Source organism: Mus musculus, chromosome 4 (assembly GCF_000001635.26).
Source record: "Mus musculus strain C57BL/6J chromosome 4, GRCm38.p6 C57BL/6J".
Taxonomy (NCBI): domain Eukaryota; kingdom Metazoa; phylum Chordata; class Mammalia; order Rodentia; family Muridae; genus Mus; species Mus musculus.
Window position 1 is genome coordinate 81,713,679 of NC_000070.6, and position 72,089 is coordinate 81,785,767.

Below are 72,089 nucleotides of genomic sequence, written 5' to 3' on the forward strand. Positions count from 1 at the left end.
AATCTTGGAGAGATTCTCTCATGGAGAGAAAGTCATATACACTTCGACCTGTCAGAGTCATAAGAGAGGGTTCCAACGAGGAAAGCTAAGTACCCTGTTTAAAGCATCAGGGTCGTGGTGGCCACACTTAATAAGCTGTCTCAGTCATTTTTCTTGCATTCTGACCAAATACCTGAAGAAAAATATTTGTAAGAATGGTTTTATCTTGGCTGGCAGTTTGAGTGGGTAGATGTGGCAGTGAAAGGTGTCTCAAGCATGGAGCATCTGCTCACATGGTGTCCAGTCACAGTACACACTGAGATGATGGTGGTCTTAGCTGGTTTTCTTCGTTTTACTCAGCCTAAGAGCTACACTGATGGAATGATACTGCCCACTTTTAGGGTGGATGTTCTTTTTATCAGTTTAAGGGTTGAGAAATGGGCACAGATGTGCCCAGAGGTTGATCCTTCAGGTGATTCTAAATCCCATGAAGTTGACATTGCCAGTACCCCTTATTAACATGAAAGGTTTTAAATCATAGTGGGGGTTGAGAATCTCATAATTACATTGATTTGTTGGTATGTATGTATGTATGTATGTATTATTGTCTTACCTGTATTTTCTAATCCACATCCATTTGCTCCTTCCAATCAGCCAGGAGACCTTTATTAACATACGAGTTACCTATATATTTGTAGAAAGACACATCATGTTGTTGTGAATATGGTAAGGGGTTGAAAGGTCAACCTGGTGAGTTTAAGAAGTAGGAGATCAAATAAAAAATTCTTGTGCCTGGAAATATTAAACTCATTTAGCACATACAAAGTCTAGGTTTAATACCTTTCAGTATGAAGAAAACATTCTTATTTACTTTCCCATGTTCTGAGCTTGTGTCTGCCAGCTGGTGGTGATAATAGGAAGGACTAACCTCATGGAAATGCTGTGAGAATGAACTATTTCCCCACACATGGGAGCCCTAACATGGGTAACATGGTGGATGCTGACCAACTCTAAAACTGAATACCTCATTTGTGTGCTATCAAAGACACCAATTTTATGTGAGCCCTTTCCTTCTTACTTATAGGTTACAAGAAACAAACACACAAACAAACAAACAAAACCAGACAGACCATTTCAGCATGCAGGAGTTGGGAGGTCACTGGCCTTAACCCCAGTAGCTTGTTAAAGAAGGCCACTGCTGAAACTATGACTTCCTCTGATTCTTACAAACCAATAATCAGCAAAATGTTTAATAGAATAGAATCACATTAGACCAACAGAAAATTATATGTAAGCCAAATAGGATCATAGTTACCAACAAAATAAATATGCTACAATGCACAGTATCATGATATGAAGCATCACATTAAACATTTTTAAAAGAAGGCTTATAGTGGATATGAGACCGTAATGTTTTTCTATCAGATATGAACCAAGCATTACAAATCCAGGAATAGCTATGAAACAGTTTACAACCCAGTTGAAAACCCTGAGATTGGGGTGGAGATTCGAAGAGACTGGGGAAAGCATCGGACTTCTCATGTGTGTGCAATGACACTATGGAGGAGCCTGAACTTAAGGAGTCACACATGCCTAAGTCTGTATCTCATATGGCTTTGGGGGAAGCTTACATAATGTCTCAGAAACCCAGTTACACAATCCAAACATCGGAATAATAAATAACAGTAAGTAAAATTGTCAAGGGTATTAAGCACATCCAGCCTGGCAGAGCCTAAGTGCCTGGAAGGCTCGCTGAAGCTCAGCTCCTTCTCCCATTCTCTTACAGTTGCATCTGATCTTATTCTCACTTGCCACACTTTGGAAGTTTGTCTGAAAACTTTGGTTTTAGAATGAAGTAGGTTGTTGTCTTTTAGCTTGTACATGTTCCTGGGGTTGGGGGAGGGCAGCCCAGCTAGAAAAATCTCTCCAGACTAGATAAGAATACTTAGCCTGCAGAGATGTTAAAGATAATAATAAAATCAAGAATGGCATGGCTGTGCATGCCTGTAATCCTTACACTTGATATGTGGAGGCAGGAGGGTCCAGAGTAGTACATTTCTCTGCATCCAGAGAGCAGGTGCAAAAGAGAGCACAATGATGTCATCATGATCTCCTCATGATGTTCCAGAACATAAATTACCTGGATGCCAGTATTTGGAAACATTTTCAACCCTTGAAGAGAAAAGAATGTGTACATTTAAATTATATTTTAAACAGTTGAAAGCTGGTAAACTAAATCCCAAAGCTATAAAGGACACTACATCATCTACAAATTTGTGTGGTACTGCAAACAACTTTATGGGATAGTAACTTCCTGATGTTATAGTTTAATAAAATACAGCCTTTTATTTAGTGAATTAAAACACAGATGGTTCCCTGTCTCTGAGGAGAAGTGGGGAGGGACTTCTAAGGGTGGGACTGGGAAGAGAGAAGGAGGGGTGCTGTGGTTGGGATGTAACCTGAATAAAAAAATAAAACAAACAACCCAAAAAAACATAGATAAGTTTGCCTGCTGTGTCTATTAAATGTAGGCAAGAAATCATTTTGGACAAAGACATTAAGTAAAGCTAGAAGACAACTGATGATTTCGTATTCCCTCTTACCATAGACCAATATAGGTAGATAACTTCTTTTTTTTTTATGCTTCTATTTTGACAACACATCTAAAAGCTCTAGAAAAAAAGGAAGCAAATTCACCCAAGAGTAGTAGACGGCAGGAAATAATCAAACTCAGGGGTGAAATCAACCAAGTGGAAACAAGAAGAACTATTCAAAGAATTAACCAAACGAGGAGTTGGTTCTTTGAGAAAATCAACAAGGTAGATAAACCCTTAGCTAGACTCACTAAAGGGCACAGGGACAAAATCCTAATTAACAAAATCAGAAATGAAAAGGGAGACATAACAGATCCTGAAGAAATCCAAAACACCATCAGATCCTTCTACAAAAGGCTATACTCAACAAAACTGGAAAACCTGGACGAAATGGACAAATTTCTGGACAGATACCAGGTACCAAAGTTGATCAGGATCAAGTTGACCATCTAAACAGTCCCATATCACCTAAAGAAATAGAAGTAGTTATTAATAGTTTCCCAGCCAAAAAAAGCCCAGGACCAGACGGGTTTAGTGCAGAGTTCTATCAGACCTTCAAAGAAGATCTAATTCCAGTTCTGCACAAACTATTTCACAAAATAGAAGTAGAAGGTACTCTACCCAACTCATTTTATGAAGCCACTATTACTCTGATACCTAAACCACAGAAAGACCCAACAAAGATAGAGAACTTCAGACCAAATTCTCTTATGAATATCGATGAAAAAATCCTCAATAAAATTCTCGCTAAACGAATCCAAGAACATATTAAAGCAATCATCCATCCTGACCAAGTAGGTTTTATTCCAGGGATGCAGGGATGGTTTAATATACGAAAATCCATCAATGTAATCCATTATATAAACAAACTCAAAGACAAAAACCACATGATCATCACGTTAGATGCAGAAAAATCATTTGACAAGATCCAACACCCATTCATGATAAAAGTTTTGGAAAGATCAGGAATTCAAGGCCCATACCTAAACATGATAAAAGCAATCTACAGCAAACCAGTAGCCAACATCAAAGTAAATGGAGAGAACCTGGAAGCAATCCCACTAAAATCAGGGACTAGACAAGGCTGCCCACTTTCTCCCTACCTTTTCAACATAGTACTTGAAGTATTAGCCAGAGCAATTCGACAACAAAAGGAGATCAAGGGGATACAAATTGGAAAAGAGGAAGTCAAAATATCACTTTTTGCAGATGATATGATAGTATATATAAGTGACCCTAAAAATTCTACCAGAGAACTCCTAAGCCTGATAAACAGCTTCGGTGAAGTAGCTGGATATAAAATAAACTCAAACAAGTCAATGGCCTTTCTCTATACAAAGAATAAACAGGCTGAGAATGAAATTAGGGAAACAACACCCTTCTCAATAGTCACAAATAATATAAAATACCTTGGCGTGACTCTAACTAAGGAAGTGAAAGATCTGTATGATAAAAACTTCAAGTCTCTGAAGAAAGAAATTAAAGAAGATCTCAGAAGATGGAAAGATCTCCCATGCTCATGGATTGGCAGGATCAACATTGTAAAAATGGCTATCTTGCCAAAAGCAATCTACAGATTCAATACAATCCCCATCAAAATTCCAAATCAATTCTTCAATGAATTAAAAAGAGCAATTTGCAAATTCATCTGGAATAACAAAAAACCTAGGATAGCAAAAACTCTTCTCAAGGACAAAAGAACCTCTGGTGGAATCACCATGCCTGACCTAAAGCTTTACTACAGAGCAATTGTGGTAAAAACTGCATGGTACTGGTATAGAGACAGGCAAGTAGACCAATGGAATAGAATTGAAGACCCAGAAATGAACCCACACACCTATGGTCACTTGATCTTCGACAAGAGAGCTAAAACCATCCAGTGGAAGAAAGACAGCATTTTCAACAATTGGTGCTGGCACAACTGGTTGTTATCATGTAGAAGAATGCGAATCAATCCATACTTATCTCCTTGTACTAAGGTCAAATCTAAGTGGATCAAGGAACTTCACATAAAACCAGAGACACTGAAACTTATAGAGGAGAAAGTGGGGAAAAGACTTGAAGATATGGGCACAGGGGAAAAATTCCTGAACAGAACAGTAATGGCTTGTACTGTAAGATCGAGAATTGACAAATGGGACCTAATGAAACTCCAAAGTTTCTGCAAGGCAAAAGACACCGTCAGTAAGACAAAAAGACCACCAACAGATTGGGAAAGGATCATTACCTATCCTAAATCAGATAGGGGACTAATATCCAACATATATAAAGAACTCAAGAAGGTGGACTTCAGAAAAACAAATAACCCTATTAAAAAATGGGGCTCAGAACTGAACAAAGAATTCTCACCTGAGGAATACCGAATGGCAGAGAAACACCTGAAAAAATGTTCAACATCCTTAATCATCAGGGAAATGCAAATCAAAACAACCCTGAGACTCTACCTCACACCAGTCAGATTGGCTAAGATCAAAAATTCAGGTGACAGCAGATGCTGGCGTGGATGTGGAGAAAGAGGAACACTCCTCCATTGTTGGTGGGATTGCAGGCTTGTACAACCACTCTGGAAATCAGTCTGGCGGTTCCTCAGAAAATTGGACATGGTACTACCGGAGGATCCAGCAATACCTCTCCTGGGCATATATCCAGAAGATGCCCCAACTGGTAGGAAGGACACATGCTCCACTATGTTCATAGCAGCCTTATTTATAATAGCCAGAAGCTGGAAAGAACCCAGATGCCCCTCAACAGAGGAATGGATGCAGAAAATGTGGTACATCTACACAATGGAGTACTACTCAGCTATTAAAAAGAATGAATTTATGAAATTCCTAGCCAAATGGATGGACCTGGAGGGCATCATCCTGAGTGAGGTAACACATTCACAAAGAAACTCACACAATATGTACTCACTGATAAGTGGATATTAGCCCCAAACCTAGGATACCCAAGAAATAAGATACAATTTGCTAAACACATGAAACTCAAGAAGAATGAAGACTGAAGTGTGGACACTATGCCCATCCTTAGAATTGGGAACAAAACACCCATGGAAGGAGTTACAGAGACAAAGTTTGGAGCTGAGATGAAAGGATGGACCATCTAGAGACTGCCATATCCAGGGATCCACCCCATAATCAGCATCCAAACGCTGACACCATTGCATACACTAGCAAGATTTTATTGAAAGGACCCAGATGTAGCTGTCTCTTGTGAGACTATGCCGGGGCCTAGCAAACACAGAAGTGGATGCTCACAGTCAGCTAATGGATGGATCACACGGCTCCCAATGGAGGAGCTAGAGAAAGTAGCCAAGGAGCTAAAGGGATCTGCAACCCTATAGGTGGAACAACATTATGAACTAACCAGTACCCCAGAGCTCTTGACTGTAGCTGCATATATATCAAAAGATGGCCTAGTTGGCCACCACTGGAAAGAGAAGCCCATTGGACTTGCAAACTTTATATGCCCCAGTACAGGGGAACGCCAGGGCCAAAAAGGGCAAGTGGGTGGGCAGGGGAGTGGGGGTGGGTGGGTATGGGGGACTTTTGGTATAGCATTGGAAATGTAAATGAGCTAAATACCTAATAAAAAATGGAAAAAAAAAGAAAATGTGTTGTTAATGCTCTAAAGAAGAATCAATGCCTGACTTTGTACTGTAATATTTATCTCACTTTGTGTTTCTTTCCGGTTATATGGTTATATGCTAATCATTAGGTTAATTGATTTTGTAAATTGTTATGTACAGTGTTTGTGTGTTATATCAGAGAAATGGTGTCTAAAGAATGATGAAGTTTGTTCAAATGATGCAGTGTGGTCCCCTGTTCTGTCTCATCTCAGGAGGTGTCCAGGCAGCTCCAGTACACTAGCTCAGGGAGGACAAGGTGAAAATCTGGATGTTGAGTCTGCAGTCGCTGTATGCCAGCCCAGAAGGGGAAAACAGGGTCCTGGACACGCATGATCCCAGTCCAATTTGGAGTGCCAAATTCAAGAGGGACAGGAGAAGGAAGGAGGCCTTCTTTGTGAGTCTTAGTGTCACAGTTCAGGTTGTTAGGTGAACGCTTTTCCTGTGACAATCTTTAATGAAACAGCTCTCTGAGATGATCTTAGTTTTTTTATATATATATATTTCTTTATTTGGGGTGGATGTGAACACATATGCTTTATTTAAGGTGAACCAGGGATTATATAATTTTAGGGAAGTCTGAGAATACACAGGACAAGGACATCATTAACTGAAGGCTAACACTATTGACATGCCTTATTAGCATGGAGAGACATTTCAGGTGCTGTTCAAAGTGACTGATTGTCAGTCACTAAGATAGCTGAGGGTCATGGTTACATGCTTCAGAGCAGACATGTTGTCAGAGAGGGAACAGTACCATTTATGACATCTCAAATCTTTGAGATTCCTGGGGTTTGACCATGCTCCCCTTCACCAGTCCATGCCCATCTGGTGGCACAGTCCGCAAGCTCTACAACTGCATGCCTGCATCACTGCTTGTAGTTACTCTTGTCAACATTTCTATTTACAGTATGTGTCCTTTTCTATTTATTAGATCTATTTTCTCTACAGACTAAGAGAAAAAGAATCCTATCCCATGATAACCATCTATATTACAGAGAAGATGAATCTGCTTAATGTATTTAATATGAGAAAACAATTTATAAAAAACAATGTGATACTCAAAAAAAAATCAAACCAAATACCAAGACATTTATGCTTCATAATAAAATAATGTGGCAATTACATGCTGAACACTGAGCTAGGCAGAGAAAGTCAAAGAAAGGTCAACATAGACATTTGATTCTCTAGAATGTTATAATCCAAAAAAGAATGTAATTCTGGAATGAGGAAATTAGCCACAGTAAAGGACCATTTGAGTTGGAGTTCTCTAGAAGATATCTAGGTAAGGAGAGTCTTGATTCATCACTTTCTAATGCCTGTACAATGGGGGAAATATTGTTGTCTTTGAAGTCATAGTGTGACCTCAACTTAACAGGACATTTAATGGTTGTTAATTAAAAGTAAATAAGACTCAATACTTTAAACATGGGGCACATGATTAAACAACATGACCCAACAATGGATCTTGACAAGTTTAGAACCACGGCTGGATTCATGCCACAAAACAAGAAGATGGATAGATGGGTTGGAATAGCACCTACAGCTATGTAAAGAAAGTCCTAATACTGACAATTGCTTTGCAGTAATGCCTTTACAGATCTTTCCTTAACAAAGTATATTCAATGCTTAATGAAAGAAGTCTGAATCAAACTGCAGTATAGTTCCTTCATTTAACATACATAGAAGGAAACGTAGTAGATAGGGCTATAAGTTGGAATCAAGTGGTTTCCTCAAGGGAGGGGGTGGGAGCTGGAAAGGGAAGGCAGACCTTGCTGAAGACAGTGATGCTGTTTATTGATGAGGGTGATCCCTAGACACAACTAATGTGGGTGTCTAGTTGTCCTAAAATTCACAAGCTATATACTGATTGGTGCAAGTTTTTGTATATAGAATAGTATTCAAACAAGCATTCCATATATATTAACTGAATTTTGAAGATTGTGAAAAAGTAAAAACTAATGGGAAAAAGTCAAGAGAAGCATCATTATGTTGTGAATATTTAAGACTAGTAACCATATTTATGATTAAACTCATTGATCCCATATTATTTTATGGATGATTTTTATAAAAAACATCAGCAGTAGTATCTCATACTTTTCATATTAGCATTTTCTAAGGCTTAATTTATTCATGGATCAAATGTTCCTTAATTGTTTATATTTTGTTAATGGAGATGTTTATATATCTTAAATTTCTTTTCAGCATAACAGTTTTTAAAAATTTTTATTAGATATTTTCTTCATTTACATTTCAAATGCTATCCCGAAAGTCCCATATAGCCTCCCCCTGCCCTGCTCCCCAACCATCTCACTCCCACTTCCTGGCTATGGGGCATATAATCTTTGCAAGACCAAGGGCCTCTCCTCTCAATGATGGCTGAATAGGTCATCTTCTGCTACCTATCAGCATAGCAGTTTTATTGATCTCTGGGAATTTCACATTATGCACACAAACTTTCCAGTTCTTCCATGTCACACCCTTGTGACTTCCTCCTGAAAAAAGAAAAAAAGGAAAACTAAGAAAAACAGAAATAAGTTTAATTTGTGTTTTCTGTATACTCACTGGAGCATGGTCAGCCTTTCAGTGTCCTGGACCTTAAATAGAACTGAGTCCTTCCCCTCACACCCAGTCCAAAGCCATCAGTTGTGGAAAGCTACACTTCAACATCTTCATCACACTTTTTAAGAGTGATGGTTTTCTGTCTAGGTATTTACTTTGAGGGATGCTTCTGAGGGGGAAGTAGGGGTTACCATAGAAGCCTTCCATGTCTCTCCTTCTCAGTGGTACATCTGCAGTCATCAATATCACAACAAAAGTAGTCTCCTTCACAGTTTCCAGGAATGCAAGTCATGGGTCTCCACATGGATTCTAGTGACAGTGCAGACCACAAACATGACCCAAGGCTGCAGTAGGGCCATGTACTCAGTAAAGGTTCTCAGAGGCAGCCTGGCCCATGGACATCCACATACCCTCAAGGAATAGTGCAGGCTACTCACATCAATGTGGCCCTACTGCTACAGAATGGCCCTTAGACACCAACATGGCTTCAGAATTCAGCACAGACTACAGACATCTGCATGGCCTTCTGAGGTAACATGGGCAATGAACACCATCACAGACCCTGGGTACAGTGGAACCATAGACCCAGACATGGCTCCGTATGATAGCACAACCTACAGATAGCAAAGGGTCTTCAGGTTGCAGCACAGACCATGGATATCTACGTGGGTCTTTGAGGTAACATGGGCCATGTACATCCACAAGGCCCCCGGGCATATCAATCACAGTGACAAGCATGTTGGAACAGGGGGCTATGTGGACCCTACTGGGCAACAACATGTTCCATTGTCAACCTCAGTCCTCTCTTACACCTGTCACTCCTCTCCTGTCCCTAGTTCTGCCTTTTTCACAGTGCGTGTACTGCTGTGTTTTGCTATCTTTCCCACCTCTCTGTTACATATGTGTTTACTGTAGTAGAGCCCTGCTAGGCAGAATATGGCTGGCTTCTGCAGCACAATCCTGGTGAGACAGAATAAAGCCTCTTAAAAATTTTTTTTCAGTCATGGTCCCACTAGGTAGCCCTGGCTAGCCTTGAACTCATTATGTAGACCATGCTGGCCTTTGAGTCACAGAGATCTGTGTAGTTCTGCTGTTCAAGTTCTAAGATTAAATCATGTGGCATCATGCCGAATATTCTCTAGTCTCTCTCCTTCTCTCTCTCCCTCTCTCTCTCTCTCTCTCTCTCTCTCTCTCTCTCTATATATATATATATATATATATATATATATGTGTGTGTGTGTGTGTGTGTGTGTGTGTGTGTGTGTGTGTTTGTGCATGTGCTTGTTTAAAAATCATAAAGCACTAATTATACATTAATGGAATCACTGTAAAATTTTCATACATGTGTGCATCATGATAAAATGAAACTACCATTTTCCATCCACTCTCAGCCTTCTGAATCCTTAATAATTCTATTTTCCCTTCATCTTCAATTCATTTTAATTTTAATTTTAAAATCTTGAGAATTTCACACATAAATATTATATTTGCATAATTTTTATTAGATATTTTCTTTCTTACATTTTAAATGTTTTCTCCTTTCCAGGTCTCCCCTTCAGAAACCCCCTATCCCATCACCTCTCCCCCTGCCTCTATGAGGGTGATTTAAACTTCCCTCTCCCTACTTCAACTCCCTGAAATTCTCCCACCCCTTCTCAAATAGGATCTCTTTAATTTTATTTTTAGATGCACTGGTACATATATGCATATAAAAACTTACTGAGTCCAATTAGTCTTGCTCATGGGTAACTCTATGTGTCCAAGCATGACTATGACAGTTCTCTCTCTTATCAGCCATTGGTTTTCTGTAGCTCTTCAGACTCTGAAGCCAGAACCATGAGGCCAAAGCTGACAAGTTCTGCTGCTTGCTGAAGCTGGTACATCAACCCACTTGTGCAACTACATCTTCAGACACTTTCTGTTTTCAATGGTTTCCTTCACTGCTGAAACTTGACTGTTTGGGATCTTGCTCTGTAGACCAGGCTGGCCTTGAACCCAGAGATCTGCATAACTCAGACTCCCAAGTGCTGGAATTAAAAGTATAAAGTTCCACACCAAACTTAAAGAATTTCTTTAATTCTTTTTCACAAGATGGAAGCTTAGCTGGGTAAGATCTTGTCTCAAGGTCACCATTCCCTTAGTTCCATTAAATATTTTTAGTCTGGTGGGGCAATGGTAGTACTTGCCTTTAATCCCAACACTTGGGAGGCCGAAGCAGGCAGATCTCTGAGTTAGAGACCAGCCTGGTCTACAAAGTGAGCTCCAGGACAGCTAGGGCTATACAGAGAAACCCTGTCTCAAAAAACCAATACCCCCCCCCCGCCGGAAAACAAAACCCAAAACAAATATATATATATCTTTAGTCTATTTATCACATTGAGCACAGGAGTTGGCTCCATTCCACTCACTGGTGCCTCTTTAATATTTGAAATATCCATTTTGAAGTTTTCCTTCTTCATCTTGCAAAACACTCTATAAGTGTGAACCACAGGATAGAGTCTATATTAGGCTGATTTGAGATTTCCTTTGCCAATACAATTAATCTAAATCTCTTCACCTTAGTCTCAGGCAGACTCTTTAGATAAGGGCAAGACACAGCCACATTCCTCACCAATATATCACAAGAATGTTCTCTTGGCAACATACTAAAATTCCTGTCTGAAACCTCTTGAGCCAGGCCTCTACAGTTCAAATCACCCTCAGCACCCCTGTCTTCCATTTTTCTACTAGAATGGCCCATTATAATCTACTTAAAGCTTTCAGCTGCTTTTTGAATCCACAATCCTAAAATCCAGGTTCTTTAAAGAAAAAATAAAAGTCAGCCTATCACAGAAATATGCCAGTCCCTGGTAACAACTTCTGTCTTAGTTTGGGTTCTATGGTTGTAAAGAGACACCATGACCAAATCAAATTTTACAAAGGAAAACATTTAATTGGTGCTGTCTTACAGTTTCAGAGGTTTAGACCATCATTATCATCATGGAGAAAATCATAGCAGGATGCAGGCACACATGGTGCTAGAAGGGCCCTGAGTTCTACATCTTATTCAGAAGCAACAGAAGCAAATTGTGTTCCACACTGGGTAAAGGTTGAGGATTTATGACCTCAAAGTCCCCCTTTGATAGTGACACACTTCTTCTAACAAGGTCATACCTCCTAATCATGTCACTCCCCATGGCCATGCGTTCAAACACATGAATCTATGGGGCTGTATCTATTTAAACCACCACACAGGGATTCATTGCTAGTACTTAAATCTAGCCAACTAGCCATGGCTAGGGAGGTCCAGTATCCTGTAAAAGACCTATTGACATTTTCCTAAACTAATATAAAGTCTAGCTGTATTCTGAATATTTATCCTTATACCCACTGATACGTGTTGCTCTCACTTTGCTTTATATTTTAATGTTTAAGCACAACCACAACAAGTGTTAAGTAGTTGTCAATAAATAAATTCCTCTATATAAGTGCAATTAAGGTTTTGAAAGAGATTTTTCCAGTTTCCGTACAAAAGTTGAGCTTATTTATCTCAAATCCTCACACACTGAAATGTGAAATGTCCACACGCTATAGGTGAAAAGTCTCTTTCTCTTTGACCTCTGCTGGTTTCAATCTTCAGAGGGATCTGTGCTCTACATCTCTAGCTGTCTCTGCTTATTTTTCTGGAATGCTGTTTCACAGCTCTGTCGAGATTGTGCTGTTCTGCCTCGCCCTGGTTTCCCTGAGATGTCTCAGATTTGTAGATTACTGTTGCTTAAGGTCAGTGTTTGACACTCGTTCAGACTCAGAGGAAACCCTTGCTTTCCTTAAGAAGGTGGTTCTGTTTCCCAGCTTCTGCTTCTGGTGTCTAACTGAGCATATTTATCTTCAGGCTTTCAACTCTGTTCTGGGCTTTATAGGCTTCTATATTCTATGATATGGATTGAATTATGGGTAGTAGCCCATGGACAGGATATCCTATCCATGTGATTTGGGAAAGACAGAATGATAGTCAATCATCCACAATTACTGCTGATGAAGCAAACCTAGCTCCAAGGGGCTACTATACATAATTCAATCCATATCAAATAATGCTAAAAATTCTTGTGATAAATTAAACTCTTTGTAGTTCACACAGAACATCTGGCTGGGAGGCCAGCGTTGCCATTTCTGTGTCTTCTCAAATAGTACAAAAAAACCCAAACTTTCTATTTCTCCCACTGCATTGGTATCTATAAAAAAGCTCCAAGTGCATTTTCACCCAACAGATCATCCATATCACCCTTTTCTCAGGCTCTGAGCTTCTCCGGGTAGGGGCAGGAAGCCTATTGCAGTCAGGTTTTGTCCTATCTTAGTGAGACAGGGCTTTAGCATTCTGCAGCATGGGAGGTGGCCACTGATGTCCACGCCAGGAGCGGTAGAGCCAGGGCAACAGGCAGCAGATGGCTCAGGGCTTTATCCTGGAGTTTTAATGTGCGGGTGGCACGCCTTCCTTCCTGCCCTCTGTTGGTCCCTGATTCTGAACCACTAGTCCTTTTCCAGTTTGCTCACCCATTGTCTTTTCCCTGCTGTCATTTGTGCCGGGGCTTGGGGAATAATGTTGCTGGCACACAGAGCTTTTGAGAGAAATGTAAATTGCGAGCAACACTGTGTCCTTCTGTTTTCTCATCAGAAAGCAGCATCTAGGTGTTGAGTGTGCTGAGCTGGCTGGCCACAGTGCCCGGCAAAGATGTGCCCAGAGTTCAGGAGCAGCCCCCTGTTCCCAGGCCCTGGTTCTGTAGAAGTGGGAGTTTCTGAAGAGGGGGCACTCTGAGAGGGAGGGGAGGAAGGGGTACTTTCCAAAGCAGACGCTCCTGGCTTTGCAAGGAAAGCTGCTCTCAGAGGACTTCAGCAGGCTCACAGACAATCCACAGCTTTGGAAAGTGACAAACAAAACAGTCTCTTAGTCCTGTGCATAAATGTAAGAGGCTTGTCTTAAGTGTGTGTGCAGGACTCCAGCGGACTGAAAATGTTACCGGAGTCAAAGTGAACCATTGTTTCGGTTATAATGAAGGCAAGCAATTTTTTAACAACAGAAGTTCTGTTCTGAAACCCCCCTCTCGTCCCCCCGCACTCAGTTCCTCTGCCCCTGCACCTGCTTCATTTTTGGCTTCTTGGCACTGATGTTGCCAGAGACATCAGCTGGCAGTGGCAAACCGCTGAAAGCTCCCCTGCCATGCAGCTCTGCAAATGCCAGCCATTACCCACTGGTGCATGCCCGCTTAGAAAGACCCCCTTCTCCCTCCAGCCCCACTTTCGTCTGCCCCCCAGTTTTACTTCCACATCAGAGTCAATGAGGCCGACTAAGCAGTGGTCGGGCCCTCTAATAGATGCACCCCTTGATTGTGGGTGCATCCATTTTACTCCATCTCTTTGCTGGGATCATTATATTTTGATCCAGGATGTGCGGAACATGTAAAGGATGGGACTGTTTCTTCTGTTCAGTAAAGAGTGGTTGGCCCACAGCGCCCTTCTCAGGCCTTGGCAGATGGTGGGGTGCTTTCTTGAAGTCTCTTCGACTTGAAACAGCCTTTTTGTTTTTGTTGCTTACTGAGAGGCCGTTGCCCCAAATTCACTGAATAAAGACATACACTTTTCAGTTTAAAGCTAAGCCCCCAAGAGATAAATACTGACTGAGAGTCGGAGGCTGACGGACAAGCTGGAAAGGCAAAGGAGCTGCTGGAAGTTAAGTATTCAGCACAAGGCTTTGCAGTTTAAAAAAAAAAAAAAAAAAAAAAAAAAAAAAAAAAAACCAAACCCGGTGGCTTTAAGTTCCCACTCACCACAGCGGTTCAGGCTGTGTACTGAGAAAGTGTGAGAAATCTGTGAGAAATTCCACATATATTTATTTTTCTTGGAAATTAGAGAATATCTTCACAGTGTACACTCTGAAGGGCTTTTGTTTTGTTTTGTTGTGTTTTTAATGATCTAAACCATCTGGGGAGTTGATAAAGAATGTGATTTTCACAAGCTGAGCTTGCAGAGCCTATTGCTAAATCCCAAACCTTTATCCAGTCTACAGATAAAACCAGGGTGGGAGAGCTTCCCTTCCAGATCCAAATACTAAGATCCCACGGGTGCCAAACGCTTTAGTATCTGGGTGGCAAGAAAAATAGACAGCTGACTAAGGGAGCCTGGCTTGAGACTAGAAATTGTTACTATTTTTTTTTCCTCGTTGCTGTTGTTTTAGATTTGTGAAAGTCACAACTTTCCAGAAAGTCTGTCTGGAACACAAGACACTATCATGTTTGTCTAACGTTTTCCTGTTTTGTTTTGTTTTTGTTTTTTTTTAAATCCAGTGACAAAAAAACCCATGAAAATATATTTTAGCTAATGTTTAAAAGATATCTTCCAAATTCTGGAACCTCAAAGTTTTCTTACAAGGAAGCATTACAGAGTCCTAGAGGTGTAGAGACCAGATTACAATAAGTTTCTTTTTAAAAAAAATTATTTGTTTGTATATGGTGTGTGTGTTTGTGTGTGTGTGTGTGAGAGAGAGAGAGAGAGACAGACAGACAGAGAGAGACAGAGAGACAGAGAGACAGAGACAGAGACAGAGACAGAGAGACAGAGAGAGATATGGGGTGGGTGACAATGTGCAGGAGTTGATTCTCATATTTCACCAAATGAATTTCTGGTTTGAACTCAGATCTTAGGAATCGGTGGCCAGTGTCTTTATGTAGAGATCCATGTCTCTGGCCTTCTTTGGAATTTTTGACAGATCTCAATATGCTGCTTTGGATTTGTGCCTCAGCAGTCTCTCATCGGGTGACTAAGGCAGGGAAATCAGGGAATGCCATTTAACTGACCGCACACTCACTATCTACTTGAAACTTGAAATTCTCTCTCTCTCTCTCTCTCTCTCTCTCTCTCTCTCTCTCTCTCTCTCTCTCTCTCTCTCTCTCCATTAAATCCTTCATTTCCTCTGAGTTCAATCTCTTCTTTTGTTTTTGTCTCTTAACAACAAATATCCTTTTGAATGCAAACATATATTACTGTAAGTTTAAATTCAACTGTGACACAAAAAACCAAATAACCAAGAAGCCAAGGAGTATTTACAGGGCTTGGACATGAACTACTAGTCTCAAGGCAGTCTTTATGGCAATCTGTGAATCAGTAGTTATCTGCTGGCTATCACTTGCTACTTAAGCTTTATTCAGACTTAGGCAAATGGCATCACACTAGACATTTGTATTTCTGGTTGAGATGATTTCATGGTTAACAATTTGCCTCAATGTATTACCCTTCTATTCAAATGTCTGGAAGACAAATCGTTTGAAGAAATTCAGGAGGCTAGAGCTAAGGGTGACTGTTAAAATACATTTGCTAGAAGTAATCATAGAATAAAGACATTTCATCAGTAGAGAGGAGTAAGCCACAGTACTTATTTCCCAGGCAGTTTCTATCACCAACCTGGAGAACTATATGACCCTCACACGTCTTAACAGTTCTGTGATGTGCTTGCAGTCATAACAAATGCATTATGGCACATGGACTAGCCACGTGAGCGCCAAATATAAGCCCTGCTTCCAAAACCAAGTTAAACTGCCTCTCTGAAGCTAACCTTCTTCATATACAAAATAAGAATGATGAATTATCCCTCGCCAATTCTGACTTATTATATGAAAAAATTCAATAATCTTGTTGCACATTAGAATCACTATACAGGTATTGGTAGAATGCATTATGAATCACCTGGGACAATACCATTATTGGTCGTAATAATTATTATTAGGCCAGAGAGATGGCTCAGTGGTTAAGAGCATGCACTGATCTTCCAGAGGACCTGAGTTTGGTTCCCAGCACTTATGGCAGGCTGCTCACAACCACCTAACAGCTTAGCTCCACGGAATCTGATACGCCTTTCTTTCCTCTATGGCAACCTGCACACAAACACACCACATACACGTAAATAATAAAATATAATTTAAAAAAGATCTTTCTGAGTCTTTCTGTGAGAGAGACTTTTGTTGCCAAATCACAGTTCTTGCCTTCAATGATGACCCTTTAACTACAGCTTGCTTCCCATCTCCATATGTAAACATGGGATGGTACCTTGACCTCCGAGTAACAATCTAGCTCGTGTACAAGGCTTCCAGTGGCCTTCCAGGGGAAGAAATTGAGCAAGAAATTATTCTCTAGAAATGTCTGGGAGTGCCTGCACTTTGGACAGAGGGAGGAGTGACTGAACCAGGGGAAAAAAAGTAGGCATTTGGCTTCTAGGAAGGCCAGTAAATATTATTGAATTCCAATGGAAATTGTAGACTAGCAACTAACTCTGAAAGCAATCTTTTATATGACAGGCAACTTGTACTCTTATTTCTGAATAACAAAGATGAGCAACTGAGCCCTGCTGTCAAGGGCAGTTGTCTTGAGTTTTCCAGTGGTCTAGCTTTGGATGTACTTCTTACCTAGTGGTCACAGACTATGAAGTCTAAAGAGTCAACAAGACGAATATAGTCCTACCTTTCTCCCTAAATAGATGTCTGACATATATCATTTAGTGTTTTATGTATAATAAGTTATACAGCATGATATGCAAGAAATAGTCCTCAGTAAGCACTCCTTTGAGGGTAAGAGCACACGCTGTCTCCAAGGGTCTGCTTAGCACTAAGCGGGAAAGAAGCACAGAAACAGTCAGCAGTGTGAAGCTAGGAGGAGACATGGAGACAAGACTCACTCTGAACAAATGAAATGATGCGCTATAAAGACAACCACAGGCATGTGGAAGGAGGAGAGGAGGAGAGTGAGAGGGATTGGGGGAGTATTTAAAGAACCTGGAGAAAGGGAAGATTTTCCACAAAAAGAGCACCACGCAGGAACATTTTAGATCAGAGAGCAAGCTTATAGATGGGTATAAAAATAATTTAAAAATAATAAGCTCTCTCTCTCTCTCTCTCTCTCTCTCTCTCTCTCTCTCTCTCCAGCGAGTAACAAGGAACTGGCTGTGAATAGACCACATTAATTGGCTAAATGCAAACATAACTGGTAGTACAAAGTAAAAGTAGTATGGAAAATTTAAATTCTATCTAGTTAAAAGTAAAAATCTTTCACTTGTTCTCAGGTGCATTAAATACATCCAGAAATATGTTCTCTAAAACAAACTGACATTTATTCTAGTAGCTGAAAAATTTGACTATAATTAAAAAACCATAAATGCCATATTTTCATGTATATGCATGTATACACACAGATACATACTTACATATAAACATAACTACATACACACATACAGACAGAAACACACACACACAATGATATCACCATGTATTGAATTAACAGTAAGTTACTAAGATAGCACAGACTCAGACCCTAGAGAGGAACCTATAATACCATTTTGCTAAATTGATTTAGTATTTAGCTGTCTTCTAAATATTTATCCTTCTACCTATAAATCAGATTTCACGTCTCATACAGCAGCTTCTTCTTCCAGTGGATGAAGTCTGGTGCAGAGAAACATAACCTATGACGGTGCAGACAGTAAATGACTTTGAAGTACCATTGCCCAGTGTGATATCCATAGCATAACTCTTACACATACCCTGAGGCTCAGGGAACATCTCAGAAGAGGAGGTAGAAAGACTGGAAGAACCAGAGAGGCAGAACTTCTGGATATGACAGGAATGTTACACTCGTGAACTCTCAGTGCTGTGACTGCTTGCTCAAGGTCACTCCAGGAAACAATCCAGCAAGGATGGAAGGAGGGCTACTAAAGCCCCACCCTTTGAGGAGTTAAAGGTGGTCAATTGTTGGTGAGAGGAAGAGTCGGTTTTCTTCAGACATGAGAACCTTTGATAGCTCATTTCCAGGTGGTTAGCCCTACACTCATGTACATGCTGGCAACACTAGCTGAACACTAATTTCATTCTGTAGGTCTTACATGCAATATATATATATATATATATATATATATATATATATATATATATATAGAGAGAGAGAGAGAGAGAGAGAGAGAGAGAGAGACTAAGAAGACGTGAATTGGAAGAGGGGATGGGGAGCTGGAGGAAAAGGCACAGATATGATAAAAGCACATTGCACTCTATATATGAAATTCTCAAAAAAATTAAAAAGAGAACAAAAACATGTAAGTATATTACAGTAACATAATATAGTCTTTGACTTTTTAAATGTTGTATAGGATACACAGACACACATAAAGGTAATTGTACTGCATTATTTACAAGTACATACAATATACAATTGTATATAATGATGGGTTAGCACTAGTTTTTTTGGACCATTTAAATCATGCATGAATTTTGTAATGTTTAAATAAAAATAAATTCATTCATCAGCCGTGCACAGCACAGAACATGCTTCGTCTCAGTGTTGATTCCTGGACTGGGCTTTGGAGAGTCACAGAGAAAGGCCTGGAGTGGATGCTGAGTGCAAGACAGTGGGGAAGAGAGCAGAAACGTTTAACTCCTATCCAGGGTGTTCAAAGGGGATGCAGGCCAGGTGTGGAGAAGGTATGGGTGTCAGGGTCTCCAATAGAGCCTGCTGCTCTGGCACAGGATGATCGAGATGGCCTCGTGAATATAACATGTTCTCAGTGGGGGGAAGAGAAAGAAGAGGTTCCTGTTGCTGGCTGACATCACAGAGAGGTCCTCAAAAAACTAGCCTCAGGGTTTTGTGTTAATGACTACCATGTTTTCAAAGAAAGAGTGTCCAAAAAGCATGACCCTTTTTGTAAAGTAGGGTTGGATGTGAAAGTTTTGTTATTGATTTTGTTGTTGCTGTTGTTGTTGGTAAATGGGTTGAGCAAAGAAGGATCTGGAAGGAAGGAAGTTAGAGCTTTCAAATCCTTTTAACCACCACACTGCATTGAGGATCATCTCATTCCTTACCAACTTAGCAAACACTCATTTTCACTTTTGCTCTCCCAGAAGATGACTTTGGTGGCTTCTCAGTTCCTGCTCTCCTTTGTTCCTTGATAAGCATCACTCTTAATCCATACCCAAACACTCCTGGATTATCAGATATAAACCCGGTTTCCCCTGACCCAAGACTCTAATCTGCAAGTGCCTAGCTGCTGCAGAAGGCTGTGTGTCTTTACTGTGATCATGGTGATACTGTCCCATCCTCACAGCTCATTCTACCAGTGCCTCAGTGGTCACCAAAGCAGAGATCTTCCAGATAGTTGAAATGATTAAACAATAAGCCATAAAAGCTAAAAGGAGACTATGATAATCTAATCTATTTTATAGACTGTTGATGTCAAGATTCAAGAAAATGAGAGGATTTGTCTCTCTAAGTCCAGAAGTTTCTAAAGACCCTACGTGAATGCAGGAGACAAATCTAAGCTAGCCATCCTTCTCCATTCCTCTTAGTAACTGTGAAGGAAAGGAACAAAACACCCAACAGCCTCTGAGGATGGACTTCATCACACTGTAGGCCCCTGGCCCTTGTTTTTCTTAAATTAATTTTCTGAATGAAGTACAGACAAAAATTTCATGCGTTAACCATATACAAACTGTTCAGCAGATATAATTTCCTTTCACTGAGTTAGTAATATACTACACAGGAACTAGGTAGATTCAAACGTAATGGGACCAATAAAAGTAAGACTAGATTATAGTTAACCATTGTCATGTTGAAAACTGTCAGCAAATGGAGCAGACATCTCTTCATGGTCTAACACGCTTGGGAAAGCCCATGAATATGAAAAAAAATAGTGAAAATTATAAAGTTGGTTCTACCTTCAGAAAGCACACAGATAGGAAGACAGGATTCAAAAAAATAAGTGATTTGGAAGAATATATTTATAATTTTGAACAAAGTGTCGAAAATATAGATGACTATAGCTGTGAGAAGGGGGCCTTAGCTATTCCTTTAAAGATTGTATCTGCAAGAAAATAAATAAATAAATAAAGCAAACCTAACCTTTGGTTGATTTGTGACACAATGTTTCAGAAAAAGATAGATCATGTAATTTGGAATTAGGACAAGAAAATCACTGCTTCAAACTGAGAGCAAAATTTCCTGAAAGATATAGAGAAAGAAGTCATGATTCAAAGAGCAAAGGCACAAGGGAAGACAGCGGTAGAGAATCCAAGTACTTAAAAGGCAGCATGGGCACTGCTATCAAAGCTGTACTTGGGCACCAGCTGAAGTACTAAATTATTAACAGCCATTTTAAACAGAAAGGCCAAAGTCCATTGAGGAAAACCAAAAATGGCAAAGTTGGAAGCCAAGTGGAGTAGTGGAGTGGTTTTTACAACAGCTTGCAATGAGAGGCAGAAGAGAGACATGGCATTATAGATCTTGGTGTAAGATGCATTATCAAACCCAGATTGAAACTTGGAGAGCTCTGGGTTACGGATAATAAAATGCAATGGTTTTTCTATTTATTAAAAATGATGATGCTCACAGTCAGCTATTGGATCGATCACAGGAGCCCCAATGGAGGAGTTAGAGAAAGTACCCAAGGAGATAATGGGGTCTGCAACCCCTTTAGGTGGAACAACAATATGAACTAACCAGTACCCCCGGAGCTTGTGTCTCTAGCTGCATATGTAGCAGAAGATGGCCTAGTCGGCCATCATTGGGAGGAGAGGCCCCTTGGTCTTGAAAACTTTATATGTCCCAGTACAGGGGAACGCCAGGGTCAAGGAGTGGGAGTGGGTGGGTAGGGGAGTGGGGGGGGGGAATGGGGGACTTTTGGGATAGCATTGGAAATGTAAATGAGGAAAATACCTAATTAAAAAAAGTGTTGAAAAATGATATGACAATATTTTGTGTGTCAAATTTCTATAAATTTGGGAGAGAGGATTGGTTCACTTAAACTGAGCTCTTCTGATAAGCAACAGGACATATTCTTTTTTTATCTTCATGAAAGCTGGAAAATACAAACCTCATAGAAATTATCTTGAACGACGACTTACCCTTACACTCAGGACGACCCTCACAACAGCTGCCTTAGCAGTGCTTGGAGGACGGGCCTCTGCCTTTGCTTTGGACATGCTGTTCCACTCTGGTGAGGCCTCAGTGGGCCCAAGGATTGTTCTCCCTAGTAGCCTATGCTTCCACTTCTAGATTACACTACAGGTACTTAACTCTCCACCTACAGTTTTTTTCTCATATCAATTGACTGCCCTTCCAGACCAGAGCTGGCTTCACTTGCAGAAGCCACTTTCGGGGAGATGGACTATAACAGCAGTATTTGCCTCCAAGGGTTATAGAGGTCTAGTTGCCACTGGCTGCAGTGTGTGTGTTAGTAGTTATCAGGGTTCTGGAGAAGTGATGGAAATCATGGGCAGGTGCACTTGTTCCTTTGAGCTGAGGATGGAGCAAGGAATAAATGGAGACTAGATCTCCCTCTAATGTTCCTCTGTGAAACTAAGAAACCAGAGTCTTGTATAGTATTATCTTCAAGACTGGGAGAGAGAGACCATATTTAATTGGACCATTGTTAGCCTAATTTACATATTTAGACAGTTGGTATGAGTCCAAGCCTGAAAATTCCTGGAGGCTGGATGACTCCTTGGTCCCATTCAGCATATGCAAAATCCCATTGAAGAAAAGATTATATATTCCTTTCTCAGTTTCTTTTGGCCTATCTGACAAGGTGCTTTTGTGTAATACCCAATTCAAATTATACTGAACTGTTAAAACTAAGTGAATTGTAAAGTACAGCGACCTTGTAAAACAGTAAGAGTGCACTGTCAATCTCATATTCAGAAAACTTCCAGGGAAATGGATGAGCTGATATTTTCATAGACTGCTTGAATTACTTTTGGGGAAGTATGAGGTGGTGACCACAACAGGAGTATTGCTCATTCTCTTAACAGTTTCCAACATGACAATGGATAATATAATATAATATAAAATAATATAATGGATAACTATAATCTAGTCTTTAATGCGGCCCCAGTATATTTGATTCTACCTATTTCCTATGTGCAGCTCCTTGTGTAGTACATTATGAATTCACAAGTACCAGACTCAAGTTAAACCAAAAAGAGAAACTTGAAGACATGAAGTTGAGGGTAGATAGAAGATTGAATATTCCCAGAGGCTGGATGCTCCTTTATTCCATTGTTGAGAATATGATCTGTTGATTAATTTTATTATTTAATTAAATTTTATTTACTTATTTTTTAAAACTTTCAAAAAATAACACATGCTGAAATTAACCAGACCCAAAACCTACATAGCTCAATGAACTTCTACACAGTCAGAAAAGCCACCCAGAATGGAAGCTTCCCACTGGATTTTACACACTATTGAGTGGATTTTTATGCATGCATACACCACTAGAACAAAAGTCCTGGTAAGAGTAAAACTAGAAAAAGATATCTTTATATCCCCTTTCATGTCTGTATCTACATCCATCCTTCCTCATTTCAATTTTTAATAATTTTTGTTTTCCTCCCTTCTTGTATTAATTTCTTTTATATTTTTCTTTCTTGACAATCATTTAAATTCTGCTGCCATTCTTTTTTTTTCCAGAGTTGATTTAACCCCCACTGCTTCACAAGGCAGTGTCCCATGCATGTCACCCCATTCTGTATAGATGGTCCAGCTTCAGAAAAGAATTTTTCTGCATCCTAAATCCACTATGAGAAACAGTTGTATTTTCTCTATTTCTTCCTATGTGTTCATTATTTATAAACATAAAAAATGTATTGGGTTATTTCTACTTTCACGGATATTATTGATTTTATACCTTAGCACATCTCATTCACTTAAAAATAATTCTTCTTACGTAGAACACCCAAGATACAATTTGCAAAACACAGGAAAATCAAGAAGAGGGAAGACCAATGGGTGGATACTTCATTCCTCCTTAGAATAGGGAACAAAATCCCCATGAAAGAGTTACAGAGACAAAGTTTGGAGCTAAGACGAAAGAATGGACTATCCAGAGACTACCCCACCCAGGGGTATTCATAATCAGCCACCAAACCCAGACACTATTGCATATGCCAGAAAGATTTTGCTGAAGGGACCCTGTTATAGCTGTCTCGTATGAGGCTGTGCCAGTGCCTGGCAAATACAGAAGTGGATGCTCACAGTCATTTATAAGATGGAACGCAGGGCCCCCAATGGAGAAGCTGGAGAAAGCACCCAAGGAGCTTGTCTTAGTCAGGGTTTCTATTCCTGCACAAACATCATGACCAAGAAGCAAGTTGGGGAGGAAAGGGTTTATTCAGCTTACACTTCCATACTGCTGTTCATCACCAAGGAAGTCAGGACTGGAACTCAAGCAGGTCAGGAAGCAGGAGCTGATGCAGAGGCCATGGAGGGATGTTCTTTACTGGCTTGCCTCACCTGGCTTGCTCAGCCTGCTCTCTTATAGAACCCAAGACTACCAGCCCAGAGATGGTTCCACCCACAAGGGGCCTTTCCCCCTTGATCACTAATTGAGAAAATGCCCTACAGTTGGATCTCATGGAGGCATTTCCTCAACTGAAGATCCTTTCTCTGTGATAACTCCAGCTGTGTCAAGTTGACACAAAACTAGCCAGTACAGAGCTGAAGGGGTCTGCAACCCTATTGGTGGAACAACAATATGAACTAAGCAGTACCCCCAGAGCTCATATCTCTAGATGCATATGTAGCAGAAGATGGCCTAGTCGGCCATCACTGGGAAGAGAGGCCCCTTGGTATTGCAAACTTTATATGCCCCAGTACAGGGGAACACCAGGGCTAAGAATCGGGAATGGGTGGGTAGGGGAGCAGGGCAGAGGGAGGGTATAGGGAACTTTCGGGATAGCATTTGAAATGTATATAAAGAAAATATCTAATAAAATAATTCTTCTTAAAATCTCAGCAGTAGTTTCTATATCTGAAAATTAAAATATAATATTAAATATTTTTCCCAGAGCAATTCAAGTACAGTATGCTGACAATAGGAATGTTAATGTATTTCTCACTTTTTAATGAGATCAGTGTACTTTATCATTCATTTCCTTGTTAACATTTTTGTTTAATTTTTGGCGGTTTCATACATATTTATAATGTACTGTGAACTTATTCATCTCATTAGCTCTTTTATTCCCTCCTACTCCTGGCCCCTAAGTGCTCCTAAGAAGGGGGTCTAATAATCTCTTCTCTTAATTTCGTTTCTTAGATGTTGCTTTTGTGTGTGTGTGTGTGTGTGTGTGTGTGTGTGTGTGTGTGTGTGTGCAGAATTCATGCAGGTAGCCACAGGTGCAGCTGTGCACTTGTGATTACATCAGCCATACTATATCCAGAAGTCAGTGTTCCAGGGGCCTCTTTTCTATTCTCCAGCTTTTGCACTTTCTGTGGTGTTTCGTGGGTCTTCGTGGGGGAGGTGTATGATGCAGATGTCCTGTTTAGGACTGAACACTCATCTCTGGTTTATTCTCAGTGATTTGAGTCCATATTAACCACCAGCCACCTCACAGCTGGCCAAAGCTGTATTTCTTTCCACTGATATACCTCCCTGTATCTCAGCAAATGGTGAAGTTAGGATGCCATGGTTGCTACTGTAATGACTGCTCTGACATTACCAAATGAATGAACTGAGGGCATGTTTACTTTTTGCTTTTGGTTAAGTCTTACTCGTGGAGTTAAGACTCTTTTTTAATAATTTGTGGTAATCCTGATCACTTGTCAGCAGATGATGATCTTAAAATTCTTTTCATATAATTACCTTGCTATAAGATTTGCTTAAACAAAGAAATCATCATTCTAGCTGACAGAGCTTTCTAGAGGCCTTCAATACCAAACTCTCCCTTTCATTACTGCCTTCCAACAGTTTGGGGAAAAAAAACAAAACTCCTCAGTTTCCATGTCTGTAAATGGATGGTGACCCCTAACATACAGGGTTCCCACAGGCATTGGGTAAGAAGCACACTGGCACCATTGAGCAAAGAACATCACCCCCACCCTGTCCCTCTACTGCTCAGAAAAACTGTCTCCCACAAAAGGGAGAAATGTAGTTTCATTTTAGCCCTTTTCTTGAAGAGTCAAATTGTATTTTCCAGTAAACATTTGTTATTTCTAAATTGATTTCCTTTGCAACTGGTTGGGCTATCTAGTTATCTTTCAATTTGGATGAGTATTTTTTTTTTCCTTTTGGTATATTATACTTCTCCCTGCTTTTGTCGAAAGAAGGAAGGCATAGCATTTTCTTGTCCAACAGATGGGAATAGCAATTAGAGGCAGCTCTAATCCTGACCCTCAGTAACAGGCTGGTTCCACTGTGCAGGACTAGGATGCAGGATGATCTGGAGTCGCCGTAAGTACAAAATTGCCCAAAGCAATCCCCTCTATTAGAAGGAAATTCACCAGGTGTCTGCCCCAAAGTCAACCTAACAGAGCACACAGAATTGCTGCTCTATGGCGTTTTCATTTGGTTATATCCAGGAAATGACTACATTTTGATGCTGCCCTCCCCCACTGTCTAGCTAAGCACTAAGTGCATCTTGATGTTCACTACCCAAGTTGTCTTAGCTACGGAAGGAAAGGCCTCTCCCAGTCTCTTGAAGGCAGGCATTAATCCCATAAGTGATATTCTATTGATATATGACTTTAGCAGACACTAGACATTTTTGCTAGAGGTGTTTCTGGTTATGAGTACATTTGGAAATGGTTTGGAAAGCATCCATGTTCTTTTGTGAAAATTCCTCATTATATTAACATGAAATTATAGGCACTATTCCAATCTAGTTTGAACATCTACTAATCTTAGGCAAATGATTGTATTTTGCATTGATCACAAATAAAGATAGGAGCATAATTTTGTGTTTCTATTTCTAAAGACCAGCATTGTGATTGTGGTAAATTCAGTTGATGTTTATATTGACCTGACCAAAGAAAGAGACCATCACATTTGATGTTCCCACATGTATCTGTTTTGAGCAGGGGGAGAGAGATGTTTTTAGTCTGCCTTTTCTATACTTGATATTTTCACAAAATGAAGCCTTATTTTTCCCCTTATGATTTTTCATCTTTAGTGCATTATTTTGTAAGTGCTTAATTTTCTACATTGGTATGCAGCATCTTTTGGATTTTTTTCATATAAATAAAGGAATATTTTAACTTGTTTATAATTTACCACAACTTCAAAAATGTAGTTGTCAAATAAGTATTGTGTATCTGTAATATATCCAATTTTATTTGTGTACACATACATACCCACACTTCTCTCTCTCTCTCTCTCTCTCTCTCTCTCTCTCTCTCTCTCTCACACACACACACACACACACACACACACACACACACACACACATTTTCTTTTCTTCATGAGAACGTTTCCAGTAAAGTTTAAATATACAGTGCAGTTTTATTAACTATACTCAGATACTTGCATTTAGACTTTAAGAACATTCCTTTATAGAACCAAAACTCTAGACCCTTAACAACCTTTTCCCAGACCTTTGCAACAAGTGTGATTCTTTGAGCTTCTGTGATTTCCAATACTTTAGATTCCACATATTGCTGAGATCATATGTTGTTTGTCTTTCTGGCCTGGCATATTTCTGTTTGACTTGTCCTCTAGTATAGCCATATTATTACAAAGTATCTGAATGGCTTATTTCTTTCTCTCTTTCTCTCTTCCCCTCTCCGCTCTATCTTCCTGAATTTCTTTCTTTCTTTCTTTCTTTCTTTCTTTCTTTCTTTCTTTCTTTCTTTCTTTCTTTCTGTCTGTCTGTCTGTCTTTCTTTCTTTCTTTCTTTCTTTCTTTCTTTCTTTCTTTCTTTCTTTCTTTCTTTCTTTCTTTCTTTCCAGAGACTATCCTAGAACTACGTAGACCAAGCTGACATTAAACTCAGTGATTTGCCTGTCTCTGCCTCCTGAATGTGATTGAAGGCAAGTTTCACTACAGTGACTAAGATTTTCTTTATTTAATGTGGACTAGTCACTGTATGTCATTGTTTATACAGACCTTTTTTTTTTTCTGTATCCTTTTACCTGATGATACACATAGTGTTTCTATACTATGCAAAATGTGGAAATAGATTATGGGAAAACTTACCTCTTGACAAACTGATTTTATTTTCTTTGAATATATATGATTAGGTTACTGGACCAAGCGACAGTTTCATTTTTAATTTTTGAACAGCCCCACACTATTACCCATACTGGCTGTCCCAATGTACATTTTCACCAGTAATAAGCCCAGGTTCCCTTTGCTCCACATCCTTGCCAACATTTATCTGTGTCTTTAATCATAAATAATTCTAGCAGAAGTGGGATCTGAGAGAACAATGCATGATAAATAATGATGCCAGTGGCTTTACCGACCTGGGAGTAGTAATAAGTCTTCACATGACTGGACAAAACAGATAGGTTTCCTCCTAGTTCTTACCTATGAGTTTCTGGGATTCTACCAAAAGATTCATAACCATGATATAATCATGTTTACTAATTCTTGGTCCTAAGTCATGTGAATGGCCCGGAGTCTGATTGCTCTAATGGGGATTTGGTCTTCCTAGTTTGCAGTTAAAGGATGGGAGCAGAAAATAGGATATTTTCAGGAGAACTGGTTTGTTGCTTTTTTTGTGCATAAGAAAGCTAGGGACTGAAAAACAATTGCCTTTGAAGAGTGACATTTTACCAGGGAGGACAAAACTCCACTCAAGTTGCAGGAGGACCACAGCTCTAGGAGAGGAGCTGGGAACTGTCCTGCAACTCAAATGGCTCTCCATTTTTGTCAATAAAGGTGGTTTTGCTATTTCTTGTTTCCAGAACTAGAGATTGATCCTGGGATTCCATTCTGGGTGCGCGTTGTGCCACTGAGCTATATGTCCAACCTTGTTTGACTTCTTACAACCTTGTCTCACTAACTTACCCAAGCTTCCCTTAAAGACTTCCCTTAAAGCTTCCTGAGCAGTCCTTGAATTTGCAATCCAATCGTTTAGCTACAGCCTCCCATGGAACAATGATTACAAGTCTGTACCACCAATCCATCCTATAAACAAGGAATATTAAAACACAGAGATGCCCATTCATTTACATGGCACCATGATAGGCTTTAGTGTTGCAGAAGCAGTTATATTACTGGTGGAGATAAAAAATGGAACGCAAAGCTTAGAATAGTTAGTAACCCTTTATATAGAAAAGTCTGACCTAATGTATAGATGCTTTTTTTGTAAAAACTATTTGTAACATGCAAGCCAGGAAATTCATATAAAAGTCTATAAAAAGAAGTAAGCATTCAGAGTCTAGATCATCTTACTAAGTCAATATTGCAGTCCTGTATGAAGATGGGAAAAAGACTTAAGGAGCTTTGGGAACAGTTCTGTTTGTGAGCACAGTGGTAATCACGTGGTTGTCCCTTCTTAGTGTACAAGACTGATAACCTCAAGGAAGTGCTCTTGGCTTCAGCCATTCTGAAAGTGAGTCACATAGTCTCACTTCCCCTTAACCAGATTGCCTGAAAAAGACATTAAAAATATTTGGAAACAAAAAGAATGTTTCATTTTATTTTTTTTGAATTTAGTTTATTTATTTTTTTTTACTATCTTTCCCTTTAAGTGGCTTGAGAGATATTAAAAATATTGGAGCAGCCTGAGACTTCAACTTAAGAAAAAAAATAGCTCTACAAACTCAGCATGTTATAAGTTCAAAAGGTCTGTTGCTCAGTCACTATTAATCTCTCTATACATATTTTATTTAACCTTCTGTAAATATTGTTATTGTAAAGTGCTTTGGACAGGCTAATGGATTATAATGTTTTGTTAATGGAAACAAAGACAATGCTGCAGAAGGCAGACACAAGATGGGAAGATGGGGGAAGCGAAGGATGAAGAGCTAGGGCAGAGCCTGAGTTGTGAGGAGGGAGGTGAGTCTGGGATACTGCATGAATGTGACTTCTTCATTAACCGACCTGGAGGACTGCCAGAGCATTGTAACGACATCCCTGGACTTGGGGTGATGATCAATCCATCATTCCAGGCTCTCCTCTCCTCTCCTCTCCTCTCCTCTCCTCTCCTCTCCTCTCCTCTCCTCTCCTCTCCTCCCCTCCCCTCCCTCCCCTCCCCTCCCCTCCCCTCCCCTCCCCTCCCCTTCTCTCCCCTCCCCTCCCCTTCCCTCCCCCTCCCCTCCCCTCCCCTCCTCTCCACTCCCCTCCCCTTCCCTCCCCCTCCCCTCCTCTTCCCCCTCCCCCTCCCCTCCTCTTCCCCCTCCCCCTCCCCTCCTCTCCCTTCCCCACCTCTCTCTGCTTAAAAAGGAAGCATGGTGATATTATTTTTCTCATTACAGTAAAAGTCTCTTTTAGTTCTGGATAATCAAAATAACTTCAACCCCGTTCCTGTGATAAGCCCATCTTTATGGTAAGTGAGGTGTACCCAACAGGTTGCATACAAGGATCTATGTACCCATCTCCCTACTTCTCATCACTCCTCAGCAGCCCTCTAAAGCTATTTCTTCGGGGTTTCTGGGGTACAATCTATGTCTTGTGGACTCCTTTTCCGTTTCATTAAAGAGCAATATTGTTTGAACTGGAGGGTAAATTTCTCTCCCCACCCCTTTCTCCCCATTCTGTCTTCCTCCTTTGCTCTTACTTCCTCTTTTGTTGTTGTTTTTGTGATTCCCACAGCAAAAATCTGCCCCCAGGACTGTCTGAGTCCACACTGGCTGCTCGGCTCATGGTGCAGGTGTGTGGGAGCCCTCCTCCACATGGTCTCCACAGCAACCCGCCACTCTAATCTGCTGAATATGAAAAGAAGAAACAGAAAGAGAAAAGCCATCCACCCCCTTCTGCTCCATCCATGAGTCCAAAAGAAGGATATCGTCTCCAGGCATTCCTGATAATACCCCAGCCATTGCCCTGGCAACAGTCACAGGGAGCCGGCATGGCCTGTGGAGAAAGCAGTCCCTGTCTCTAGCTCAGGCGGCTTCCTCCTCCTCCTCTTCTCCCACCACGGATCTCCTAATAGCCCCTAACAATTGTGCACCCCACTTTTGGCCCACTGCCTCATGCCCTCCAGCCTGCCAGCGGACCACTGACACAGAGAATACAGAAATCCACATACTTTTCTCCTAATGGTACTGAAATGATACTTGCAGGCATGCATACAGGCTTCTAAGTGTGTATAGATGAGATTGTGTGTGTGTGTGTCTGTGTGTCTGTGCCTGTGTATAGATTTGAAAGACTCTTCACCTCTAGCTCCCCTGCAGATGAACTGTGTTTACACGCTGAATGAAGAAGTGGAGACTACTTCTTATCAAAGCTAAGAGTTTGGAAAAGCCACCGCTTACAACTCCCATTCTCTCAGCTGAGCTGGCTGAGGAGGTTTGCAGAGCCCTTTGCTCTGAGCCTCATACCCAGCAGTGAAAGCTCTCATTTGTCTTAAGGCCATCATGTTGATGCAGCTGGCTTTGACACTGCTTACCTCAGCATTTTTTTTTTTTTCGGTTGAAAGACAGAAGGCTTCCTTGTGATCCCAGCCTTTTCCTATCAAATGACACTCAGCCTGGGTTTGGGTGACTTATTTACTGGCACTAGACCAGTAAAAACAAAAATGAACGTTCGCAACTAATAAATCCTCGTGCTTAGATAGCTAGAGCCACAGCGGTGGGATTACACCAGAATGCTCGGCCGTTACTGGAGGGCTCCCAGGCTGTGCGGAGCCTAGTAAGTCAGAGGAGGAAAGGGGACCAAATCAAGGAGCAGAGAAATTACGTGCAGCATGGGTTTTGGACAATGAAAACCTTTTATCTTCACTCTACGATGTGCTTTCCGGGTGGGAGATTCTACAGGCAGAAATAGGGTGCACTGTGTTTGCATCATCGCGGTGAGCCTGCTAAGCTTGCCACCTTGACCTTCCTTTCTTGAAAATCAAACCACACCCATCTTCAGTAAGATGAAAAAAGACAGCTAAGATTCTGGACAGCGCAATCACAGCTTTTCAGAGAACTGAAAGGAGCTATTTTTATAGAGGGCACGAGGTCAAGAATGTTTAGCAAACAAATTGAATGTCATCTACTCGCAGAGAATTCTCCAAGGACCTTCCTTCTCCCAGGCCCTTGTGGAAAGTGAGGGCACCTCTGAGAGGCGGGTGCAATGATGTTTTTCCTTGTTTCAGAATTGATCTTTGGTATAGAAGAACATTTTTATGTTAATATAAATCCAAAAGAATCCCACCATAAAATATCGACACAGCCAAAGCTTTCCTTCTTCCACGACTACTTCTAAGACTCTGAGCATCCACACTTCCTTTAAGGTTAGGTCTGCTGGGGCAGCTACCATTGTGTCACAGTGGAAAACTTCCTCATAGGATTTAACCTGATGGAACTAAATAGAGATTAAAAAGCAGAGGATTTTTTTAAAGTATAAGTCAAATGGCCTTTGTACAAGCTAATGGGCATTTGACTATTTGGAAAGATGATTGACAGCCATTGATTTCTCTCTTCCTTTTTAATTTTGGCTTCATGACTGAGAGACTACCACAAAGGATATTTACTGGTGACATATTAGAACACAGCCACCCAGCGGTTCGACTTGTTTGTATAATTCCTTTAATCTATGTTGTTGCCACTGTCATCCTGTTTAGCTGTGATGTCCCCTCATTACAAAGAAGATACCTACAATGAGTGGATAATGGGAGCTATGCTCTCTCAAAGCACCCAATGAAAGAACATATTACAAGTCTTTCAGAGCTCTGCGAAATTATTGCATCTGATGGCTTTGACAGTGCCATCCTTAAGGTAAAACCAGATGAATCAAATGTGCATAGACTAGTTCAGTCGTCTCATTAGGAAGCTTTTAGAATGCTTGCTGTCCACCAATGACGCAGCCTCTTTAAATGCTTTCATAAGTCTTCAGGGTTGAAATGTAATGTCTCTGTGATGGAACATAGTTAGACACTCCTCCCTCTCCATGGAGAGAGAGAGAGAGAGAGAGAGAGAGAGAGAGAGAGAGAGAGAGAGAGAGGATGGGAATGAAATATGTATACTCTCTACTCATTGTCTCTAAGGATAATCAAATACTGTGTATGTGTGCAGTGTGTGAATGTATGTACATGTTTATGTATGGGTGGTACACGCATATGAATATTCACATCCATGTGTATGCATGCAGAGTCTGGAGAAGGGTGTAATGTATTTTCCTTGGCCTGAGACTGGGTCTCTCACTGGATAGAAAGTGTGCCATTTTTAGTAGGCTTTTACCCGGGACCTGGATTTATCTCGGATCCTTGTGTTTATAAAGCATGTATTCTTAACTACTGAGCTATCTCCCCAGTCCCAAGGATCAATTATCTTCTGATTATTTAAATACTTAGAAAATGAGCTATCATGAATTCAAATAATCTTTAAATGTTGTGTAAGTTCTTTATGCTTTATTGTGATTCTTCTTCAATAATTGTTTTGTCCATATAGGAGGGTACATAATATATGCTTCTAGAATTCATAAATAGGGAAACAAGTGCATAATACTTAATACCCAATTTTTAATAAATGCTTACTATGACTGAGATGCCATCATAGCATTTCCAAAGTGTTAATTCACCGAAATCTTAAAACAACTCTGTTAGACAAGTAGCAATATTCTGTCATAAATGGCAACAAAGAAGCCAAGGTGTGCATGATAATTTTATCTACCCAAAACTACATGTTAACATTGTTGACAAAGAAATATTTTTTAAATGCAGCCCTTCCTCATGTTTATAAGTTACAGAGTTTAGCATCCTCAACATATAGTCAAGAACCCGGTCTTCCAAGATGAAAAGGAAGAAGAGGTTTTAATGGGGGAACTTTAGAGCTCAAGAGTAGCCTGGAGGTAGTACACAACTTCTCTGGGTTTCAAAGCACCATAATTTATGTAAGGGTCACTATTTTTCAATCAAGCTATGTCTAAGGATGGCTGTTTGTAATGCCATTCATATGCCCTTCACCTTACTTGGTTCAGAGTATTTGAAATGTGAGTGAGTCATTTCTAAAGTGTGTATAAGAACAGTCTTAGAATAACATACATGATATTTGAAAAACTTTTTTAAAATTTTATTTTAAATGTTATTTTTAAATGTTGCAAATAAAAAAAGTCACACACAGAAATTAATCAGATAAAAAGGATACACAGCTAGATGATCATCTATAGAGTTAGTCACCACTGGTAAGCTGCAGCCTCATGTTGAATTTTATGCTTTCACTGTCAAATATATTTTATGAGCTTATCCAACACCAAAAGTAAAAAAAAAATACATGACAGATTCAGAATTAGAAAAACAGTTAACTCTATATAAATTTTTATTACATGCTCATTGCCTATATTTAGTTCTTCTTTCTCTCCTAATATTTGGTATATCTTGGTTTTCTTCTACATTTACAGTGTACCCAGGTGCACATTTGTTTACACATATATTTATGGGCAGACTTCACATGTGAGGGAGAGCATTTGGATTTTTTTCTTGCTAAGATTGCATGGTGTTGCTTATTACCATACATTCTGAATCCATCCATTTTCCTGAAGATTTTGTTCTTTGATTTTATTTTTCTTTGTACCTGAATAGCAAATGTTCATCACCCATCCTAATTGTTGATGGACAACTAAAAACCCTTATTCATTGTTCCTAAAGGTATTAGCTAATACATCCATTGTGGGTATCAGGTTAGAGATTTCTCACAAGATACAAATAAATAAAGATAGAACCAACATAATATCATAATCCTGTTTTTTTCACTCTTGGACATACACACAAACACAGGAAACTCCATACCCTATTGTGTAGATATTTCCACCTCCATGTTTCTTGCTGTTATACTCACCATAGCAAAGAGTTGGAATCAACCTAGTTATTCATCAACAGATGAACGGTACATTTAAACAATAATAAACATGTTGGCACTGTGTGATAATCAGAAAAAAATCATACACAAAGCTATGCTCTAGTAACACCGTAATCAAAACTATGAGAAAAAAACTCACTCTGTGGTGGAGCTGAGAGAAGACATAACAGTGGCACTAAGGCAGTCAGTCCTCTCTGGAGTTGGTAGAGGTTCAGTCTTAGATGACTGACACGGGCAGGCTGCAGTGAAAAGAACCACTAAATAGCAAGTAAAGCTGTGATAGAATCATACCCATGTATGAAGAATATTCATGTAGAATGTAATGTCTTTATCAAAGCAAGGGATCCCCAAAGACATTTAGCTTCTGTAGAAGATGAGAGTTATCCAATACAGATATCATTGTTAACCCCTGAGAGATGCTGCTATGGAGGCTGGTGAGGAAGAGCTGAGGGAATCAAAGATAGCATCATTATAAGGATACTATGGATGCAGAATCCATAGAACACTGACCCTAGCTGAATCATACATAGTGCTTCCTGAGAGAGATATAGAGACCTTGGTTAGGATGGATGACTACTGTACGTTGACATTCTGAATGATGAAGGTACTTGCAAGAGAGGTGGTACATTTACCATACCATAGTCACACAATAATTTGGTGAAGGTACTGTTGGAGTCCAGGAACAGAGAAAATTTGTATTCATGAATGAAAGGAAATATTTCATGAAATAAGAGCATATGGAAGCTTGATGCCCCAGTGTAGGGGAATGCCAGGGCAGGGAAGGAAGGAGTGACTGGATGGGTAGGGGAGCACCTTTATAGAAGCAGGGGGATGGGCAATGGGATAATGGGTTTCCAGAGGGGAAATCAGGAAAGGGGATACCCAATAAAAAGTTCCAAGAGGGAGAGGCAGAGAGAGGAGAGAGAGAGACAGAGACAGAGAGACAGAGACAGACAGAGAGAGAGACAGAGAGAGAGACAGAGAGAAACAGAGACATAGAGAGAACAGAAACAAAGGAAAACCAGGGGACATGGAAGAACTTAGGGAACCAAAAAGAACAAGTAAATAAGCAAAACAACCATAGGATTACTTAAATGAAGATTATAGATAATGAACAAAACTAGGATAATCTTTTAAAACCAGAACTGAAAACCTCTTTTCTTAGTTCAGATATACACTGAGCTCAGAAAACAAACAAAGAACTAATCATTTCTTTTTATGGCTTCCAGTCCATCATCAGAGCCACTCTCCTCTTTAAGACTGTCCAATTCATTTCATCACACAAACTCATCACTAATCACGACCCTAAACCTTACACAAACACACACACACACACACACACACACACACACACACACACACGGCTTACTGTCAAGTTTTGGAAGCATAACTGACTACCTCAACTCTGTAGAGGTCTTTGAGAACATTCTGTTGCCTAAAAGCTGTAGGTACTATCAATCATTAATTTTAAAGTACCATTTCCTGCAAAGACTTGCTCTACAGAAGGCTAAGCACAGTCCTATTGAGAGGAGATCATGAATCCCAATTATATCCTTTGTTCTAACGTTGCTTTCAAGAAATGAATGCCCATCTTGTTTCTTGCCCTTCTATGTTCCACTGATAAGGGTTGGCGAGGAAGCATTTGGGCCACTGAGGAAAGTCACTTCTGGGGCAGGACACTTCCCTTACAAGTGTTTAGCAATCAGAAGGCTGTGAACTACAGGCGTAAATAAGCAGGGTGCCGCCTGTGTGTGAAGCATGTGGAGGAGAACCAATTGGGAAAAAAAATAAAGGTGTTAATTACTGTGTTCTACCTGATAAAATTATGGTGAAATGAGGCATGAACCTTCCCAGAATTTATTTGATTTTCCACTTATCTTTATGAATGTTGGCAATTGTTTGCATGGTACTAAAGTTCTCACTATAGAGCAGACCCTTAAGACACCTTTCTTGGTTCTGTGACTATAAAAGAAACAAACCTTTGGCCCCAGAACAAACATATGTCTGATGTTTTGTCTGACTTTATAAACAGGCTATTATTTTTTTCTGGTGTTTGGATTATGGGATGGGCACAGGCAAATATACATCAGAAGGAAGGCCAGAGAAGCCCTAGTTCTCTCACTCCATAAACAGGGATATTAAAGATCTGTGAAATGCAGGGAGACCAAACCAGATCATAGGAATAGTAAGATAATGATCCCCTATGGGAATAATTCTATTACAGAAGATGTAATCAACATTGTTAGGAGACAGTTTAGGTAGTCTTACCTTGGGAGTCTAGTAAGAGCAGACCAAGGGTGCTGCTAAGCACCCGCTAATGTACAGATAACAAAGAACTAAATCACCTACAAATGTTCATGACATTGAGGACATCGAAGATTTAAATTGCCTTGTAGAAGAAAGAGACATCCTTCTTACCCCATTTCTCAGGGGTGGACAAGTCCTTCAAGACGTGTCATTTCTGGAATAAGAGGCAAATGGTGAATAAAGATGTCACTGTTCTGTGCGCATTGTCATTCACTTAATCACACCTCGGTGTGGCCATACTTCCTGAGTGCTCAAAAAGCATTTGAAATTATGGAGAATCTTCACCTTGAGTCTCACATTTTCTTTATAGAGTGCCCTATGAAAGTTGGTGGGTCACAGAACAGGCAGTTTGGGACATAGTAACATGTTGGAGATTGTCACTGAAAATTAGGACTCACCCAATATTTAACTATAGAAACGAAAAATCTAGCCAGCACTCTACAAGGATCTGGTCTGCAACAGGAGTGACTCAAAAAGGCTACAAGCTGTTCCTATCTATTACCAAGAGTTCACCAATAGAACACTTAACCAAAGTGCAGTCTCATTGTTGTTACCACTGGTATCTACTATACTCCCATTCACTATCAAACCTATGACAAGGAGATGATGAGGCCCACCACCAGCATGCCTAGGGAGATGCAAATGTATAATAACATCCAAAAGACACATGAGATTTTTTTTTTCACAGTAGGATAAAACAGGCCAGGTCGGCTAGGAGCATAGTGTCCTCTCCTTCACACGAACCATAAGACTAGCACATGAGTTGTAAGATGTTGGATCCAGAAACCAGACCTTGGGGACACTTGGTACAGTGCTTTTCAGGCTGGACTCTGTGGCTTTCTCTCCAGGGTTGTCCGCCACAACCCACAAGGATGAAGGGAGCAGAGTCCATAAACAGGGTTTGAGTATGAATGGCAATAAGGACACATGGGGACGAGCTTCAGGGAGACAGATCAACTTTAACTGGCGAATCAAGGGCTATATAGTTATAGGGAAGTGGGTAGGAATATTCAGGGTGGGCAATGCCTCATTAGCATGGGGCAGCATTCTAGGAATCTCAGGTGCCTGCTGATTGTGCTCTTATTGGGGGAAAGGAATCTGAACCTGTAATCTAACCAAGGCTATGTGACATTCTGCATGTAGAGGTCCATGTGTGTGTGTGTGTGGGGGGGGGTGAGTCATCTTCCTTTTGCATTTTTGTTTCCATTAAATTTAGTGGGGTATAAGTGACACAAAGTATTGAACTCAATAAATTTTAGCAAATAAATACCTACATCTGCTCTCTTATTTTCCTTTCTGTTGTGAAACAAACAAACTAACTAACAAAGAAAAACCATTGATAAAAGCAGCTTACAGGAGAAAGAGTTTATTTGGCTTAAAATTTAAGGTAATAATGAATGACTATAGGGTAACCAAGATAGCAGAAACTTGAAGTAGCTAGTCATACTGTATCCACAGTCAGGAGCAGAGGGCAATGAATGAATGCATGCTTGCCTTGCTCAGCTCACTTTCCCTACTCTTACATCATCTAGGGAACGGAGGCATGCCCACTGTGGGTATCTCTTCTTAAGTCCACTTATGCAATTAACTAATCCCCCATAGACATATCCGATTTAGACACCTCTCATTGAGACTCTTTCTAGGTGATTCTACATTGTGTCTCATTGACAATTAAAACCATCACACCTTTGAACCAATTACTAATAAATAACTAACATTGATTATCTCCATAGTTCACCTATGTCCCATTGCTACCCTAACCTTTGTGATGAAGTACCTATCTACATCATTGTCCCTTTATCAGATAGCTTTATAGTTAAATGGGCTTTTAGTGTTTCTGTCTACAAATCCCTTTTTTAATGTCAGATATTATTTTCAGGTAAGTTCTCCCAGTCTTTGGCATAAATTTTCACACACACACACACACACACACACACACACATATATATATATATGTGAGGTTTAATTTTGCTTAAATTGAATTTGTAATTATTTTTTATTTTTTATTTTTTATTACGTATTTTCCTCAATTACATTTCCAATGCTATCCCAAAAGTCCCCCACACCCTCCCGCCCCCCCACTCCCCTACCCACCCATTCCCATTTTTTGGCCCTGGCATTCCCCTGTACTGGGGCATATAAAGTTTGCCTGTCCAATGGGCCTCTCTTTCCAGTGATGGCCGACTAGACCATCTTTTGATACATATGCAGCTAGAGTCAAGAGCTCCGGGGTACTGGTTAGTTCATAATGTTGTTCCACCTATAGGGTTGCAGATCCCTTTAGCTCCTTGGGTACTTTCTCTAGCTCCTCCACTGGGAGCCCTGTGATCCATCCAATAGCTGACTGTGAGCATCCACTTCTGTGTTTGCTAGGCCCCGGCATAGTCTCACAAGAGACAGCTATATCTGGGTCCTTTCAGCAAAATCTTGCTAGTGTATGCACTGGTGTTAGCGTTTGGAAGCTGATTATGGGGTGGATCCCTGGATATGGCAGTCTCTAGATGGTCCATCCTTTCATCACAGCTCCAAACTTTGTCTCTGTAACTCCTTCCATGGGTGTTTTGTTCCCAATTCTAAGAAGGGGCACAGTGTCCACACTTTGGTCTTCATTCTTCTTGAGTTTCATGCGTTTTGCAAATTGTATCTTATGTCTTGGGTATCCTAAGTTTTGGGCTAATATCCACTTATCAGTGAGTACATATTGTGTGAGTTCCTTTCTGATTGTGTTACCTCACTCAGGATGATGCCCTCCAGGTCCATCCATTTGGCTAGGAGTTTCATAAATTCATTCTTTTTAATAGCTGAGTAGTACTCCATTGTGTAAATATACCACATTTTCTGTATCCATTCCTCTGTTGAGGGGCATCTGGGTTCTTTCCAGCTTCTGGCTATTATAAATAAGGCTGCTATGAACATAGTGGAGCATGTGTCCTTCTTACCAGTTGGGACATCTTCTGGATATATGCAGGGGAAAAAATTCCTGAATAGAACAGCAATGGCTTGCGCTGTAAGATCGAGAATTAACAAATGGGACCTCATGAAACTGCAAAGTTTCTGCAAGGCAAAAGACACCTTCAATAAGACAAAAAGACCACCAACAGATTGGGAAAGGATCTTTACCTATCCTAAATCAGATAGGGGACTAATATCCAATATATATAAAGAACTCAAGAAGGTGGACTCCAGAAAATCAAATAACTCCATTAAAAAACGGGGCTCAGAACTGAACAAAGAATTCTCACCTGAGGAATACCGAATGGCAGAGAAGCACCTGAAAAAATGTTCAACATCCTTAATCATCAGGGAAATGCAAATCAAAACAACCCTGAGATTCCACCTCACACCAGTCAGAATGGCTAAGATCAAAAATTCAGGTGACAGCAGATGCTGGCGAGGATGTGGAGAAAGAGGAACACTCCTCCATTGTTGGTGGGATTGCAAGCTTGTACAACCACTCTGGAAATCAGTCTGGCGGTTCCTCAGAAAATTGGACATAGTACTACCAGAGGATCCAGCAATACCTCTCCTGGTTTTTACTTCTATAGCACTGATCATCACAGGAACTCAAACAGGGCAGGAATCTGGAGGCAAGTGCTGATGCAGAGGCCATGGAGGTTTGTTCCTCTTAGCTTGTTCAGTCTGCTTTTTTATAGAACCTGGGAATTCCAACCCTGGGACAAGCACCACTCACAATGAATTTGGCCCTCCCTGATCAATCACTAATTAAGAAAATGCCGTACTAGCTTGCCTATAGTCCAGTCTCACGGAGGCAATTTCTTCTAATTTCATTTTATTATTTTATTCAACATAACATTTTTATTGATTGTTTGGAACTTTCACATCATAGGCCAATCACATTTACTTCCCAGTCCTTCCATGTTTGCCCCACTTCCATTGTGAGCTATCCCCAACAAAATAACAATAAACAACAACAACAACAACAGAACAATGGTGATGCACATTTGAGAATGAGGGGGCATGGAAGGCTTCTCTGACAATCCCTACTCCCCTGAAACACCTCCCATACATAACACAAAGTATCAGCTTAAACAGGAAGCCATTGAAGAGAACTCTTACAAGGGTAATAAGGATGCTGAAGTTTAGCTCTCCACAATTGATGGCTTCCAATGGGAGTTCAGAAAGGAAAGGACTTATTTCTATTTAAGGGCAGGCTGCTGATAATCTGACCATGCTCCAGTGAGTATATACATACCACACACTGGAGGCATTTTCTTAGTTGATGTTCCTTTCTCTCAGATGAATTTCACTTGTGTTAAGTTGACATTAAAGTATTTAGTACAGTACAGATCAAACCATACTTTCTCCTCTTTATTATCTTCCTAGCTTTGTAAGTCTCAGTTATATATGTTCACGAATGCATAGGTAAGTGTGTTTGTTCCTCGAGTTAATGGGTCTTCAGGTGCTGTGAGAGCAGAGCTGATGTATTCAATGCATAATGAGAAATATCTTCTTGGCTCACAGTTTTGAAGTTGTGGTCCATGTCTACCTGAGCTCATTGATTTTAGAACTGTGACAAGGCAATATATCATGATAAAAGTGTGGAAGATGAGGTCTATTTACCCCTTGAAGGACAAGGAGTAGAAGGAGATTGGCAGAAGTCCCACTATCTGTTTCAGATCAGGAATAAGTGATACAACTCCGTTTCCTTAGGCTCCATTTCTAAAAGGTCCTACAATCTCTCAGTAGTGCCATAGGCTGGTGACCAAACCTTTGATATATGAGCTTTTGATGTATTATTCAGAGGCAGCATTTCTGGACTCTATTCTAGGTTCCCATTAATATAACCATTACAGTGTTTTAACCCTCTGGGCTTATCTGTGTCCACCCCAGTTTCTGAATAATGATATGGGAGGGTTAAATTTATGCACGGTGCTTATGACCTTAAGCTAGGCTTGGTCCTCAATTGGCTTTTAACTTATATCAACCTGTTTATACTAATCTAAGTTCTGTCACATGGCTGGTTATCTCTCCTCAGCTTCATATGTCCAACTTCCTCCCAGCCTCACAGACCAATCTACCACCTGGCTCTCCTAGCACTCCTATCTCTGTGTAGAAGTTCTTCCTATTCTCCCCTGCCTTGCTATAGGCCATTCAGCTCTTTATTGACAAGTGATGCTTTTATTTACTCCACAAGTGATTATCCCTATGCAGTGTCTTTATTATTTTAGCCTCTTTACTGGCTGGTTTTGTGTGTCAACTTGATACAGGGTGGAGTTATCACAGAGAAAGGAGCCTCCCTTGAGGAAATGCCTCCATGAGATCCAGCTGTAAGGCATTTTCTCAATTAGTGATCAAGCGGGGAGGGCCCTTCATGGGTGGTACCATCTCTGGGCTGATAGTCTTGGGTTCTATAAGAAAGCAAACTGAGCAAGCCAGGGGGAGTAAGCTAGTAAGTAACATCCCTCCAAGGCCTCTGCATCAGCTCCTGCTTCCTGACCTGCTTGGGTTCCAGTCCTGACTTCTTTCAGTGATGAACAGCAACATGTAAGTGTAAGCCAAATAAACCCTTTTCTCCCCATCTTGCTTCATGGTCATGGTGCTTGTGCAGGAATAGGAACCCTGACTAAGACAGCTTCCTAATACATTTTGAAATGAAATAGCACAAAATATCCGTTTTTTGAGAGAAGGCAAACAGGATCAGGTATGGAGAGGGGGAGCCAAAGGACTAGGAAAATGAATGGAAATATGCAACGTCAGGGGTGGGGGTGGGAAGTGCGAGGGCCTCTAGAAAGTACCAGACACCCTGGAGGTGAGAGACTTTCAGACTCCATGAGGGTGACCTTAGCCAAAATGCCCAACAATGGGGAGAGGGAACTCAAAGAGTCTACCTCTAGTATATAGACAGGGCATTAAGTGGAGGGACAGGGTTACTAACCCATAGTTAAAATTTCTGACCCAGAATTGTTCCTATCTAAAAGAATTGCTGGTACAAAAATGAGAAGAGACTGAAGACAGTTGCCTAGCATAGTTGTCCTCTGAGAAGCTCTACCAGCAACTGACAGAGACAGACATAGATAATTACACACAACCTTTGGAGTTAAGTTGGGAACCTCAGTGGTTAAATTAGGGGGAGGGTTGAAGAAGCTGAAGGGGAAAGCAACCCAATAGGAAGACCAGAAGTTTCAGCTAACTTGGAATTCAGGGAGCTCCCAGAGACTGCCACCAACCAGGTAGTATACATGAGCTAGTCCCAGGGCCCTGACACATATATAAAAGAGGTCTGCCTGGCCTGATCTCAGTAGGAAAAGATGTGCCTAATCCTTGAGAGACCTGAGGACCCAGGGAAGGGGAAGACCTGGAGGGAGCACCTTCTCAGAGGCAAGGGGGAGGAGCAGTGGGATGAGAAACTGTGGGAGGCGGGACTGTAAATAAATAAAATATTTTTAAAATGTCTATTCCATGAGCTTTATATTTTTATATGATTGTATAATCAGATTTTTAATTTGCACATAAAGAAATGCTGGATCTGGACTGAGATTTTTGCTGAAAGCATTGATCAGTTTGACAAGACAAAAGGAGTAACTTGTCAAGGCTCATCTGCAGTGGGAACCTCTGTGCTCTTTCCCTCACTTTCTTATAAGCGATTTCTTTTTTTCTTTCTTTTTTTAATGAGGTATTTTCTTCATTTATATTTCCAATGCTACCCCGTTTTCTACAGCACCTAGAGTGATCTGTGGCATCTGTTACTCAATTACCTCTTCCTAGATACGCTACAGTACATAAGAATAAAGTATCCTCTTCCTAGATATGCTACAGTACATAAGAAGAAAACCATAAACCCTCAGCACCTTTCAGTGCATACTACTGCTGCGACCTACTTTCATTTTAAAAGCTGTACAATCATTTTATTTCTTGAACTCCCTTCATGGTCACACCAAACCCATTCTCTAAACATTGTGTACTGTGTTTGGCCTCGTGCATCCTCTCTGTACTGTCACTGCTTCTTACAAACAGCCCCTTTCTCTTTTACATATTCAACCCTCCCCGACGTGTGTCAACTGATGTCTTGAATGGAAGACGGTTGTACTTACAACTTGCTGTTTTGCTGAGTTTCAATAGGATGTATATATGCACTGCAAATATACATTTGAATCCCTGGGTTTTTGTTTGTTTGTTTGTTTTTTGTTTTTTCTGATACCTACTTCCTAAAAGAATCTATGACTCTTTTTGGAATAGGACAAATCTCACCTTTTGTATAACATTATGTTAATGCTTATCAAGGAGTCAAATGAATAGCTTGTGCTTACTGAATTTATATTGAAAAATATGTAAAGTTTTATATATTACAATTAAAATCTGTTCTTAATATGCAAATGTACTTGCTATTTGAATGGGGATGGGTATTTAAAAAAAATTTCAACAGTGTTTCTATTTTGGTAGTTTTTCTACTAAAGTTGTAGCATGAATAGCAATACTTTGAGACAATAAAAACTCTTAATTTCAGCCCAGCAGGGAAATAAAAACAAGACAGAACCAGGAAAGCATCTGGCACCAGGCTAAGAGGGGATCCCTCTCTTTGCTCTTTTGACTGCAGCAAACGCCAGAGCAGAGCAGAGGGAGCTTAGCAATAACTCTCCTTAAGGTTTGCCAAGGAAGCCCTTAGTAAGATAATGGGCTATTTGTTAGGGCACTGTTGAAGGATATGAACTCTACCAAAAGGAGGCACTCAAATAACTCTCTGTATGAGCTCACTGGACCACCACATGTCTCCATGGCCAGCAAAAGAGGTTTTAGCCTGTGGAAACAACCCCTAGCCAAAGGTAAGAGTCTCCAGGGAAAGGTTCTTCTTTTCCTTGCAGGAGAGTTCAGTTGATAAGTGTTTGTGGTTTACCTAAAGGTGAGAAAACTATACTTAGGATTCCCAACTTAAATAATTACCTTGCCCTTTGGCAAACTTTAAAATTGGACTAAAATGTTTACCGTAAATAATATGGCATGCTGTTTTGACAGGAGAATTCCCCCCTAATTCAGTTCTAGAAAAATTATCCTTAATCCAGATGTGAGCAAAAATAAATTGAGAACATAAAATATTTTAAGTCTAGTCCCATGATAGGCCAAACTCAATATTATGGTGAACCAGGGTCCCTCTTTGGAGTAAAGTATTTTCCTGCATGAAGTAAATAACTTCTTCCTAAGCATGAAATGTTACTCTCCAGGGGGTGTTTCAGTTGCCTGAAGTTTCTGTAAGATTGGGATTGTTTAGGCCAAATTTGACTTGAATCTTGTTTCTTTTTCCATCTCCCAGGCTCTAGTCTAAATAATATTTAGTCAGTGCTTTAAAGAAAATAAAAACGTCCTGTTCAATTAGATTCTTCGTGAATTCAAATGATTTTTACTAGAACAAAAGGAAACAAAAAGAAGAAAGAAGATTCTGTTTTACAAAACAATGAAGACTCAAGAGTTAGGCATAGAGTATACCTAAATGTTGAAACAGAGAGTATGAAAAGAAGACTTTGCGAGTATTTTAACACATGAGAAGTTTGAGAGTCTGTCTACCTGCTGCATCTTCAGAGAAAAACAAGCCATCATCACTGCTGGAAAGCTCCCACCACTGCATATACTCAACAGCCCCTGAATAATGGTTAATCATCTCAGCCTTCACTAGTTCTCTGAGGGACAGACAAAGGGAGGCAAGAGTTTCAACCAGAATCTGCATGTGTTAAGTCTTTTGGAGTTGTTGCTAAGTGGGGTTACGTAGACCTTCATAAACATTATAGGCTATTACCGTTGTTCATGGTCATCTTCCAGAACTGGTTAGCAAGATCATATTGCTAAAACCATTACATGCTTGCATTGTCTAACATGTTGGAATCAAGCTGTTAGGAACCTCTGTGCTTCATCTCTATTGGATGTTTCATGGTGCTAGACAGTGGTATACAAGTTAGCAGAGGAGAAAAGGTATCATCGTCCTTATTGAAAATGACATTTTTTTTTACTAATTTTTATTAATTTACTCATTTTGGACATGAGTGTTGAATGTTTGACAGCAATGTAAGCAGAATCTTGACAAAGACTTGTATTGTTCTCTAAAGTTCCTGACGCCTGCACCTTTATAATCAGGACTGCCCAGTTCTACCATCTCAATAGTTGTGTATGTGTTTTATGTTTTGAAGTTTTGCCTTTTCCAGAATCTACTTTGTCTCTGGTATAAAGTAGCATCATGGGATGGCCCCCTGGGTGCATTTGTTTCCCCTAGGATAATACTTGAGATCCATTCTTATTGCATTTGCTGGTAATTTCTCTGCTCTATGGAGTGCTATGCTCTACCATGTCATGATTTGTTTATCATTTACAGTTAATGGGTATTTGGGTTGTATCCACTTTTTTGTTGGTGATTATGAATATCTGTTTGTTAACATTGGTTCATTTGTATATAGGAATGTGTGAGTTTTATTTCTCTTGGGTACATATCTAAGGAGAAAATAACTGGATAAACTAGTGTAGTGTTTGACTTTTTGCTTTTAACAGTCTGGTCTTAGTTTTAGAATGATTTTTACAGTTTTATATCTCAATATTGCCACAGAACTTGTCTTTGATTTCAGTCCTTTATTTAATCTATTCTGATATGATGGAGTTGGTATCTTAATGTGGTCCAAACTATAGTTTCCCTAATGACTAATAAAATGTACCAGCTTTTAGTGTGTTTATTTGCTCCATATCACTTTCTGCTGAAATGTCTTTACCATTCTTTTCTCATGTTTAAATATTTTTACTGTATTGTTTAGTTGTAATAGTCCTTTGAGTATTCTGGGTTAAAATCATGGTAATATATGTACTATACAATCATCTCATAATCTATTACTTGTACAAATTCATAGTAATATATTTTAAGAAGTTTTGTAATTTTTTTTCTTTGAGACAGGATTTTGCTTTGTTGCCCAAACTGGTCTCAAACCTCACACAACCTTCTTGTTGATGCTCCTGGATTGTAGGACTTCAGTCTTGTACAATCTCACCTGGATAAGAGGTCTGTGATGCTGAAGAGGGTTACTATTATCATTGTTTTTCTATGCTAGATTAGTATTTTGTCACAAAGTATTTGAGCACAATAACACTGGGGAAAAGAGAGATATTTTGGCTTACATTTCAGAGTGTTCAGCTTATAGTGCTTGACTCTGTTAATTCTAGGTTTGTGGTGAGGCAGAATGCCATATTAGCTGACAGGAGAAAGGGAAGATACACATGTGTTCATGTGTGAATGTGCACTCACACACTGAGGAGAGAGAGAGAGGGAGAGAGAGAGAGATTATTTAAGATTCAAGATACAAACCCCAAGGACCAACTTGCTGCCAAGGACCTACTTGCTCCAACAAGCTTCCAAAGTTTCCAGAACATTCCAAAATAGCACTATCACTTGGGAACTAATTCTTTAAAACATAGGCTATTCTGTGGGAACATTCACAGAAGTTATAACACTTTTGTTAATAGTTTATGCTTGAAAAAGATAATTAAGAAGATTTACAAGACTTTTCTAATTTTAAGAATTTATTATCTAGTTTTTAAATAAATAGTTCATTTTTAATTGTTTACCTATGCCTAGCCAAGAAATATTTGCCTGGCTTAAAACCACAAAGATTTTGTGTGATTTTTAAGAAGCTAGTGTTAGATATTACACTTTATTTTTGCATTAGTCTTTCCTATTACGGCAGGTAGGCATCAGACAGTCCAGGTGTACTGAGCCTCATCGTGCTGAGGTTAAGTTACTGGGGAGGATACCCAGGTGATATGCAAAGGGAATGAAAGATCACTGGAAAGGCCAAACAATGGCCTCTTAGCCCCCAAGACTGATATAATTATGAAAATCAATTAACGTAACAAATTACTTGATTGTAAAATATAACCTTCTTCACACCTAGGTTTAAATATGATAAAGAAAGGAAAATTATTTCCTCTATATATCTTAGTTCTATGAAATGGATTTTCAACTTGTTATAAGTGAATTGGGATATGAATAGTAATTTTAAATAACAAGAACACCTGTTTTAAAAGCATCAGTATTATTCTATGTTTTAATAAGATTTGCTACTTTGTTTTTAAAATAAAGCAGAGGTGTGACACATACTCTTCATTTTAACTATCCCTGGTCATGCAGTTGGGCAGATCATACCCTCTTAGGACCAAGCTGTTGTCTGCCTGCTGTTGCTATCAAGGTGACCACTGGATGGAAGAAGTCTCCCTTTAGCATTGTATAGATGTGTGTTCCTGATTCCCATTACAAACCTAACAGAAACCTGAAACACTCTATGTAATTTTCCTACAGGTTTGAAGGTAACACAGGTTCTAAGTAATGTTGGTTACAAAACACTGTGTTTGTGGAAGCGTCCTGCCTGTTCTCAGAATCCGTCCCTTGTTCAGGTTGTTGACAGGGACAGATACCCTTAGTGATGCTGAGAACAGTATCATCGTGTAGGGAATACCCACTGTTCTACCATGGGAATGTTGCTTTCTGTATGCCATCTTAATGTAATTCAAATGTTCAGAATGGAGAAATTGTGTGTTGTTTTCTTTCCTTTTCTTTCTTTTTCCTTTTTTATTTTTTGTTGCTTCTTTTTGAGACAGGGTTTCTCTGGGTAGCTCTGGCTCTCCTGGAGCTTACTCTGAATACCAGGCTGGCCTCAAATTCATAGATCTGAATGCCTCTGCCTCCCGAATGTGAGGATGAAGGCACCGTCATACTAAGCAAAAACTTGTTTCCTTATACTTGACCAACTGTGGGCTTAAAAATATGAACATTAACAAGACTCTTTTCTTGTTTTTAGCAATTTATAATCAAGTTGGAGTTAATAAAATGAGAATTGGTGGTTCGTGCCTTTAATACCAGGCAGAGGCAGGCCAGCCTGGTCTGCTAGGTCAGTGTTCTGCAGGAAAACCCTGACTAGAAAAAAGATGAAAGAAAGAAAGAAAGAAAGAAAGAAAGAAAGAAAGAAAGAAAGAAAGAAAGAAAGGAGGTAAGAGGAGAAAGAGGGAGAGGGAGGGAGGGAAAGAGAAAGAGGAGAGAGAGAGAGAGAGAGAGAGAGAGAGAGAGAGAGAGAGAGAGAACACAAGGAAGCCAGAAAGTGAAGCAGACTCAGGGCACTGCTGGATGGATTATACCTTGACATAATGGGAAGTTTGTGGTACATCTCCTTGCTGACTACAGTGGGCCTTGTTTTTAGAAGTCAGGTGTTGACAGTGCCTTTGTACATTAAGGTCTCCAGTCACAGGACATGAATATTCAAGCCGAAATCCCCTGCCGCCACTTCTCACCAGACTCTCATGGTTTGAGAATGCCAGGCCAGTCTGTTTTCTGCTGGCTTTCACAGCGCCCTGGTTGATTTCCTTTGGGGTGGGGGTTCCCCCTGCTTGCTCGGGCTTTGTTTTAACTGCGTTTTGCTGAGGGTGCTTTGTAACCGCTGCAGATCCAGACAAAGAAAACTTTTATGCACGTAAACAAAACAGATTACCCTGAGCCAGGATTTCTGGGCCGAACATATTCCTTAGACTATTTCTGAGCGGTTATTTATGGATGTCTGTTTATCCCCTGGAGCCTGACTTTGGTGCAGTGAAACCACTCTGTGTTTAGTGCAATGGTCTGCCACCCCAGGGGATGGCTAGATGTCAAATATTTACCCCTGTGGGAATGAACGAAAGTCAGAGATACAGAGAAAATAGGAGTTAAGTGCAGGGTCCACGGGAACTAGCAGCATTTTGAGGGAAATGAATTTTAAAGAAAACAAATGAAATAAAGAGATATCACAGCTTTAGGGGTTTTGTTTTGTTTTTTAATGGGACAGGGAGGAGAGCCCTCTCAAGTATAAAGTGACTTCAAGCAGTGGAGGATTTTCACCTCCCTGCTTTCTCAGCAACCACACCCACCATTTTCTCACCTGGCTCAGCACCAGGCCCAGAGGGAGACATTTAAAATTTTTTATTCTTTTAATTGGAAACGGATGCTGTACCTTGTCTTTCAAGCCTGCTTTGAGAGGGAGGTAGGTAGTGAGGGATGAAGTAGTGAGGGACTAAGGGAGGAAAGAAAGATGAAGAGGCAGGAGGAAGGGGAGGGAGGGAAGGAGGGAGGGAGAGGGTGAAGAGAGAGGGAGGGAGGAGACCTAGCCAAGTATTAGTTTAGCCGGAATGAAACCTTGTAAAACTTTGAAATCAAATTTGGCATTCAACTCTGTAGATACTCACACTGGAAAACTCCAGAAAGTCACAAGAACGTTGACTGTCTTGCCCAAGATTCTTCTTTTCAAGTGTTGTGGCCCCCTGCTCCCTTCCCGAGCCATTTTCTTTGGCATTGGACTTACTGTACTATCGGGTACAACGCTACATTTCTACAGGCTGTGTCAAAGCATGTCAAGTTGCAAAAGGGCTTGTAAAATAATCATGGACAAGGAAACAGAACAGCCATTAAAGCTGTAAAGGGACGACTACACTGAAGGGCAGGCTTGAAATAAAGTCCATGTGACCTACGGAACAGGGGAAGCTTCTGAAGTCTGGAAGACAAAGCACAGGCATGTCTTCATTTCTTTTTTTTCACGGGGCACCGGGATTTTTACTTTGCTGTAGGCACCCGGAGCATAGGGGAGTTTGCTGAGGCCAGGTCTGATCTGAAGCCTGTCCGCTGTTGAGACGAATGACAAGGCCATCTCTGCTTAAACACCTGAGTTCAGAGTGACAGCAAATTCCAGTGGAGCCAGGTATCCATCTGCAAGAACTCCTAGCAGCTCACTTGTACTGGGAAGCGACCCTAGGCTGCCCTGCTTTTGGTGAGGACAGCTTTGCCTTGCGGCTGGGCACACCACATTCAAAAGCAAACATTGGACAGCTTCACCTTCTTCCACTTTGGCAAGGAAAATAGAATGCACAAAGGAGCATTCCTTTAGTTGTATTTAGAAATGAAAGTCCCGGCGGATTTAGGAGCTGGTGCCTGGGAGGCCCCTGCATTGTGAGCCCTGTGCAGCAGGCCGGCCCGCTTACACAAGCAGCCTTTGTTTTAATTAGCACAGGAGCAGCCCTCCCCTCCTCCTGCAGGGCTTCCACTTTACAATTGTCTGGGAACTCCCTCAGCTGAAAATGGTTACTAAGAAAATTTCCACAGAAATCCAACCAAAAGGGCCAGGCCAACGCTGGGCTTTTAAAAGCACTTTTCCAAATTGAGTCTTGAAGGAGTGGACCGCCTGCTGGAATGGATGTCCACTGTAGGGAGAACCCCAAGGTTAACAGTGGTTTGCTTCAAAATAGTAGTCAGTTCTTCCTACCTCTTGCCTCCAAAGAAAGAAAACAACACAACCTCCTTAAAATGGTGTTATGGATCTGGTGTAAAGTGACAAAGGCCAGGGCATTTAAAATGAAAGGAGACACTATCTCCAAGCTAGTTTTCAAGGTTGCATTGAATCTGAAGGTGGTGCAGTGAGTTACAGAAAGTGACTGTCACACCTCTACACACAGCTGCCCTTCCCTAACCTCTAGCTTTTGGACAACTGGTGCCCTGAAGTAGTGGAGATGCACGTGGTATTCAAAGAGAAAATTCAGTCGAGTTAGGCAAGGGGAGCCCTGGAGGCAGTCGAAGCTCCTGGAGATGGCCTTCGTAGCTTTGGTCAAGAAATGCATGTGGTTCCTAGCAGACGTATTACCACCTGATTCATCCTTTGCTGCAATTTTCTGGGTTTTATTTGTGCCCTTTTTATTTTCAACTGGAGTACTTTCAAATTGAAATTTGCAAAATGTGCTCAATGAAAAATTTCATCAAATGTGTACATATTTTATAACTCAAGCATAAAATTTAAATATGTTTTGAGATGTGTGTGTCATAAACATACTTATGTGATATAAAGTACAATTCATTTGTTCACTTGGAAAGCTAGCACATTTTTTAAAGTAATTAAAAATATAGTTTCATTTCTTTTTTTTGGGAGTTTTTTTTAATTAGATATTTTCCTCATTTACATTTCCAATGCTATCCCAAAAGTCCCCCATACCCACCCCCACAATCCCCTACCCACCCACTCCCCCTTTTTGGCCCTGGCGTTCCCCTGTACTGGGGCATATAAAGTTGGCAATTCCAAAGGGCCTCTCTTTCCAGTGATGGCTGACTAGGCCATCTTTTGATACATATGCAGCTAGAGACAAGAGCTCCGGGGTACTGGTTAGTTCATATTGTTGTTCCACATATAGGGTTGCAGATCCCTTTAGCTCCTTGGGTACTTTCTCTAGCTCCTCTATTGGGGGCCCTGTGACCCATCCAATAGCTGACTGTGATCATCCACTTCTGTGTTTGCTAGGCCCGGCATAGTCTCACAAGAGACAACTATATCTGGGTGCTTTCAGCAAAATCTTGCTAGTGTATGCAATGGTGTCAGCGTTTGGAAGCTGATTATGGGATGGATCACTGGATATGGCAATCACTAGATGGCCCATCCTTTCGTCACAGCTCCAAATTTTGTCTCTGTAACTCCTTCCATGGGTGTTTTGTTCCCATTTCTAAGAAGGGCAAAGTGTCCACACTTTGGTCTTTGTTCTTCTTGAGTTTCATTTCTTTATTAGGTTTTGTTTTGTTTTGTTTTGTTTTGTTTTGTTTTTGTTTTTGTTTTTTGTTTTTGGATTTGATTCCTTATTGCTGTTTTAAGAATTTGCAGCTCAAATTGAACTATTAAGTGTTCTGATCTTTAGGTTAAAACCAAATACAAATACTTGGGTATTCTCATTTCATTGCCATGGCACTGAACGAAAACGTTTTAAGTAAATCATCCAATTTCTGCCAATGAATGGCAAGTTGGTGCTGGGAACCACATTTGATCAAAAGTAAAATGCAGTTTCCCAGAGCCAGGTACAGATGCATGAGAGACAAGTTGCTCCACCATAGTCCTGTCAATAAAATATAAACCCCAGGTTCAGGATGATCCCTCTGGATTTTTCAGAGACAGAAAACTTACAAACTGAGCTTATGTCTGCCCTCACACCAAGAAGAACCATTGAGCAGCAGCAGCAGCGCTCTAGGCAGGCTCTGGGCATGACATGCTTCACAGTTAGATTTGTGTGGCCTTGCTGTTCTAGGTGTCTCGTTGTACATTCATAAGGGTTGCTAGAGGGCTGAACCCAAAGATAAACCAGTGGCCAAGAGGAGAGAAACTTTTATCTCAGTCAAGGATAAAGCCTCTTGTGCCTGGCAATATTGATGGGTGCCATTCCACAAAGGGTATTCGGGATTGCTGATGTGAAATTCTCTCACCCATACCTTCAGAGGGAAGGAACTCACAGTGAAGTGTCAGAAGACACCAGTCAAGATAGGAAATTTGTAACTGAGGAGGGAGGAGTAGATTTTTAGGATCCAGTACCATTTTCTAACTGTGTGACCTAGTGGCCTGACAAACATCCTTCCTTAAAGGCCTCATTTTTTGCCGTCGATAAAGTAGAGATGATAAGCGTTAGGTCTCAGAAAGTGCATATGTCAAGAAATGGCTTGGCTCAGCTCAAACTAGATGATAGAAGAAATTCTGGTGGTTAGATAAAAGCCAGCATTCTTCAGGAACTTGTGAATTGGCTTCCGTTTCCCCTAAAAGAAGTCATTTCTCTTGCTGCTGTCAGAAGGAACTTATGACCGTCTCAATGGCTATACTAAAATACTGGCTCAGCTCACCCTTCCTCCTCCTCCTCCACCACCACCACCACTACCACCACCATGCTATTCCTCAAGCTGCTCCAGAGGACCACTGCCTTTATAAGAGCAAAGTTTTTCCTTCTGCCATGCTCTTCTCTGTTATTATTCTTGGCCCTGGTAATGTCCAATCTGCTGCTTTTTCTCTCTGTTCTGGACTCTTCTAGATCCCTCTGAATATATGTTCTCTCTCTGTGTCTGACTCTCTCTCATCTACAAACAAAACCTTTCCCCTCTTAGAACTGTAATTTCAGTAGTTTCTTTTATGTACCCCTCATTTACAGTAAAATCACTCTTATAATGAAGGACCATACAAATTATAAAGCTGGTTATGAGAGACAAGAGAAACACTTGGTAATGGTGTGACAGTGCAATGTGGTGCAGGGCAGAGTTTCCTTTATCTTATGTGCTTGATAAGGCCATATCAAGTTTAACTAGAATTTGATGTCTTTGATGGAGAAGACCATGAAAAATTAGGGCCTGAAGTCAAGAAGGCCCAGCTAACTTATCTTACCTTCTATTAAACTGCTTGGTTGTACAAACCTCTTCTGCAACTGATGAATATGGATATAATTTTTACCTTTAAAAGTTTCATGATCTGAATGTTCAGGGATTCCCTTGGATCCCCAGATACCTGAGTATAGTACCAGCCAGATGGCATAAAAACTTTCAATTGGCTATAAACTCTGATTGAATGGTCATCTCTATTGAGATCCCCGTAGTATTTTGGAGGCCCCAGTGTGATCACCATAAACTGGAACTCAACATTTAGGAAGCTTGGGACCTCCAGGAGTATGGAAGAGTATTCCAGATGAAGAAGAATCTTAGGAAATGCACACCCTGAAAATTTCCAGGGTCCAAGGAAAATTCTTTCTGATTGATCATTGCTTAGTGCACCAAAGGCACCCTACCCCAAAGAAGGCAAATTAAAAGGCATCTGCTGTGAACATCTCTAGAAGTAAGTTTGGTGTATAAGAAGCACCATCTGCTTAGGACACAAAGGGTGGGGGGATAGATCCTGTGTCTGGGATCCATGCGAGTCATTATTAAATATTCCTTGTCTCTTCAGGTATATGAATGTGTGATAGCTACCTCTAAGTGTGTTTACTATATACCTCTTTAAGACTGTATCTCTCCATTTGTCTTTCTGTATTTTGATGTCAATTCTGTTGGTTGAAAACATATTTAAAGAGAAATCAGGACATACTAGCCAAGATATCAGCCACTGTTGCCCCTAAGGCAGACTATAATTTACCACAGGCTCATGGGCCTTGCTCAGTGGCTCACTCACATGCTATAGTAACCCTTTTCCCTTCCATAGCAACTGTAGCCACACCTCAGTCATACCTGTCACTCCTCAGCATTTGGCTTCTGCTGTAGCTGTGGTTATGTGAGAGGTTCCCAAGCCTTGGTGGTTGCCACTAGTTTCCATGTAATAACCAATGACTTTCTTTGATGCAGGACCCTTCACCTTGGTTTAATACCTGTCCCCTCTTGTTGAGGACCCAAATTCTTTTGGCCCCACCAAGTTTCCCAGAGGAAAACCCAAACCTCCTCTAACTGTTCTCTTAGCCCCAGCAGAGGGAATTCATGGCTCTTTCTTCCCTGTCTGAAGCACATGAATACAGTTTGTTTAGTTGTTTGACTCCTGCTTACAGTCTAGGAATCCTGGCGTTGCTCTCAGTGTGGAGGTTGGGAGAATCTCAGAGTGTTCGTAGGGAAGAAAAATAGGTCTGAGCTATATGTTCTCTGTTCATTCCTTTGCCCATTCTAAGAACCTGGCTGTGGCCAGGAAAGGGAGAAGTAACACCCCCCCCCCCAAGTCATGTGGTGGGCAGGGGTTGGGGGTAAAGAAGATTAAATCCTCTTGGTTAATAGTTTGTGCTCTTTTCTCCATTAGTGACATTCATAATTGGAATATTCAAGACCCTTCATTTTCAGAAAAGCTCCAGCTTATTGGAAAACGTTTTAAAGTATGAGGGTATGAGATGCGGTGGTGTGTTTTTTTTTGTTTGTTTGTTTGTTTGTTTGTTTTCTTCAAGCATTATGGGGAGGATTAAAAGCAGCACCTAGAAAATCTACCAACTTATCCAAGGTAAATCAGGATATTCAAGGACCTGATGAATTGCTGGATTTCTGGAAAAGCTCTTTGAGAGATATTGAGTACTTTATCCCACAGACTCAGATGTCCTCCCAATGAAAAATCTACTAATACTGTCTTTGTCATGCATGTCTGCTCAAACATAAGGAGAAATCTCCAGAAATTAGAAAAAACTTGGATATGTCTCAACTTTTGGAAATTTCTCAGAAAATTACAATAGCTGAGATTCAGCTGAAAACAGAAAGGGAAATTCTCCCATGTGGTAATTCCTGCCTTTGAGAAAACAGACAAGAGAAGAAATGGAGGAAATAGACAAGAAGAAGGGAGTCAGGGACTTGCCAGTATCATTTAATAGGGCCCTAAATACAGGTATGTTAGAATTTAGACCAAAAATATCTACAAAGCACCCTGCTCCAGTGTGTAGATGACTTCTTCATAACGCTGGCTACTAAGAAGTAATGTGAACAGGCAGCACAAGTCATTTTAGAGGTCTTCCAAACCCTGAAGTACAGAGTATTATCCAAGAAAGCTCAGCTATATATCTCTCAGGCCACATACGTTTGAAAGGGTGACTTTGGGCTCCTATGGCAGGATAAGTCAGAAAGCTGCGATGAAGTGATATCCGCAGTCCAGTGGTTGGCCATTTAACCTGCTGTTCTGTTTGCTTCCGATAGCCACTTCTAATTTTCCTTTGGGTGATGGAGCCTTAGCATAGTTTTATCAATCTGTCTTGGGAGACTGTGAAAGGCAGCCTGTTTCAGTTGTTTGAGGCTTGCTCCAGAGACCCAGTAGAAAACTCTACAAGGGATGCAACAGTGAGCCACATTCCCAAAGACAGGTGCCTGACACCACAGAGCCCCCAACTCCATAATCCTGTGACTATAACTCACACAGACAATTTCCTAAACCCCACAACTGACAGACTATTGTAAGTAAACTACCAGATAGGACTTGATCCCATTGAGATTTGGGTTCACACAGAATCAGAAGGGTTTAGACCATGGGTCATGTTTGCAATTTTAGCCACAAATTGAAATGTTTTGTTTTAATAATTCTGAAAACATTTCCTCTAATCATTGTGTTTTCTAAGATCATCCTTTGTGCATTTGTCATTTTCAAATTTGCCAGCCTTGTGTTTCATAAAAACTGTCACGGGCGTTTCATTCTAAAGGATAATAGTGAAAATATGTGAATAACAAGAAGAATATCTTTCTCTCATATATTACATATATAGAGACTGTCTTCATCCATATGGTATGCTATAGTAAATAACCTGAGACTGGATAATTTATAAACAATAGAAAATTATTGTTTACAATTCTATACAGTAAGAATTCCAAGGTCAAGACACTGGCAGATTCAATGTCTCCTAATAACCTGTTCCTTATCAATGATACTTTCTGCGTGCATAGTGGAAAGACACTCTACATTGTTTTTTAAGTGTCACGAAGATCCTGGTTTTATGACAATAACCTCTGAAAAGCCCTACCTACTTCCTAATTCTATTGGTTACCTTGGGATTAGATTTAAACAGGAATTTGGGAAGATACAGAATTTGTATAAACATACAGACTATAACACATCCAAAATCAAATTTAGTCAGATAGGCACACATATCTTTGAAACTTTAACATCTTAATATGAGAATCAGATTTTAATGAGGGATATACTTTATGAGCATTTGTTGAATTGATTTTGCCTTGGATCTGCATGTTTCAGAGAACATCTTCTAAAACCAGAGTGAATCAAAATGTGAGGGAACTCAGCATCTCAAAATCAATTCTTAGCTGTATGGCTCTATGTCCACCCACAGTAGAAAGTTGCTGATCTTTGTCTTAACCCCTAAAACAACTGTGCACAGAGTGACAGGTAGAAGGCATCTGAGGGCACATACATGTTCTTCAATTACCATACTGGGAATGATCTCCTTTTTGAGGAATATTGATGTTCTTGGAGACAGAGAGAGAGGGTGGGGGAGAGGGAGAGAGAGAGAGCGTATCTGACATAAGCAAGCACAACCTTAGGTACAGGCAGAAAGTTCAAATATGCCAGGCAACAGTTTTCTTAGAAACTTCAAGTAGTTAGAAGAAAAAGGTGATTTTTCTTCCTTGAAATATGTTAGCTGTTGATTATTTTTCTGACCTTTCCCTCCATATTTTAAAGTAGATAAATGTAGATAGATAGATAGATAGATAGATTGATTGAATGCAAGAAATATAGGTATATAGTTACTATATATGTAGCTATTTTAGCTCATTATCTTTACTATCGACTTCAAAATGGCTGCAAAATATCCATCACACAGATAAGTGGTACTTTTGTGGGCTGGACATTTGGATTGTTTCTATCTTTTCACTGTAAATAAGTCTATGGTCAATAACCCTGCTCATAAATCTTTGTCTGCATTTGCTTATTTCCTTAGGACGAATTCCTAGAAATGGAATTATTGTCTCTAATGGCATGGCTTTTTTTCAAAGCTCTTTATACACTAAAGCCTAAGAGCTTGCCAAAACACTTATACAACTCTATAGTTCCACCGCTTATGCAATTGGACAGTGACGATTGTAGTTTGGAACCTCTGAATAGAAGTCTGCATAGTGAGTCTTGATTGAAAATTTTGTGAAGATAAAGACGAACGTATCTATCAGGACAGTCTATATTGAAGGCTTTTTGATAGACATATTTTCCTATATTAAGTTATAATTCTGCCAGTGAAGAGATACTTCACAACTTGTGAGTGGTAAAGGAGGATGATTGGTTTAAATTCTGACATTTTGATCTTGCCCCTCAGAGCTCGTTTCTTCAAAAGCTACATTGCTGTGGTTTGATGTGTTTCTCACAAACACAGGTGCTGAATGCTCCTGCCCAAGCAGGTGACAATGATGCGGTTCTGGAGACATGTCATTGAAGAGTATGTGCTGACTCTGGCCGTTCCTTTTACTACGCTTGACAGTCATTACCTCTGGCACATATTCTGGCTACCATGGGGCCAGAATCCCTTGAGCTAAAATCACTGGAGCCATGAGCTGCAATAAATAATTACTATATTGCCATTTGTTTATATTTGTTTATTTAATGCATTTTTCCATATTACAAAGAAATTAATACATAGCTAGCCTATTTTTCCCTCTGAAGACAGTATCAGTAACTTCTGTTTGTATTTTGTTTATGCACTCCTTGGAATACTGTCTTTAGCATAGTGCCTGTCCACTCTGAACATTTTATAACCCCTTCTTTTTTTTTTCATTAAATTATTTTTTTATTAGGTATTTAGCTCATTTACATTTCCAATGCTATACCAAAAGTCCCCCATACCCACCCACCACCTCTCCCCTACCCACCCACTCCCCCTTTTTGGCCCTGGCGTTCCCCTGTACTGGGGCATATAAAGTTTGCGTGTCCAATGGGCCTCTCTTTCCAGTGATGGCCGACTAGGCCATCTTTTGATACATATGCAGCTAGAGTCAAGAGCTCCGGGGTACTGGTTAGTTCATAATGTTGATCCACCTATAGGGTTGCAGATCCCTTTAGCTCCTTGGGTACTTTCTCTAGCTCCTCCATTGGGAGCCCTGTGATCCATCCATTAGCTGACTGTGAGCATCCACTTCTGTGTTTGCTAGGCCCCGGCATAGTCTCGCAAGAGACAGCTACATCTGGGTCCTTTCGATAAAATCTTGCTAGTGTATACAATGGTGTCAGCGTTTGGATGCTGATTATGGGGTAGATCCCTGGATATGGCAGTTTCTACATGGTCCATCCTTTCATCTCAGCTCCAAACTTTGTCTCTGTAACTCCTTCCAAGGGTGTTTTGTTCCCACTTCTAAGGAGGGGCATAGTGTCCACACTTCATTCTTAATTTTTCTTGAGTTTCACGTGTTTAGGAAATTGTATCTTATATCTTGGGTATCCTAGGTTTTGGGCTAATATCCACTTATCAGTGAGTACATATCGTGTGAGTTCCTTTGTGAATGTGTAACCTCACTCAGGATGATGCCCTCCAGGTCCATCCATTTGGCTAGGAATTTCATAAATTCATTCTTTTTAATAGCTGAGTAGTACTCCATTGTGTAGATGTACCACATTTTCTGTATCCATTCCTCTGTTGAGGGGCATCTGGGTTCTTTCCAGTTTCTGGCTATTATAAATAAGGCTGCTATGAACATAGTGGAGCATGTGTCCTTCTTACCCGTTGGGGCATCTTCTGGATATATGCCCAGGAGAGGTATTGCTGGATCCTCCGGTAGTACTATGTCCAATTTTCTGAGGAACCGCCAGACTGATTTCCAGAGTGGTTGTACAAGCCTGCAATCCCACCAACAATGGAGGAGTGTTCCTCTTTCTCCACATCCTCGCCAGCATCTGCTGTCACCTGAATTTATGATCTTAGCCATTCTGACTGGTGTGAGGTGGAATCTCAGGGTTGTTTTGATTTGCATTTCCCTGATGATTAAGGATGTTGAACATTTTTTCAGGTGCTTCTCTGCCATTCGGTATTCCTCAGGTGAGAATTCTTTGTTCCGTTCTCAGCCCCATTTTTTAATGGGGTTATTTGCTTTTCTGAAGTCCACCTATTGAGTTCTTTATATATGTTGGATATTAGTCCCCTATCTGATTTAGGATAGGTAAAGATCCTTTCCCAATCTGTTGGTGGTCTTTTTGTCTTACTGACGGTGTCTTTTGCCTTGCAGAAACTTTGGAGTTTCATTAGGTCCCATTTGTCAATTCTCGATCTTACAGCACAAGCCATTGCTGTTCTGTTCAGGAATTTTTCCCCGGTGCCCATATCTTCAAGGCTTTTCCCCACTTTCTCCTCTATAAGTTTCAGTGTCTCTGGTTTTATGTGAAGTTCTTTGATCCATTTAGATTTGACCTTAGTACAAGGAGATAAGTATGGATTGATTCGCATTCTTCTACATGATAACAACCAGTTGTGACAGCACCAATTGTTGAAAATGCTGTCTTTCTTCCACTGGATGGTTTTAGCTCCCTTGTCGAAGATCAAGTGACCATAGGTGTGTGGGTTCATTTCTTGGTCTTCAATTCTATTCCATTGGTCTACTTGTCTGTCTCTATACCAGTACCATGCAGTTTTTACCACAATTGCTCTGTAGTAAAGCTTTAGGTCAGGCATGGTGATTCCACCAGAGGTTCTTTTATCCTTGAGAAGAGTTTTTGCTATCCTAGGTTTTTTTATATTCCAGATGAATTTGCAAATTGCTCCTTCTAATTCGTTGAAGAATTGAGTTGGAATTTTGATGGGGATTGCATTGAATCTGTAGATTGCTTTTGGCAAGATAGCCATTTTTACAATGTTGATCCTGCCAATCCATGAGCATGGGAGATCTTTCCATCTTCTGAGATCTTCTTTAATTTCTTTCTTCAGAGACTTGAAATTTTTATCATACAGATCTTTCACTTCCTTAGTTAGAGTCACGCCGAGATATTTTATATTATTTGTGACTATTGAGAAGGGTGTTGTTTCCCTAATTTCTTTCTCAGCCTGTTTATTCTTTGTGTAGAGAAAGGCCATTGACTTGTTTGAGTTTATTTTATATCCAGCTACTTCACCGAAGCTGTTTATCAGGTTTAGGAGTTCTCTGGTAGAATTTTTAGGGTCACTTATATATACTATCATATCATCTGCAAAAAGTGATATTTTGACTTCCTCCTTTCCAATTTGTATCCCCTTGATCTCCTTTTGTTGTCGAATTGCTCTGGCTAATACTTCAAGTACTATGTTGAAAAGGTAGGGAGAAAGTGGGCAGCCTTGTCTAGTCCCTGATTTTAGTGGGATTGCTTCCAGCTTCTCTCCATTTACTTTGATGTTGGCTACTGGTTTGCTGTAGATTGCTTTTATCATGTTTAGGTATGGGCCTTGAATTCCTGATCTTTCCAGAACTTTTATCATGAATGGGTGTTGGATCTTGTCAAATGCTTTTTCTGCATCTAACGAGATGATCATGTGGTTTTTGTCTTTGAGTTTGTTTATATAATGGATTACATTGATGGATTTTCGTATATTAAACCATCCCTGCATCCCTGGAATAAAACCTACTTGGTCAGGATGGATGATTACTTTAATGTGTTCTTGGATTCGGTTAGCGAGAATTTTATTGAGGATTTTTGCATCGATATTCATAAGAGAAATTGGTCTGAAGTTCTCTATCTTTGTTGGATCTTTCTGTGGTTTAGGTATCAGAGTAATAGTGGCTTCATAAAATGAGTTGGGTAGAGTACCTTCTACTTCTATCTTGTGAAAAAGTTTGTGCAGACCTGGAATTAGATCTTCTTTGAAGGTCTGATAGAACTCTGCACTAAACCTGTCTGGTCCTGGGCTTTTTTTGGCTGGGAGACTATTTATAACTGCTTCTATTTCTTTAGGGGATATGGGACTGTTTAGAAGGTCAACTTGATCCTGATTCAACTTTGGTACCTGGTATCTGTCCAGAAATTTGTCCATTTCGTCCAGGTTTTCCAGTATTGTTGAGTATAGCTTTTTGTAGAAGGATCTGATGGTGTTTTGGATTTCTTCAGGATCTGTTGTTATGTCTCCCTTTTCAGTTCTGATTTTGTTAATTAGGATTTTGTCCCTGTGCCCTTTAGTGAGTCTAGCTAAGGGTTTATGTATCTTGTTGATTTTCTCAAAGAACCAACTCCTCGTTTGGTTAATTCTTTGAATAGTTCTTCTTGTTTCCACTTGGTTGATTTCACCCCTGAGTTTGATTATTTCCTGCCGTCTACTCCTCTTGGGTGAATTTGCTTCCTTTTTTTCTAGAGCTTTTAGATGTGTTGTCAAGCTGCTAGTATGTGCTCTCTCCCGTTTCTTCATGGAGGCACTCAGAGCTATGAGTTTCCCTCTTAGAAATGCTTTCATTGTGTCCCAAAGGTTTGGGTACGTTGTGGCTTCATTTTCATTAAACTCTAAAAAGTCTTTAATTTCTTTCTTTATTCCTTCCTTGACCAAGGTATCATTGAGAAGAGTGTTGTTCAGTTTCCACGTGAGTGTTGGCTTTCCATTATTTATGTTGTTATTGAAGATCAGTCTTAGGCCATGGTGGTCTGATAGGATACATGGGACAATTTCAATATTTTTGTATCTGTTAAGGCCTGTTTTGTGGCCAATTATATGGTCAATTTTGGAGAAGGTCCCGTGAGGTGCTGAGAAGAAGGTATATCCTTTTGTTTTAGGATAAAATGTTCTGTAGATATCTGTCAGGTCCATTTGTTTCATAACTTCTGTTAGTTTCACTGTGTCCCTGTTTAGTTTCTGTTTCCACGATCTGTCCCTTGATGAAAGTGGTGTGTTGAAGTCTCCCACTATTATTGTGTGAGGTGCAATGTGTGCTTTGAGCTTCACTAAAATGTCTTTAATGAATGTGGCTGCCCTTGCATTTGGAGCGTAGATATTCAGAATTGAGAGTTCCTCTTGGAGGATTTTACCTTTGATGAGTATGAAGTGTCCCTCCTTGTCTTTTTTGATAACTTTGGGTTGGAAGTTGATTTTATCCGATATTAGAATGGCTACTCCAGCTTGTTTCTTCAGACCATTTGCTTGGAAAATTGTTTTCCAGCCTTTCACTCTGAGGTAGTGTCTGTCTTTTTCCCTGAGATGGGTTTCCTGTAAACAGCAGAATGTTGGGTCCTGTTTGTGTAGCCAGTCTGTTAGTCTATGTCTTTTTATTGGGGAATTGAGTCCATTGATATTAAGAGATATTAAGGAAAAGTAATTGTTGCTTCCTTTTATTTTTGTTGTTAGAGTTGGCATTCTGTTCTTGTGGCTGTCTTCTTTTTGGTTTGTTGAGGGATTACTTTCTTGTTTGTTCTAGGGCGTGATTTCCGTCCTTGTATTGCTTCTTTTCTGTTATTATCCTTTGAAGGGCTGGATTCATGGAAAGATATTGTGTGAATTTGGTTTTGTCGTGGAATACTTTGGTTTCTCCATCTATGGTAATTGAGAGTTTGGCTGGGTATAGTAGCCTGGGCTGGCATTTGTGTTCTCTTAGTGTCTGTATAACATCTGTCCAGGCTCTTCTGGCTTTCATAGTCTCTGGTGAAAAGTCTGGTGTAATTCTGATAGGCCTTCCTTTATATGTTACTTGACCTTTCTCCCTTATTGCTTTTAATATTCTATCTTTATTTAGTGCATTTGTTGTTCTGATTATTATGTGTCGGGAGGAATTTCTTTTCTGGTCCAGTCTATTTGGGGTTCTGTAGGCTTCTTGTATGATCATGGGCATCTCTTTCTTTATGTTTGGGAAGTTTTCTTCAATTATTTTGTTGAAGATGTTTGCTGGTCCTTTGAGTTGAAAATCTTCATTCTCATCCACTCCTATTATGCGTAGGTTTGGTCTTCTCATTGTGTCCTGGATTTCCTGGATGTTTTGAGTTAGGATCCTTTTGCTTTTTGTATTTTCTTTGACTGTTGTGTCAATGTTCTCTATGGAATCTTCTGCAACTGAGATTCTCTCTTCCATTTCTTGTATTCTGTTGCTGATGCTGGCATCTATGGTTCCAGATCTCTTTCCTAGGGTTTCTATCTCCAGCGTTGCCTCGCTTTGGGTTTTCTTTACTGTGTCTACTTCCCCTTTTAGTTCTAGTATGGTTTTGTTCATTTCCATTACCTGTTTTGATGTGTTTTCCTGTTTTTCTTTAAGGACTTCTACCTGTTTGGCTGTGTTTTCCTGCTTTTCTTTAAGGGCCTGTAACTCTTTAGCAGTGCTCTCCTGTAATTCTTTAAGTGACTTATGAAAGTCCTTCTTGATGTCCTCTATCATCATCATGAAAAATGCTTTTAAATCTGGGTCTAGATTTTCAGTTGTGTTGGGGTGCCCAGGACTAGGTGGGGTGGGAGTGCTGCGTTCTGATGATGGTGAGTGGTCTTGATTTCTGTTAGTAGGATTCTTACATTTGCCTTTCGCCATCTGGTAATCTCTGAAGCTAGCTGTTATAGTTGTCTCTGTTAAGAGCTTGTACTTCAGGTGACTCTGTTAGCCTCTATAAGCAGACCTGGTAGGGTAGCACTCTCCTTGGTTTCAGTGGGTAGAGTATTCTCTGCAGGAAAGCACTCTTCTTGCAGGGAGGGTACCCAGATATCTGGTGTTCGAACCGGACTCCTGGCAGAAGTTGTGTTCCACTCACTAGAGGTCTTAGGATCCCGTGAGGAATCCTGTGTGGGCCCTTGCGGGTGTCAGGCAACTCCGCTGGCCAGGAAGCCCTGGACTGGAGTGGAGCGGAAGGGGCTTTTGTCCCGGGTCAGGCCCGGGCAGTCTGCTTCCCTATGTACCGCAGTCTCAGATTCCGCGCGATTGGATTGGGGCAGGCGCTGTGTTCCACTCACCAGAGGTCTTAGGATCCCGTGGGGAGTCCCGTGTGGGCCCTTGCGGGTGTTGGGCAAGACTCTGCTGGCAAGGTAGCCTGGGGCTCGAGTCGAGCGGAAGGGACTTGTGCCCCAGATCAGGCCCGGGTAGCCTGCTTCCCTATGTACCGCAGTCTCAGGTTCCGCGCGATTGGATTGGGGCAGGCGCTGTGTTCCACTCACCAGAGGTCTTAGGATCCCATGGGGGGTCCCGTGTGGGCCCTTGCGGGTGTTGGGCAAGACTCTGCTGGCAAGGTAGCCCGGGGCTCGAGTCCGTTTTTCCAGCCTTTTATTCTGAGGTAGTGTCTATCTTTTTCTCTGAGATGTGTCTCCTGTAAGCAGCAAAATGTTGGGTCTTGTTTGTGTAGCCAGTTTGTTAGTCTATGTCTTTTTATTGTGGAGTTGAGACCATTGATGTTAAGAGATATTAAGGAAAAGTAATTGTTGCTTCCTGTTATTTTTGTTGTTAAAGTTGGCATTTTGTTCTTGTGGCTGTCTTCTTTTAGGTTTGTTGAGGGATTATCTTCTTGTTTTTTCTAGGGCATTGTTCCCGTTCTTGTATTGGTTTTTTTCTGTTATTATTCTTTGAAGGGCTGGATTCGTGGAGAGATAATGTGTGAATTTGGTTTTGTCGTGGAATACTTTGGTTTCTCCATCTATGGTAATTGAGAGTTTGGCTGGGTATAGTAGCCTGGGCTGGAATTTGTGTTCTCTTAGTGTCTGTATAACATCTGTCCAGGCTCTTCTGGCTTTCATAGTCTCTGGTGAAAAATCTGGTGTAATTCTGATAGGCTTGCCTTTGTATGTTACTTGACCTTTTTCCCTTACTGCTTTTAGTATTCTATCTTTATTTAGTGCATTTGTTGTTCTGATTATTATGTGTCGGGAGGAGTTTCTTTTCTGGTCCAGTCTATTTGGAGTTCTGTAGGCTTCTTGTATGTTCATAGGTATCTCTTTCTTTATATTTGGGAAGTTTTCTTCAATAATTTTGTTGAAGAGGTTTGCTGGTTCTTTGAGTTGAAAATCTTCATTCTCATCCACTCCTATTATCCGTAGGTTTGGTCTTCTCATTGTGTCCTGGATTTCCTGGATATTTTGAGTTAGGATCTTTTTGCATTTTCCATTTTCTTTGATTGTTGTGCCGATGTTCTCTATGGAATCTTCTGCACCTGAGATTCTCTCTTCCATCTCTTGTATTCTGTTGCTGATGCTCACATCTATGGTTCCAGATTTCTTTCCTAGGGTTTCTATCTCCAGTGTTGCCTCACTTTGAGTTTTCATTATTGTGTCTACTTCCCTTTTTAGGTCTAGTATGGTTTTGTTCATTTCCATCACCTGTTTGTATGTTTTTTCCTCTTTTTCTGTAAGGACTTCTATCTGTTTGATTGTGTTTTCCTGTTTTTCTTTAAGGACTTGTAACTCTTTAGCAGTGTTCTCCTGTATTTCTTTAAGTGATTTATTAAAGTCCTTCTTGATGTCCTCTACCATCATCATGAGATATGCTTTTAAATCTAGGTCTAGGTTTTCAGGTGTGTTGGGGTGCCCTGGACTGGACGAAGTGGGAGTGCTGGGTTCTGATGATGGTGAGTGGTCTTGGTTCCTGTTAGTAGGATTCCTACATTTACCTTTCGCCATCTGGTAATCTCTGGAGTTAGTAGTTATAGTTGACTCTGTTTAGAGATTGTTCTTCTGGTGATTCTGTTACCGTCTCTCAGCAGACTTGGGAGACAGATTCTCTCCTCTGAGTTTCAGTGCTCAGAGCACTCTCTGCTGGCAAGCTCTCTTACAGGGAAGGTGCGCGGATATCTTGTTTTTGGACCTCCTCCTGGTTGAAGAAGAAGGCCCAAAACAGGGCCTTTCTCAGAAGCTGTGTTGTTTTGGCAGTTCCCAGAAGCTGTCAGCTTCTGTGGTGCAGACTCTCACCTGTGCAGACTAAATTCCTAAGCTCCAGGGAGTCCTGGAACCAAGATGGTGACGGCTGCTCCTGAGGCTGAGGCCGCCTCCCAAGCCAGGTGGACACCTGTCCTCTGGTCCGGACGGTGGCCGGCTGTCTGCGGCCCGCCAAGGGTGCTGCCTCAGCGGCTCTGTGCTTCCGCATTTCCCAGAAGCTGTCTGGTTCTCTGGCGCACCCTCTAACCTGTTCAGACTAATTTCCTAAGTTCTGCTGAGTCCCGGAACCAAGATGGCGACCGCTGCTGCTGAGGCTGAGGCCGCCTCCCAAGCCAGGTGGACACCTGTCCTCTGGTCCGGACGGTGGCCGGCTGTCTGCCTTATAACCCCTTCTTTGCTCACTTTTAAAAACATACTTTTGTACACTTGCACATTAACTCTTTCTTCATTTAGGTGTCTGTTAAAATATCACCTCTGAACTAGCATGCATCCTGAGTGAGCTTAGCTCTTTTTTTACATTGCTTGATTCACTGCTAGAAATTATCATTTGACTTAAAACCATATACTAATTTCCCTATTTGCATATTTTTCTCTTCTTTATTCTACAACAAATGAGACTTAGTGAAGGCAGACCTTTGTCTGTTTTATCCACCACTATCATATCCTAGTGTGCCCAAAATACCTGGCACACAGCAGCTCAATAGAGGATTGATGAAGTAATAAACGAGCCAATAATTTTCCTTACCTTTAACTTCCTTTAAAAAATAGCTGCATACCTGTCTAATTTGCTAATGAAAATAAGCACAGCAATCCATCTTTGCCTCTTTTCTATGAGGTGCCTTTTTTCCCGTGGGACTCGAGGTTTTAGCTGAATGGAAGACCACTTAAACACCATTTAATGAGAGGAGTCATTTCCTGCCCAACATCTAATCTGCAAATTAATCTCCCACTGAGAAGAAATATGGACATGGCAATGCTTTCTCTTCCACAGTTTTTACATCTGCCTGGGCTCATGGACTTATTATTTACTTATCTTGTATCGGCTATCAAAAGCTGGACAAGAAGCTAGCTGTGGAATGATTTCTGGTGACAGGTATGCATGAGGAGTCCATCATGGGTATCTGCTCAAAATGACTCACAGTGAATGCAGAAATAACAACGGATCCTTCTTCCACTTGACAACACTATTTTTAAACAGCAACAAAAGATCCTCACTTTTCCCCTATTCAGAACAAACGTTATGCAGTTCTTTACCTCAGGCAGAAAAATTTTGGCTAAGTGTGCATTGACGTTTTGAGAATTTGCTCGTTCTTGTGGTAGTCAATTTAGCCAAGTTGTAAAAATTGAAAGATATTATATGGTAAAATTTAAATTTTTCACTTCAAAGAAACAAGGGATGCTGTAACCATGGGGAAACATTTCTACTAGTAATAATTGCTGGAGGGAGGAGACACACCCTTTTTCAGTGTTCACAGACATGGTTCCCAACTGCCTAGTTCCCATCATTCCCTGTTCTGTAGACACTCTGAGACAGGCTACCAGTGTATATTATTATCAGACTTACCTCAAGTCTCTTCCATGTGTTAGAGAACTCTGTTCCTACTCTATCTGTAATTTATGCCATTGCCCAGGGTTCCATGTGAACACTGGAATGGGAATCTTCAACCTTGAGCAGGTGATGTGGTTAAAGATTTTTCTCAGTTCTGGTTTCTGGCTATGGAATTAGGTAGTTAATCTTTTTCCTGTGGATCAGAAGTTAACGTGGTGTTCCTGAAGTTGTCTATCCAAATAGATATAGAGCAAGTATCTATGGACTTGATCATACCCTCCTAAATACACTGAAATTTACTGGAGTAAAACTGTGCCTATATTTCCAGATGGGGCCTCTGTGGTTTAGTGTGGAGTTTCATGATGGCATTAGCTCTTTTTAGGAAGAAATCCCATGGATCTTTTCTTCTCTGTCTTACTGCACCACATGAAGAGACAGCAAGAACTTGTCGAGAAAAGGCTTTCAAAGGGAAATGAAGGGTTACTAAAACCACCCACTTTGTGGTTTTTTCTTACGGTAGCACAAACTGACTATTAACCAACCCTGGTTAGAAATTATTTACATGATCTTGAGCAGAGAATACAAGAATGACAAATGAGCTGATAAAAAAAAAATAATGGAGCATTTTCAAGTCTTCTCTTGCGTAGCCAGGGCTGTTGAGTTGATTTTCAGCCTTAAGCAAGCTTGCCCTGGCTCATATACCTGCTGATTTGCTCTTCAACTATAGGAAAGCATGTGGCATGCATATGGACTGTGGTATGTATATGTACTGCCCATATACCATTGTGCTGGGAATCCATGCCTTCACATCTGTCATGAAAATGATGGTGTTATGTCCTTATGACCCTGTAAAACAATCTCATCCTAGAGTGCCTGGTCCAGCTCTGAAAGGCATTTTCTGAGTTTAAAGTATTAAACTAAGATAATGTCCTCTATTTTTGTAAGGCTTTGAAATTTTACATTTATCCTGAAAGCATCTTAAAGGTATAGTTGCTATCGATGTCTTCCTACTTAAAGACTTTCCCAGTCCAATTTTGCACCCAGTTCTTCAGCCAGAACTTACCCAGAAGTAAGCTCTTTTGCTTTAGCTGCCTGTTTTTCTTCTCTGCTGAGAAGAGGGCAGCAATTGTTAGATTTGTCAATCTTTCCCTCTATCAGTTTCCCTTCTCAGACTCTTGTAGGCCCCAGAACTTGCCGTGTGTAGCTTTACCCGTGCATTTGTTTTTACTTTGTAACTTCCACTTCCCCAGTACCTTAGTGCTCTGTCCAACTGTGGTGAGCAGTTTAGCTCCCAAATTACAGAGTTACAAGACAGACCATGAAGATATGATTCTGATATATCAAAAAGAGGATGTAAGAACATCAACTTAGGATCTTGTAGTTTCCCTACCGTTGGAAGTAAATATTAAGCCAAGGAAGTGGGAAACTGGACAGAAGCTTAGCTTTTAGCAGAATTAGAGTTCCAGTAAATACTTCTGGTCTTTCCTAGTTCCGTTGATTTTAGTGAAATGCTATTACATACTCAATGGCAGATCAATATAAGCCTTAATAATAGTTAAGAGAAAAGGGTAATTGCAGCCTGAAATTCTCAGCTGAGGTTTCCACTTAAAGACACTCAGTATTCAGGAAGATGGAATGTATACTCTGTTATTCTTGATTCTCAACCCTGTTCCAAAGCAATAGCAGCTTGCATTGTTTTTAGCTACAAATGACAGAGTTGCTTTCAGAAAACCTGGAGATGATCACTGGCCAAATGTTTGGACAAATTATGGAGGTTCCTTCCTGCCTCACCTACCACCTGCTCTTTTCTATGAAGTTTGACAGGCCATGTGCAGAGTCCAGCTAGGAGGACATTTCAAGTGGCCCCCAGCCCAGTGCAAAAGCAGGAAGGATAGGTGGCCCACAGCAGCAGAGAACTTCTCCCACTGGTCACATAATTTAACATTGGAGTACAAGTGGTATTTGAAAATATCTTTGTCAATACTGTCCATTTGAGGAAATTTTGTCCCAAACCATGGAAAGACTTTCATCCTAGAAATGACACATAGGTCAACTTAAAAACCACCAACAGGGAAAGACAAAGCACAAGCCAGATAAAACATGCCAAACTTTCTGATTTCTTGCCTGCTTGATTTATAATTTTCTTCTTTGAAAATTAATTTGTGTGTGTGTGTTTGTGTGTGTGTGTTTGTGTTGTGTGTTTATGTGTTTGCACATGCGTGTCATTATGCAAGACAGAGGTCAACTGCTGGGCCATCTCAACTGCTCGGCTTTGCAGTATGTTAACAAAGAATCCTGCCTGACTCTTCTCAACTTCTACTAACATTGGCCCTTATAAGGCTCAGATGCTCACTCCGGGTGTGTGGGGTGAGTGGTGGGCTACAGATCTGCCCTTGCTTTCTTTCTTAAGCAACTACAGCGATGAGGGGAGTCTTGAGTGAAGTTAGTAAACAACGGTAGTAAACCCCATCTAGAGGTCTGTGCGTTTCCCTGTTTGTCAGCCTGAGATCACTATGAACACAGTAATAAATCTCATCTTCTACTTGGCTGCAGCACGCTAGGGCTCTCATGACTAGGAACAGAGAGCTCTATAATCCCCACTGTGATCATAACGGAACAACAGCCACACCGTGAAGTATCCTCATGTGCTAATAATGACTGCCTGTCCATCATCTTACCACACGAAACAAGCTGCCCCTGTTCTTCACACACCTGTGTGTGGAATGCTCCACATGAGTCTGCTAGGTAAAAGAATGTGTTTATGTTATTTTGTCTGAATTTGCCACTCAGAGTTGAAAGCAATCATGTATTCCACACCCTCTTCCATTTTCGTTTTAATAGTCTGCTTATGCTATGAATCAATGGAAGCTATTGTATTTACAATTTACAAAATGAATTTGTCTTTACCTAGAACTATGTTTTTCCATAATCGGATGGGTTTTTAAGGTTTGTTTAAAATTTAAAAAGTTGAAGATAATTTTGAATGCACAGGCTGATTAAGTTTATGATTACTGATGAATTTGAAGTCAAATAGATTCATACAAGTTTAAGACAAGAAATCTTCAAAGCGGAAATTTAAGAGGTTTTAAGCTTTAACTCAAAATGGAACTAAATTTAATATCAAACTAACAGGTCATGTGTTGTCTAATGATGTAAAGTTCCAGTAAAACTCATGGCTCATGGTACCTTAAAATACACTTAACACAACATTTTGAAAGGTAGAAATTTATTTTCCTTCACAGGCATTCAGAAATTATAGTTGAGCGAATGCATGAATATAAATAGTCTCTTTCTTCTGACTAGAGGTGTTACCATCCACCTGGCTCACTTCCTTCCCAGGTAATTACACAGGCCTCTTAAAATCACCCCGATGCTCTAATTAGACACAATCTTCTTTGTTTCCTATTGAAAACTGCTGCCTTGAGTCTTGCTCTGGGTGACTTTCAAACCCCAGCCCCTTTCTCAACTTCCTAAGAGTTCTTCAGACTCCTAATGAGTACTATGAGGAACAACTGAGCGATCTGAAAAGGCTTGGGAGGTGTAATGTCTTATCATCATTTCAGCATCTCTCCTCTGACATTGCACAGGTCTTCTAAAGGCAGCGTAAGTGGAAAAGGAAACAGCACACAGACTATGTCACCCATGTGCTCCTGCTCATTTTCCCCTCGGAGTGCCTCGTGCATCCTTCCGAGTCTAGAAGAGCTTAGTGCTAGATAGTTGATCATGTTACCAGCACGACAGTTGC

General features: G+C 40.4%; 1 long non-coding RNA gene across 1 annotated transcript; it reads left to right on the forward strand.

The window, feature by feature from the left end:
• Positions 1-29,956: 29,956 nt before the first annotated feature.
• On the forward strand, positions 29,957-47,139 carry Gm11412. The gene is made up of 3 exons (XR_881378.1): positions 29,957-30,029; positions 30,296-32,406; positions 46,676-47,139. It is a non-coding gene; the product is annotated as a predicted gene 11412 (long non-coding RNA).
• Positions 47,140-72,089: the final 24,950 nt, after the last annotated feature.